A 72,089-nucleotide genomic window follows, 5' to 3' on the forward strand; every position below is an offset into this window, starting at 1 on the left:
TGTGTGCAGGTGCGCACACATGCAGAGAGAGTTGTAATAAAGCTAAAGCACCAAAGACCTAGAATAAGATGTGGTTCCTGCCCAACCTGGTCACATTCTACTCTAGTGACCTCAGCCTGATTCATTCAAGTCCTGGATTCAGGTTTTCCTTTGTGCAGTGTGCAAATAATAAACTCTCCCTCATAGTGTTGAGAAGGGGACTATGCATGAAAGTATTCTTGAATGTTTTTATAAACTACAAAGTATGTACAAATGTTAAAAGTTGTGGGGTTGTTTGTTTTTGCTTTTTAGAAAAAGAGTGTGAGTGGGTGTAGGGCAGAGGGAGAGGAGAGAGAGGATCTTAAACAGGCTCCACATCCAGCATTGTGCTCAATCTCACGACTCTGAGATCATGACCTGATTTAAAAATCAAGAGTCAGACCCATAACCGACTAGGCCACCCAAGCATCCCAGAAGTTATTTTTTTAATAAAGGTTTTATTTATTCATGAGAGACACAGGGAGAGAGGCAGAGAAATAGGCAGATGGGAGAAGCAGGCTTCATGCAGGGAGCCCAATGTGGGACTCGATCCTGGGACTCCAGTACTATGCCCTGGGCTGAAGGCAGGTGCTAAACCGCTGAGCCACCCAGGGATCCCTGCAGAAGTTATTTTTAATCCTAAATCATTTTCAGATTGGAGAAGAATATAATACGGATTAACTCTGCTTCTTGGAAAAAGCCTATAAACATAGATAACGTTCCCTTTTGAACAAATACATAAGCTACATCTAAGAACACAAAATTCAACCTCTGAATTGTTTGCTTATGCTTTATACCAATATTCTGGGAATAAAGAAGAAATCGTCCTGTTCTTTTGCTGTGAGTACAATATCCGCATATGCTATTGCACTTACCCCAAACAAGACATAATTTGGTCACTGGGAAAGGATGCTTCTACTCTGGTGGCATAGTAAAAGCAGTATTTCTATCAAGTAAAAATGTGATCTTGTTGATATCCTCCCAAACACAAACCTAACAGTTCACAGACTCAGAGAGGGAGGTCATGGCAAACACGGCTGTAATCCATAGGCCCACTGGACTGGTCTTGGGCTGCATCACCTGCAGCTGCAGCAAGGGGAGGGCAGCCAACAAGAAGTCACAACTCTGCACTGCTGATTTGCACATCTGTGTTGGTGTTCTCTCACCAGTTATGGTGCTACCAGGACACCCCACTGTCTTCTAGGGGAGCCCTCATTACTCTTTCAAGCTCTGGTTCCAGGTTGCTGATGAACTATGCCCAGTGTGGTCTGGCCTCTGAGTGGTGCTGTGATCACAGAAATTCAACCCAAAAATAAATTTAAATCCCCTAGAATTCTTCAATTGCTTTGCTTAAACTCTTTTTGGGTCTCTCATCCATATACATATATACTTCACCTGCTTCCCTACTTGTACTTGCAAATGATTCATCTCCAATTTTATAGGATACTTTTTTTTAAAACTCTCCCTCCCTAGTCTTTCCTTCAGATACTATATTGTATGCATATGTGCATGAACAGGCACACGGGCGCAAATGCACACACAAGCTGTCTGGTAGGGCAGCTCTGTCACTCAAGTGCAGAGAAGGGAAGACATTGAGAGAACCAAGGTGGAGTCCTCTGATGGAAGGCAGCAAGGCAACATTGAAGAACCTTCTTATTTTAGTTTTTATCCCCTGATAGTTCTTTCTGTGGTTACTTTCAGAATAGCTAAGATAAAATGTAATACTCCAGGAGAATTTATTAAACATCAAGGGGACATATGAAAGTAACCTCAAAATTCATAAGGAATCAGCTTCCTCCTATGGCCAGAAACACTGCACTATATATAAAGTCTGATAAGAAAAGAGAACCTTGTGCTAGATCCAAACTTAATGCGTGGCCTCAGACACTATTTGAATCTCTTGCTCTTGTCATTTCATTTTTTCCCCCAGAATCCCAGAAACAGTTTTTACTTGCTCCAAATTCCTGCTTTTGGCTCCAGAAGGTACAGTCACCTTTTTCTTTCTTCCTTTTTTAAATGTCAAATAATTTTCTTTCCTGGAATAAAGAGAAAGATGTGAGATCTTCAGATGGATTATTGGTCACCGCCTCTTGAGGAAAGTCAAGTATGATTCCGTGCAGTCGCTTTAAACTTCGTTGTGGCTCAGAATCCTCTGAACCTTGATAAATGTAGATTTGTGGATCCAACACACAAAGATTCTGATTCAGTTAGTTTTGTCTGGAATTCTGTATGTGCATTTTTCATAAGTGCCATTTTGTTTTCTTATATCATCCATGAAGCATGGACCATAATTTAAGAGCCAATGATACACTGGAAAAGGCATTTGCTTTGAAGAGGGCAAGATAATGATCAGATCCAAGCTTTGTCATCTATCTACTCATTCTGTCACATTCAAGGAATGTTCCAATTTCTGAGCCTCAGTTTATATTTTTGCTTAAAAATAGAATAAACCACCAAAAAGGTTCATAAAATACAAAATTTCAGCTTGGCAAGTGATTAGAAAACTACAGTCTGTGAGAACCTCGGGTTCAAGACAAAATAACCAGCTCCCCCAGGTCATTATTCTCAGTCATCACCTCCTCCTGCCTGCTGGCAACAGCCACTCTTCAGAATTGTAAGGCACTCCTTTCCTCATTTTTCTTCACAAGTGTATTATCTATGTGTCTCTAATATGTATAATTGATTTCTACTTCCTTTTTGAAGTTTATACAAATGGCATGATGCACTGTTCATTACCATGTGTCTGCTTCTTTTTCTCCACATTATGCCTTTATGATTTGTCCATGCTATTGTATGTCTGTAGTTCATATCTGATGCTCTCTAATGCCCAAGGTTTGAATATACCACACTGTGTTTATCTATTATATTATTGGTGGGCACGGACTGCTTTCCTATTTGGACCTCTTTTTGAACACTGCACTCTATACTCTTTTGCATGTATCCTAGTACATATAAACATACATTCTGCAGACTATGAAACAAGAACAGGAAAGGGTAGATGTATCTTCAGCTGTAGTCAGGACTGTCGAATTGTATTCAAAGTGGTTTTATAAATCTATATTTCCATTAACTGTGTATAGGAATTCGATTGCTTCATTTCCTCGCCAACACTCGCTATTGTCAAGCATTTTAATTTTTATCAATCTGGTGAACTCATACTGATATCATTGCTTTTAAAATTCATTTTGGGGGATCCCTGAGTGGCTCAGAAGTTTAGCACCTGCCTTCGGCCCAGGGCGTGATCCTGGAGTCCCAGGATTGAGTCCCACATTAGGCTCCCTGCATGGAGTCTGCTTCTCCCTCTATAGAGCCTGCTTCTCCCTCTGCCTGTGTCTCTGCACCTTTCTCTCTCTCTCTCTTTCTCTCTCTCTCTCAGGAATAAATAAATAAAATCTTTAAAAAAAATAAAATTTGTTTTGGTTTAATTTGTATTTCCCCATAGTTAATAAGGTTGAAAACATTATTATAGGTATATTAGCCCTGTTAAAATTCTCTTTTGTGATGTATCCGTACACATCCCATGCTATTTTTTATGAGATTCTTATTTTTCCTCTTGTTAATTTTGAAGATATTTATGTATTTTGGTGCATCCCTTTGTTGATAATGTGAAAAATAGATTTTTCATAATGTGGCTTTCCTATTTCCTCTATGTTCCGTTCAATGATTTCAAAAACTTGGTCAAATTTGTCAATTTTTATCTTATTGATTAATGCTGAGTCTAGTTTTTTTGAAAAAATGTGTTTTTTTTTTAACCTGGAGATCATGAAGATATTCAATATTATATTACGGTCAATATGAATTGATTTTTTTGTGTGCACAAAGGTAGAAGTAGGTTTCTTCCATTTTTTTCCCCTCAGTATGGATAGCTAACTGTTCCAGCATCATTTCTTCAAAAGACCACTCGCTCTCCATGCTCTGCAGTCTGCCTTTGTCATAAATCACGTGTTCATAGACATCTAGTTCTGCTCCTATTCTGCTGCACTCAGTTTTTCTATCTCTGAGATAGGATCACACCCATTCCCATTGTTTTAGGCTAAATCTTGACTCTTGATGAAGAGATCCTCTCCCCTTGGCTCTTCCAGAGTTTCTTTGCTATTTTCTGTTTATCACATTTTCCTGTAAGTTTTAGAACCAGGTTTTCAAGTTCCACCAAAAATAAAACAATTTTTTAAGTATTCAGATTTTCATTAGGATTGTATTGAATCTATAAATCATTTGGGGTAGAATTGACAACTTTTAAATATTGAGACTTTGAATCCATGAACATGATTTATGTCTCCCCATTCCTATATTTCTTTAGATGTTTCTCTCATTATAATTTTACAGTTTTCTTTGTTGCATCTTGTGTATCCCTTGGGGGATATATTTCTAAGTACTTAATAATTTTTCTATAGATTCTTTTGCATTCTCTGTATATCAACCACAGTAGCATCATAATATTTTAATTTCTTCTTTCAATTTTTAAAATATTGGTACTCTATCTTGTCTTGCAGCCCTGGCCAAGACCTCCAGTACAATAATGAATAGAAACAGACAGAGCATACATCAGGTTTTTACCCAATCTCAAGGGAAAACATGTATCCGATTATGATTCTTACTGTAGGCTTTTTGTAGATAGAGTTAAATAGTAAAGAAAAAACATTAAACAAGAAAGTTATCCAAGACTCTTATCAATCCCTTACTTCCTACATCTTTCCTGCCAGCATTTCTCACCACTTTCAGGTAAGAGTATCAGGGACCAAACAATCATTACCTCTTGCCTGAATTACTTGAAAAGCTCCTAAGTGCTCTATCTGATTCTACCTTTGCCTGCTTCCTCCAAACAATCCTCGGATGGCACTTTATAAGGAGATTGTGCCTTTGCTCTGCTTACCCACCTTCAGTGACTTCCCATCCTACTTGCTGAGAGCCAAACCCTATGTGGCCCATAAGACTCCCAGTATGGGACTGATAGATGCTGATGTCACTCCTCCTGTTGTACCTTCATGCCTCACATGCACACTCCAGCCACCTGACCTCCTCTATGCCTGTCTTCAAACACTCCAGACTGCTCTTGCCTGAGGGTGTTGGCCTGAAAGTCTCTTCTCATACCCCCATATCTGCATGGGTCAACTCCTGGTTTTCTTTAGGTTTCAGCACAAATATTATATTCACCTTAGTGAAGCCTAAGATATTACTTTGACAATAAGACTTGTGCATTTATACTTACTCTTTTGGGGGCCATATCTTTATCCATAGACCTTATCACTATATTTAGTTCCTCATTTTCAATTTGTAATTTCCTTCCAGTATAATTTTCTTCCAGGTAATGACAGCAGGGGGCTTTGTCTGTTTTTGTCCACTAATACATCCACCATACCCAGAATAGTCCCTGACAGTCAGTAGTCACTTAAATCATTTCCAAATATTTTAGATCTGTGAATATAAATTAAGGGATAGCAAACACATTTGTTATATTCTCAAATTTCACAACTTATTTAAAGTTTGGCGCTTTCTCCTAAAGGACCTGGTATTTAAATTAAGAATCTAGAAATTACTGTTTTTCTAAACAAAAAATAAGCGTATAAATCCTAAGTTGTATATAAAAGTTTAATGAAATGCCTTATTGACACATACATCCAGTCTGCAGCCTGTGTCTGCGCCCTTTGCTTTACAGATAATTTTTGTCTCTTAGTGCATTCTGGCCAAGCCGTTGGACTTAGGAACAACTCCATGTCTATCCTCATCATCAAGTTATTCTCAAAGACATAATCCATTAATAAAATGGATAATAAAAATGCCATTTACCATCTCTTATTGTTTTTTACTTTGTACTTTACTGTGTAACTGATATTGCTATATTTGGATTTAAGCAGGCTTGGTTCTATTTGACATACAACTTTAAAAATGTATTTTAAAACAATGCTGTTAGCATGCTGAAACCATTCAGCAAATCTAACATTTTCTTTCAATGGCATGACAGTATTCTTCAAAGTAGTCCTGCAAATCAGCTTCTATTAAAATGAATGTGAAAGGAGAAATTGGAATATTTTCATAGCAGAAAGTAACTTGCAGTTATCTTAAGGGCAGGGAAGTTATTTAGGAGATCAACGTGTCAAATTTCACTTTTTGCTACCTAATTTTTGTGGATACCATCTCTTCAAAAAAGTTTATAATGCCCAAAACTTAAAATCCGTTCCAAGTTAAAGTTGTTCTACAAAATGCAGTACAAGGACAGTTTAAATGATGTTACTAATATTCTCTGTTTTGAATTGAGGGTTATTCTACTAAAACCGCTAATCAAGTAGTCTACCAGTAGGTTGCAGTGCCCTTATGGGCTCAAAGTAAATGTGTGCTGAATTAATAATTGAAAGAATTATCTTATAACTTTTTGCATGAAGTTAAAAAGATTTAGAAAGAGTAGAAAAATAATTCTCCTGACTTTGTGAGGAAATTCTAATCATCACTAAAATCATATAAAGGCTAGAAGCAGAAAACTGAAGAAATTAAAATATTCTATAAACTGTAACTATTCTCTATTTTATATTATGATGTTTATAGTAGCAAATAAAACAAAAAAAATCTTATTTACCCAAAAATTTATAGTATATCTAGACAATGAGCCTTGAGCTAAGAATTTTGCTTTTTTGAAGTGGTTTAAGAAAAGAAAGAAAAAGCAGCAGTAGCACCATCAATGGAGACCATGTGTTTTCTGCAAAGCCTAAAATATTTGCTACCTGGCCCTTTAAACAAAAAAAATTGTCCATCCCTGATCTAGAAAATTGAATACTACACAGTCATCAATCATGACAATGTAAAAATTACTTTTAAGGTAAAATAATGTCATTATTGATTAAGCTCAAAAAGCAAGTTAAAGGATTTTGGGAAGCGGCCCCAGTAGGAATTAGCTAGAATCTATCTCCTCACCTAGACAACAATTGTACCAGTAGAATCTGTCTGATGTAACTCTTTTGGAACACTAGCATCTATTGAAAGCTTGTAACATCCAGGATAGGTTGGGACAGTGAATTATTGATGTTAATTTTGGTCAATTTCAGCTTTTAGCACAGTAGCACCTATTCATTTCTCCCACCCCCAAACATGTGGCAGGCACCTATGTAAATGTCTCAAAAGCAACTGGTCCACAACTTACATGAGCCAGAATGGGCAGAGAGACCCTGTCTTCCATATATCAAAGATCTGTGCTCTGGTCACATCAAAATGCAAAGAAGCAAGTGCTGATTGTTGTTGAACCTCTTTTCATTGTTGCAAGCCCATCCCTCTCTGTTTGAAGTGACTTCCAAGGGACTTAAAGGGCTGATATCCATACCTCCCCCTTCGTTTTTCTCTCCCCACCTTTTGGGGATACATTAAATACTGGATATAAAAAGCAACTGTATATATGTGGAAAATTAGAAAATAACTGTGGATGCCTGGGAAAGGCACAGGCTCAAAAAGACCTGAGGAATCTTAAGTTTACACTTTGCACTTGTCCTTAACACAGACACAGCCTACAATCAAAATCAATAAACAAGCATGCTTAGGTATCTCAGTTGGTTAAGCTTGTGACTCCTTTTTTTTTTTAAGATTTTATTTATTTATTCATGAGAGACACACAGAGAGAGGCAGATACAGGCAGAGGGAGAAGCAGGCTCCATGTAGGAAGCCTGACATGGGACTCCATCCTGGGACTCCAGGATCATGCCCTGGGCAGAAGGCAGGCACCAAACCGCTGAGCCACCCAGGGACCCACTAAGTTTGTGACTCTTGATCTCAGCTCAGGTCTCGATCATGGAGGTGTGAGTTCAAGCCCTGCATTGGGCTCTATAATCTATATCTATATATATATATATATATATATATATATATGTATATAAATTCATATATATATGAATAAATAATAAAACAGCAATAAATAAAACAGAAAACAGCAATCCCTGGAGAAGAGAGTCTGATTTCCAGAATTATCACAAATATCAGTTTTCAACAACAACAAAAAGATAAAAACGTATATAAACAAAGAGGTAAGTATGATCCACTTAAAATAAAAAAAAATTAGGGGTGTCTGGGTGGCTCAGTTAAGCCTCTGACTCTTGGTTTTGGCTCAACTCATGATCTTATGAGTGGTAAGAGTGAACCTTGCGTCAAGCTCCCTGCTCAGCCAGAGTTCTGCTTGAAGATTATCTCCCTCTGTTCTTCCTCCCACTCAAGCATGTGCTTGTGCTCTCTTTCTCTCTCTCAAATAAATAAATAAATAAATCTTTAAAAACTAAAACAGTAAATCAACAGAAATTATTCCTAAAAAAAACTCTGAGGGTATATCTACTAGACCAAGAATTTAAAACTTTCTTTTTTAAAAAATTATTTATTTATTTGAGAAAGAGAGCAGGGAGAGGGGAAGAAAGAGAGGGAGAGAAAGTCTTTTTTAAGCAGAATCCGTACTGAATGTGGAGGCTGACATGGGGCTGGATCCCAGGACTCTAAAAGACACTGAGATCACAACCTAGCCAAAACCAAGAGTTGGATGTTTAATCAACTGTGCCACCCAGCACCCCTAAAACAACTGTCTTAAAGATGCTTAAAGAACTAAAGGAAGAGGTAGAGAAAGTCAAGAAAACAATGTCTGAATAAAATAGAACTATCAATAAGAGATAATAATTTAAAAAGAAATTATGGAGCTTAAAAATATCAGTGAACTAAAGTTAGAACAATGGAAATTATTGAGAGTGAGGAAAAGAAAAAGGATTGAAGAAAAGTGAACAAAGCCTAAGGGACCTGTGAGACACCATTAAATGGATCAGTATACACATTGTGGGGGGTCCTAGTAGGAGAAGGATAAGAGAGAAAAAGAGAAATATTTGAAGAAATAATGTCTGAATAGTTCCCAAATTTGATGGTATAGATGAATATAAACATTCAAGCTCAATGAATTCCAAGTAAAATGAATTCAAGGAACCCACACTGAGCAACATTATAATCAAACTTTTGAAAGCCAAAAGCAAAGAGAGAATCTTGAGAAAAGTAAGAGAGAAGCAACTTGTCACATATAAGAGATCCTCAATAAAATTACCAGTAGATTGTCATCAGAAAGTTTGGGACCAAAAGTCAGTGGGGCAATATATTCAAACTAATAATAGGGGGAAAACCCTGTCAATCAAGAATCTTCAATCTAATTGTCCTTCAAAAGTGAAGAAGAAATTAAGACATTCCCAGATAAATAAAAGATGAGTGAATATGTTACCACTAGAACTACCATGCAAGATATGTTTAAGGGAAGACTTGCAGGGTGACATGAAAAGACATATGAAGAAATAAAGATCTTAGTTAATGTGACTACATGGGCAATTATAAAAGCTAATATTATTATAACAATTATTTGCCACTATACTTTTTTTCTATGTGATTTTATAGACTGACGCATTTCTTTATTAGTCTAAAAGCTAGATTACTCTAATTTTGGTTATAATGCCACATTCCATTTTCTACATGATTTCAGAGATCACTGTATTTAAGATAATTATTTTTGTTTTAGTTTTATGATATCAATAATCAAAACAGGTGGAGATAGAGCTGTTAAAGGAGTAAAGTTTTTTATAAGTTATACACTAAAATTAGAACGTTATAACTTTAGGATATTAAATGCAATCTCCATGGTAACCACACACACACACACACACACACACACAAATAGCTATAGAATATATACACATGGAAGTGAGAAAAAAAATTTAAACATTTTACTACAAAAAAAAAGTTAACCCAAGAAAATAGAAGACTATAATTCAGGAAGAAACGAGGGTCAAAATTTGTAAACAGTAGAACTAAGTCTTTTCTTATCAGTAATTACTTTAAACATAAATAAGTTAAAGTCTCCAATAAAAGACAGAGATTGGCAAATGGATAAAAATACATGATCCAACTATATATTCATTTTAGATCAAAAGACATAAATAGAATGAAAGTGAAAAGACAAAAAAAAATGTTCCATGAAAACAGTAAACAAAAGAAAGCATAGGTGGCTATATTAAGATCAGACAAAATATATTTTAAATAAGTTTACATGAGACAAAAACATATAACATATTAATAGAAGTTTCAAAACAGTAAGAAGATACTACAATTATAATTATTTGTATACCTAATAACAGATCATCAAAGTATATGAAGCAAAAATAGAACTGAAGGGAGAAATCATTTATAATAATAGTTGCAGATTTCAATACTCTATTCTCAAAATTGGATAGAAATATCAGATAGGAGATAAGGAAACAGATCTTAAATGCAATAAACCAACTAGATCTAACAGACACATACACAACACTGTACCTAATAACATTCTTCAATAACATTCTTCTCAAGTGCACATGGGGCATTTTCCAGGATAGACCATATTTTAGAACATGACTTAAGTCTCAATAGATTTAAAATGATAGATATTATGCAAATTATCTTCTTCTGCCACAACAGGATAAAGTTAGATCAATAATAATAACAGAAATAAAACTGGAAAACCACCAAAGGATCAAATAAAAAAAAGTCACAAAGCAAATTTAAAAATACTCAGAGATAAAGAGACAGGACAACACAACATACCAAAATTTATGAGATTCAGTGAGTGGGGTGATAAGAGGAAAATTTATAGGTATAAATGCTTACGTTAAAAAACAAGATCTAAAATCAACAATCCAGCTTTGTAACTTAAAGAATAAACCAAACTCAACTAAAATAAACCAAAAGCTAGCAAAATGAAGGCAATAATAAAGATTGGAGCAGCAATAAATGAAATAGAGAATAAAAAGAGCAACAAAATTGACAAAAATTTAGCTAGATGGGTTAAGAAAAAATAAGACAAATTACTAAAATCAGAAATAGAAGTGGGAACATTACTGCTGATTACATAGAACATAAAAAGGATTATAAAAAATACTGTGAACAATTGTATACTTAAAATTGGATAACCTAAATGGAATGCACAAATTCTTGAGATAACAAAACCTTTTTTCAATATAGGTTGAAAAAAAAAATCTGAATTAATCTCTAACTAGTAAGGTGACTAAATCAGTAATCAAAAAAATCTCTTTAGGGCAGCCCTGGTTGCTTAGTGGTTTAGCACCACCTTCGCCTGGGGCATGATCCTGGAGACCTGGGATCGAGTCCCATGTCAGGCTCCCTGCATGGAGCCTGCTTCTCCTTCTGCCTGTGTCTCTGCCGCCCACCCCCCCCCCATAAATAAATAAAATTTAAAAAAATCTCTTTATAGAGAAAAGCCCTATATATGATGACTTTACTAGTGAACTCTAACAAACATTACAAAAGAACTAACTTCAATCCTTCTCAAACTTTTCCAAAATAATAAAAACGATGAAACTCATTCTGTCAGGCCAGTATTACCATGAAATCAAAGCCATACAAAGATAATATGAAGAAAGAAAACAACAGATCAATATCCTTAATGGACAGTGATGCAAAACCCTCAAGAAAACACTGGCAAACATTATTCAACAGCATATTAAAAGGATTATACATCATGTGTAAATGAGATTTCTTCCTGGAATGCAAGGATGGTTAAATATGCAAACCAGTAAGTATAATATGCCACATTAAAATCATGCAGGAAAAAACTCCTGCATGATCATTTCAACCGATGCAGAACAAGCAACTGACAAAATTTAATACTTTTTCATGATAAAAAAAACTCGATAAATCAGAAATTGAAGGAAACTACCCTAACATAATAAAAGCCACATATGAAAAGCCTACAGCAAACATTATGCTCAATGGTTAAATACTGACAGCTTTTCTCTTAACATGAGGAATGAGGCAAAGATGCCAGCTTTTGCCACTTCTATTCAACATAGCATTGGTGGTTGTAGCCAGAGCAATAAGAAAAAGAAATAGAAAGGAACCAAATTGGAAAAGAAGAAATAAAATTATCTCTGTTTGCAGACTATGTTCTTAGGTAAAGAATGGTCTAAAGATTCCAGAAAAAAATCTGTTAGAAGTAAGAAATAAATTCAGCAAACAGCAGGATACAAAGTCAATATGTGAAAAATCAGTTGCATTTCTATAAATTAACAATGAATACTCTGAAAAGGAAGTTATGAAAATAATTCCATTTACAATGTCATTAAAAAGAATAAAATACTTAGAAATTAGCCAAAGAGGTGGAAGATTTGCACAATGACAACTATAACCCACTGGTGAGAGAAATGAAAGAAGATGTAGGTAAATAGAAACATATCCCATGTTCATGGATTGAATGACCTAATATTGTTGAGATGTCAATACTAACTGAAGTGATCTATAGATTTATTGTAATCCCTATTCAAATCTCAATGACTTTTCCTTCTTCAGAAATTAGAGAAATCTATCCTAAATATTATGAAATCTCAAAAGGACCCTGAATAGGCAAAATAATCTTGAAAAAGTATAAAGCATGGCAACTGGGTGGCTAAGTGTTTGAGCATCTGCCTGCAGCTCAGGTCATGGTCAGCCCACGTCAGGCTCCCCATGAGGATCTTGCTTATTCTCCTGCCTGTGTCTCTGCCTCTCTCTCCGTGTCTCTCATGAATGAGTAAATAAAATCTTAAAAAAAACAAAAAACAAAACTCATTCGCTTTGAATAGTGAACTCTAAGGAATTTTAATTTCCTTTCCTAATCAAATCTTTAAAAGCATCTCCCTTCTAGACCCCCATTCATGCAGTAAAAGTGATGCAAAACCAGAAGCAACTCAATCAGGAGCTCCAAGCATATCAAACTTTTCTGGCAATGGCAGAACACTGTTGGTAGGAAATCAGTTGTACCAGCAGGTTCTTCATTGTCTGCAACATTGAACCAACATATATTCTAAGAGCTTGTGGCCCTCAACACAATAGGCTGCTCAACAAAATGCTCAGGACAGTGACCCAGAGCACCAGGGGTTAGCATGGCATTTGGGAACCACCTGGTACTGCTGTTGGAGAAACTGATGCAGCTAGTTATCTGTATGTTAGAGAATTCTTTTAAATATAGGTTTCTGGACAGACTGGGTGGCTCAGCAATTTAGTGCCGCCTTCAGCCCAGCACGTGATCCTGGAGATTTGATGTTTTTAGTTAAATGGCTCTAGCTTTAGACACTTTTTTTCATCAATTGCCCATGCCTCAACAATGGAAGTATTTAATTTACTATTATAATTTCTCTTCCCCTTTCTAAATTCTAACCTAAGATATTGACTTTGTTTAACTGGTTTGCTTCTGAATATGTGAATATAATGAGGAAAAAAAAATATTCCAGTTTTTATTTCCTAAAAAAAAATGAGTTGTCTGTAATATAGCTCCAAGACTGGTTCCTTAAATGATCCTGGCTCCTGGCAATGCAAAAATCATGTCCTTGGGGCTTCTGTACTCTGTGAACTTCTAAAGTCATCACAAGGAGAATCAGCAAGACCACTAATGATTTTAATCACTTTATTGAGGAGATCTGGTATTTGGTCTATATTTGTAGATAGTTATGTGTTTTCATACACTTACATTTGCATAAAATCTGTGTAATTCTTAGGTGTTTTATATGTAAGAATTTTACATGATGATCTTTAGAAAACCACCACTGTTTTCTCACAAGCAAAGAAGAAGGAGGAAGGAGGAGGAAGAGGAAGAAAAAAATTAAAACAAAACCCAAAACCTAACCAAACCCTCAATTTCTGTAGGGCAGCAGGAGACCAATATATTGCTTTTCTTATTCCCTTAGAGTACAACTGAATTATCTTAATCAGACACTGTTGATATATTTTATCTGCTTAGGTCTTGTTTGCAAGCTACAGAACTCTCTGTATTCAACTTAGGATAAGGACACTTATTGAAAAATTATTTAGCCTTGCAGAATGGGTAGAGAAATAGCAGAATTAAACTAATGAAGATGGAGGAATAAACCAAGACAAGATTTACTCTCCTACCAGAAATTCTCACATATGAGTAACAATATATGAAACCTGGATTTTAAGACTGTAGATACCAGACACTGAACAGCAATCCCTGAAACACAGGAAACAAATGAGGTGAGTTCTATTATTTTTCCAGCTTGCAGACCTGAAGAGAGTTGCCAGGCAACAGTGCAAGGAAGGGGGAACCCAAGCAGAGTCTAGCATAAAGCAATTGAGTAAAACTCAATTTCAGTCTCTGGGTACAACAAAGCAGCTAGAGTTCACAGGACAAAGTGCCAGAGAAGAGAGAGTTGCCCAGAGAGTTGCTCAGACATCTGCAGAACATCCTCCTGTGTATTCAACTGGGTAATGATCAGAGCTTACATATGAGGAAAGTTTCCAAGGCTGGAGAAGGACCCATCAAAAGGGATTAGAGATAAGAGTACTGAACCAGGAACAGGATATCTTCTGATTGAATGAGACCACATGAGTAGAATCCACGGAAGGATTTTGGTTTCTGTAGCAGAGAACGATAAGCCCAAGACTGAATCGGTTCCAGCCCTGCCTAAAAACTCAGAAAAGTAAGACTCAAAAGCAGCTGTCAGCAAGGTATGGCCTGTAGACAAAATCCAGCTTGTATCCTATTTTTGCATGGCCTTCAAGCTAAGGATTTTAAAAAAATTTTAAATGTTTACAGTATTTGAGATTATAAGAAAAAATATCTAAAAATATTCAACAAAGATTTTTTGCAGAAAATGTTGGCTGACACCTACTCAAAAGGATCAATCTTTCCAAGCAACTTAACTGCCTCATTGAATGAGGCTTGAGAACATTTATATGAATAAATAAATATATAAATGAACATCTGCACAAACTATTAAAACATGAGAGGCATTTTCTTTTAAAAAGACTTGAATTGAACTTCTAGATAAAAAAGATAATTGAACATGTTAAATAAAACACAAACTAGAAATGATTAAATGCTGTTTAGACATCAAAGCAGAAAAATTGTAAACTTGAAACCACAGCAAGAGGAACCTTACAAAATGAAGTACAGTGAGAAACAGGGAGAGCATCAGTGAGTTGTGGGACAATTTCATGTGCCTAATAACATGTTTTGGCAATTTCCAAAGAAGAGACATAGAGAGAAAAATACAGCTGAAAAAATAACTAGTGAAAAGTTGCCAAATCTGATGAAAATAAAACCAAGAAACTGAAAGAACCCCAATCATAGGAAATATGAAGCCAACTACACCAAGACACAATACAATCACAATGCTCAATACCAGTGATAAAGAGAACATACTAAGAACAATGAGAGGGACGCCTGGATGGCTCAGTGTTTGAGTGTCTGCCTTCAGCTCTGGGTGTGATCCTGGAGTCCCGGGATAAAGTCTCACACTGGGCTCCCTGCATGGAGCCTGCTTCTCCTTCTGCCTATATCTCTGCCTTTCTCTGGGCCTCTCATGAATAAATAAATAAAATTTAAAAAAAAATGAGAGAAAAAAAATGTTGTAAACAAGGAAATATTGTTTTTCATTGGCAACACTGGAAACAAGAACAATATCTTTCAAGTGATGAAAGGGAAAAATTGACAACTTAGAATCCTCTAACCACTGAAATTATATTTCACAAAATGAGGTAAAGGACTTTTCAAATGCACAAAAGCTAAAAGAATTTATCACCAGCATATCCACACTACCAAAAATGTTAAAAGAATTTCTTTAGGCATAAAGAAAATTATTCCAGAATGAAATGTGAATCTACAGAAAGAAATGAAGGCCACAGGACTATTAACTATATAGGCAAATATATAAGATTTCTTTTTTAAAAAATTTACAAAAACTGTAACAACATAGTGTGGGGTTGATACATATAAAAGTAAAATGCATGACAATAGCAGCAAAGTAGGGAGGAGAGAAATGTAAATGTAAATAAGGCACTTATACATTAAAAGATGTAATATCATTTTAAAGCACAGTTTTATAAAGTAAATATCTATACTATTAAACCCTAAAACAATTACTAAATTAACAGAGTTATAGTCAATAAGCCAATGAAAAAACAAAAGTGAAGTGAAAAGAGAGAAAAAGAAGAGCAGATGTAAATAGAAAACAAATAGCAAGATAATGGATTTAATCCCTAGCTATATCAGAAAGCACATTAAATATAAGATTGATTTAATCCTAATCATATGAATAACCACACTAAATATAAATAGCCTAGATAGTCTAATTAAAAGAAAATATTTTTAAGTCTGGAAAAAAGAAACAAGACAATTATAAAAAAGATATGACATGACACAACTAGCCAACAGAAAGTTGAATTTAAAAAAAAAGAAAGTTGAATTAGCTATATTAATATCAGACAAAGTAGATTTCAGGGTAAAATGTATTACAAAGGATAAAGCAAGCTATTTAATAATAATGGAGGGATTAATCAAACCGACATAACAATCCTCAATGGTTATATATTTTAAGAGTTTATAAATCATAAGGCAAAAATGAAAAATAGATACAAATTAACCCTAAATAGGCCATAGATCCAAACAGGAAACCTAAAAGTATATAACTTAATAAGAAATTACAGAACAAAACTTTGGGTTAGGCAAAGAGTTTTTAGATGTGATACCAAAAGCATTAAAAGAATAGTTGTTAAACTGGGGTTCATCAAAAGTAAAATATTTGCAAATTATATACCCGATTTTTAAAAACCTGAATACAAAATATATACAGAATTCTCAAAACTTTTTTTAGAGCTACAAATGACACAAATGTATTATCTTGTAGTTCAGTAGGTCAAATGTTCAATACAAGTTTAACTGTGTTAAAAATCCTCAGAATTAGAAAAAAAGAAAAACAAAACAAAAACAAAACAGTCAAGAAATAAATGGACCAAGGATTTGAACAAGTACATCCTTAAGGATGATAACTGGATTGAAAATACACACATGAAAGATATTCATTATCATTAGTCATTAGGGAAATTCAAATTAAAACCACAACAAGATGGCACTACACACTTAGTAAACTGTCTAAAATTAGTAAGATTGGCCATACCAAGTGTTGGTAAAGATGTAGAGACCTTGGAACTCTTGAATACTTCTGTCAGGAATATAAAATGGGACAATCATTTTGGAATTTCTTATATTTTTAAACATACATCTACCATATGATATTGTCATTCCATTCATATATGTTTACCAAGGAGAAATGAAAGCACATGTCCATACAAAATGCAGTACATGCCTGTTCATGGCAACTTCATTTCTAATGTCCTAAAACCTAAAATAATCCAAATTTCCATCAACAGATGGGTAAACAAATCATTGTATATCTATACAATGGCATACTACTCAGTAATAAAAATGAATAAATTATTGATATATGCTACAATAGATGAATCTCAAAATACTTATGCTAAGTAAAAGAAGGCAGATAAAAATACTTTGTATGAATCTATTAATATAAAATGCAAACTAATGACAAGTGATAAAGAATAGATCAGTGGTTTCCTAGGGACTAGGAGATATGGAGGAACAGGTAGGGATGGTAGGGATTACTCAGTGGCAAGGAAATGTTTAGGGAAAATGGATATTGACTGCAGTTTGATGGTTTCGTGAGTATCTGCACATGCCAAAATTTGTCAAAATGTCTACTTAAACATACAATACAGTACACATATTTTATTATACTTCAGTAAAGATATTAATAAAATGAAGGAGGTTGGAAGAGATTTGGATTGGAAATGGATAAAAGGAGAAAAAACAGGGAGCAGAGAGATGTTTCAAAGTCAGCAGACAGGACAAGCCACCATTGACACAGTTGCTACTACAGATCCAACAACCTAGGAGAGAGAATCTGATTGGATCGGCTGATGTCAATGCCAGTCCTAGTGATGCCCTCATTTCCACTATGGGGAGTGGACACCAAGAATGAGCCTCCTTTCCAAACTGCTGATGTCACATACCAGACCTGGTGATGCCCTCATTTCCAATACAAGGAGTGGACACCTAGAATGAGCCTCCCTTCCTAACTCACAAAATGTAGGGAATATAACTCCCCAAAAGTAAACTGGGGAGGCTGTTTGGAGTGAAAATGTATGTAGGAAAGCAAAACAAATGAAAAAAATAGTCACCCTAGCTACATATGACTTTGCATGTTTTTTTTTTTGTTATTGTTCTAAGTATGCTTCTTTCTCTTATAAAGATAGAAGCAGCAAAGAATTAAAGACATCAGCTTCTGTTATTTTTGAAATCTACTTATTGAAACTCTCACATTTATTCTTCAGTAAGATTTTATATAGAATTTTTGCTATGATGCAGCACACTTCTATTTGTGAGTTTGTGCAAGCGTGTATTCATCAAACATCTATCGCCTAAGTAAGTTAATATGGATCTTGGAACCAAGTGCTTTGTTGTTCACTGCTTCTTAATAAAGTAAAAATATTTGTATGTTTGTTCACCCTTAAACTCAGTAGCACCCCTTCTTCACCTGTTTTTTTTTTAAAGATTTCATTTATTTATTCATGAGAGATACAGAGAGAGAGAGAGAGTCAGAGACACAGGCAGAGGGAGAAGCAGGCTCCACGCAGGAGCCCCACGTGGGACTCAATCCCAGAACTCCAGGATCAGGCCCTGGGCTGAAGGCAGTGCTAAACCACTGAGCTACCCAGGCTGCCCTCACCTGGTTTTAATAACAAGTTATTGGCACTCACTTCATACCTGACACAACATCAGCTCCATTATCACACTACAAGCTAAAAATGTTTGAACTCCACATGCTGACAGCATTATACTATACTGTTTTTCTTTGTCTCTAAAACAAAGAGATGTATTATTTCTGTCTTAGAAATGTTCATCCATAAATTTCCTGTTTTCTTCCAAGAGTAGAATGTAGGGCAACTTGTTAGAGGCTGCATAGTTAGCACACTGGATGGGAAGCCAGTTCTCATGGCTTTATTTCTGCTTTTCATGCTTCATTTCACAGAAAATTCACTTTTCTGTGTCTTAATTTCCCCAGCTACAAAGAAAGAAGAAACGATTTCTTTTGTAAACATAGGAGTAAAGTTTTAATGACTAGGTTTAATGGGTTCCTTTAATTTCCTACCTAGATCTATTACTAAGCATGCTCTAATTTGAAAAAAAAAAAAAAAGTGCTGCCACTTTTCAAGGCTGCTAGCTTACATAAATCTATATATTAGAACCAACCAGTTTGTGCACATTGTCATGACTACAGAAATTCTTATGCATATGATTTGAGAAACATTTTATGGTATTATGGAAAAGTGGATGAAAATGGCCTTAGGTTCCATTTAACTAGTTAGGTTTAAAAGTCACTGGTAAAGCAAAGGAGAGCATAGTTTGTAAAGAACTAAGTCAACAATTAACTCCTTGAATGCTCCTCGAAAATAATAAATCCAGAAAATCAAGTAAATTATTTTGTATTTAGTTCCTCTAGATATTGTTGCCTTGTAGATATTTGGTAGGATTTTTCTCTTCTTCATTTGAAAAACATTTGTATACCCTTGTCTGAAAAATCATTTCTTTCTAAACCTCTTGAATTTGTTGAGGTTTGTTTTGTGGGCTAATATGTGACCTATTTTCCTTGCCATTTGCAACAACATGGAACCAGAGAGTATAAAGTTAAGTGAAATAAATCAGAGAAAGACAAATACCCTATGATTTCACTCATATATAGAACTTAAGAAACAAATGAGCAAAAGGAAAAAAATAAGAGAGAGAGACAAACCAAGAAACAGACTCTTAACTATAGAGAACAAACTGATGGATACCAGAAGGGATGTGGGTGGGGGGGGGTGGGTTAAATTGGCAATGGGGTTAAAGAGTATACTTGTTTGATGAGCACAGGGTGATGTATGAAAGTGTTGAATTACTCTATTGCAGACCTGAAACTAATATAACAGTGTATGTTCACTAACTAGAATTAAAATAAAAACTTTAGGAAAAATAAATATATAAAATATAATAAAATCAAATGAAATAAAAAAAGGAAATCCCTTCTTTTGTCATATTTAGAGATTTGTAGAGTTAAGAAAATTAACATAGAGGCATATTATAATGCTGACTTTGTTCCTGACTAAATGTCTTACCCTAGTTGTATATCTTAACCCTCCAATGTTTCAGCTTCTTCAGCTGCAAAGTAAGGCACAGCACAGGGAAGATCCAAACATCTGCATGCTCACTGCAAGCATTACTCATCAAGGATAAAACTTTCCTGTTGACCTCACATATTGCCTCAGAATCCTTTTCCTCACAGCATATTTCTGAATTAGATTTTACCTGTTTATTGAATGCTTACTATATGCCAGGCACTGTTTTCAATGCTTATGTGTGTTAACTAATTTAATGATGGCACAATTATATGAGGTATGCACAATTAATATACTTATTTTGGATGAGAAAAATGAGGCCTAATAATTCACCTATATTAAGTGACAGAGCTTGAAGTCAAGCAGCCTACGTTTTTCTACACTTTGATGCTCTGCCTTTGGGTTCTATAGAGTCCATTTAAACACTATGGTTAGTATTGAAAGCATGACACAAATATTTGACAGTGATAAGCATCCTCTGCTCTTTGGGGACTTTTTAAAAGTTTTTTCACAGCTTTATTCCCAGCATGTAGCTCAATGCCTGGCACAGTATCTGGCATAAAATGGGCACTCAGTAAATAATGATTGAATAAATGAATGCTGACCTTTCCCTGATGGTTTTACAGTGCTTTTTAAAAATACTTCCAGGGATCCCTGGGTGGCACAGCGGTTTAGCGCTTGCCTTTGGCCCAGGGCACGATCCTGGAGACCTGGGATCGAATCCCACGTCGGGCTCCCGGTGCATGGAGCCTGCTTCTCCCTCTGCCTGTGTCTCTGCCTCTCTCTCTCTGTGTGACTATCATAAATAAAAATAAATAAATAAAATACTTCCATATTATTTTATTTTTATATCAGTCTATTATTCCACAAAGTTTCTATTGATCATTTTTCAGACAGAATCCTAATTGGTTTCCTAACCAAAGCTCTATCTTAGTTCTTCACTAGTGGAGTGTTTATTCTCATTTTAACAGTTTATTTGGACCCCACCAGTCCTGCGTTCAACAATGGGAAAATTCTTAATTGTTGGGATGGTAATGATACTTCGTATGAGCTGCCTTCTTTCATGCAAGAGAAGCAGCCTGAAAGCAGGGTAGTCAATTGCCAAATTGGGGAAAGCCTTGACTGGCTAAGGAACAGATTCTCTTCAGTATAATTAGTAGAGACTTGCAATGACCTAGGTGGTTATTTAACTAAAAAAAGAAACATAAATGAAACCAAAATTGGATAATTTTGAGGGGATTTCATGGTGAGTCACTGAACGTTAGAACTTAATGACACAAAAAGAACAAATTGGTAAGCTAGTATTTATGGTAAAGTATATGGAATTAGAGTCAAGACAACTTAAAATCAATGACATTTTTTCTTAATTATTATGCACTAACAGATTAATACCTAACTTACCTGAATTATAAATAACATAAAAGCTACAGATAACCAGAAAGGCACACAAATTTAGAGTGTGCTCACCAATGTTATTTTCTACAAAGAACTACAAGTATATTCGGGGAGTACATAATCTTAGAAAGCTCCTGAGATATATGTCTGACAACCATGACTTTTGATACCATTATATTTCTCCCAAACACCATCTCAAATTCAGAGATGAAGACTTGGGGCAACTTCAAACAACAGAAATAAGAGTGTACTGACATCTACTGCAGTGTATAAGAAAAGAGCTAGAACAGAAAGGGAACAAAGATATACCCCTCAAAAGCTGCTGACAGGAGCTCAAGGAGCTCCTGCTTAAAGGGCAGAGAGGAGCCCAGGGGGAGCTCCTTACTGGTGCTAATTGTACTGTACAGTCAGTTGCCTCACTCAGTTCCTTCCTGGCTAGTACAATTCCTCCCAAAGCACAGAGTACCAGCTACTGTGCTCCAGGGATAATTCTGCACAGCTCTGAGGAGAAAGCATTCCTTGCATATATGGAGTTGAAAAAAAAAGCTGTCCAAAATAAGATGGAGATATTGTCATTGTAGTAAAATGGAGAAACTACTTATTTTAATTAAAAATAACCAACACTGGGAGACAGGATGGAGACAGAAGAGACTTGCCATGCATATGCCACTGAAGAGACTTGCCATACATATGCCACTGAAAAGTTATGGCCCCAGAGAGGGGCCAGCATAAACAGACATCAACAGTTCATGTGACATGACATTCCCTCCTCTTAGAAGGAGGAATGGTTGCTAGTGAGTTCAAAATCAAATGGCGAATTTTGCCTATACATTGTCAAGATGCTTTGGCTACTTTCCACCCTTTTGGCAGCCCCTGACCCAAGTAGCAAACTCATACCATTTTGTCATAGTCCAAAGAGCCACCTTCTCAGGTTTATCCATTTCCAAAGAGGCTCATGCTCCAAAACTGTTCTTCTCACCCTGTTATAGACTAAATTGTGCCTGCTCAAAATTCATACATTGAAACACTAACCTCCAATGTGATGGGTTTTGGAAAAGGGCATTTGGGAGGCTAATTAGGTTTAAGTGAGATCTTGAGGGTAGAGCACCCATGATAGGATTAGTGCCATAAGAAGAAGAGACAACAAAGAGCATAGCTTTCTCTCCTTCATGCACAGAGAAAAGGCCAAGTGAGGACATGGTGCGATGGCAGTGTCTGAAATCTAAGGAAAGAACCTCACCCTACTTGCATCTTGACTTCAGACTTCCATCTCCAGAACTGTGAGGACTAAATTTCCCTGTTTTAGTCACCTAGCCTATGTTATTTGGTTATAGCAGCCTGAGGTGACTAAGAAATCCCATCTGCCCATGTCATCCAAAATTGTATTAAAGCATAGGAAAAGAATGGTATTTAAAAAAAATGTTTTTCTCACAGAGTCAAATGACCCAGGTTCCACTAGAAGTAAGTCATGTAGACTTGGCCAAGGTACTCATCTGCTCTTGATGTCACCCACAAAACTGTATGACCCCTAACCTAATGGAAACTTGGGAGACAAGACTGATTGCTCTTCTGTGAGGGATGATGGAAGAGTAAAGGGTGCAAATTTTCAGTGCTGGGGCTAGAGAGTGGGGCATCACCATATTCATCCCACCCCTCAGTACTGAAAGCTTTCAGGGAGCAAAACAATGCCACTTAGTGGAGTCCAGAGCCCCTTAGACCAAGCTCTGCCTCCCTTTACACTGGAGGCATATTTCCACTAGGGCAAGTCCATCTGAGAATCAATGCAACAGGCCCCTCTCCCCTAAGTCCAGCTTGCACATAATTTACTGATCATAGAGGGTTGCAAAAGTTCAGCTCTGGAGGAAAATAGTATCTAGCTTCCTTTGTACATTTTTCATTAGTTATTAATTATAAATTTTTCAGTTGTTTTATTTTTTCAATTCTTTATTCCTTTTAATTTTTATTTATTTTTTATTTTTAAAAAGATGTGTTTATTTTAGAGAGAGAGCACAGGCAGGAGGGGCAGAGGGAGAGGAAAAGAGAATCCCAAGCAGACTCCACAGTGTGAAGCCTAATGCAAGACTTGATCCCAGGACCCTGAGATCATGACCTGAGCTGAAACCAAGTCAGATGTTCAACCAACTGTGCCACCTAGGTCCCCTTAATTTTTATTTCATTCTATTTTATTATTTATTTATTTATTTATTTTTAAAGAGTAGACAATTTATTGAGAGCTGCTCCGCCCCACACTTGCAGTGTCTAGGTCACTTTTTCCTCTTGTAGATATTGTGCACAAGGCCCAAGAAGATGGCTGGGGGCAAGGGCAAGGCGCACTGCTCGATGAGGCTCATGAGATGGCTGTAGCTGTCTTCCTCATACTGGGTGAAATTGGCCAGCAGGTTCAGCTCCTCCTACAGCACCTTCACCCGGGCCACCTTCTCTGGCTCTTTCTGCCCATAATTCTCCTTCCACTCCTCTGGAGATGCCTGCTGCAGACACTGAACCACCAACCAGCTGCACTTGTTGTCCTGAATATCTGTGCCAATCTTACCCGTCACACTGGGATCCCCAAAGAGATCCAGGAAATCATCCTGAATCTGAAAGAACTCCCCCATATTCAGCAGGATCTTCTTAGCATTGGCATGCTCTTTCTCCCCATCGATCCCTTACATATACATGGCAGCAGCCATGGGAAGATATAACGAGTAGAAGGCCATCTTGCACTTGACAATAGACTTGTACCTCTTCTCAGTGAACCTGCTGAGATCCACGCTGCCCTGTGGGGAGGTGATGAGGTCCAGGGTCTGTCCAATCTCAGTCTGGTAGGAACTCTGGAGGAAAAGCTCAATCAGGTCCAGGTAATAGGGCTGCTCCTGGCAGTAGACCTTCAGCAGGCAGTAGATACATGCTTCCAGAAGCAAAGCATCATTGATGGCATCCAAGCCTATGCCTGGCTTCTGATACCAACAGATCTGCCCCTGTTGGGTGAGAGACGAGTCCATGATATCATCTGACACCAGGAAGAAAGCCTGGAGCAGCTCCATACACCAGCCCACAGTCAGGGCTCACTGCAGACTAGCAGCATCCTGCTTCCTGGGATCCACCAGCTCCTGAAATGCTATCAACACAGTCAAAACCTGCTGGTACTTGCCTCCAACAGCATTGTACTCCAAGACTTCCTTGAGCTGGGCAATAGCATCTCCCATCTCTAGGTGGCCCATGCCATCCTCAGTCAGCATCTTGACAATCTGGGGGAAGTGCTGGATGAAATCCTGCCTTGCTTGGGCATAAGCGTCCAACTTCTGGGCTCCATTCATTCTGCTCCTGGATGTCAGCTCTACTAATTTTTATTTTTATGTATATTTTATATTTTTATTATTTGTTTCCTTTCTATACACACACACACACACACACACACACACACTTTTCTTTCTTTCTTATTTTGAGATCTAGTTTCTTTTAACAAGCAGACCAAAACATACTTAGGATTTAGTTTGCTGTTGTTGTTTTGTTATTTTCTCTTTTTTTCTCTGCTTTTCTTTTCTGGGCAAAATGATGAGACAGAGAAATTCACCCCAAAAGAAAGAGGAGGAGGTAGTACTCCCAGCCAGGGATTTATATGGATATAAGTAAGATGTCTGAACTAGAATTTAAAACAATGGTTATAAGGATATTAATAGGGCTTGAGAAAACTATAGAAGACACTAGAGAATCTCTTACTGTAGGAATGAAAGAACTAAAATCTAGTCAGACTGAAATTTAAAATGTTACAACCAAGATGCATCCCAATTGAAGGCCATAAAAATGAGTGTGAATGAAGCAGAAGAGCAAAACAGTGATAAAGTAGATGAAATTACAGAAAACAATGAAGCTGAAAAGAAGAAGGGAAAAAAACTATTAGATCATGAATTTAGACTTAGGGAACTCAGTGACTTCATAAAGCAAAATAATAGCCATATTACAGGACTTCCAGAAGTAGAGTGGGGAAAAGGGGGCAGAAGTTTTATTTGAACAAATTAAAGTTGAAAACTTCTCAAATCTGGGGAAGGAAACAGGCATTGAAGTTTAAGAGGCACAGAAAACTCCCCTCAAAATCAACAAAAATAGGCCCAACCCATAACATATTATAGTGAAACGTGCAAATTCCAAAGATAAAGAGAAAATTCTAAAAGCAACTCGAGATAAGAGATCCCTAACCTACAAGGGGAGACACATAAGGCTGGCAGCTCTGTGACCTGTTCACAGAGACCTGGCAGGCCAGAAATGTGCTAAAAGGGAAAAATATGCATCCAAGAACTTTATCCAGCAAAGCTGTCATTCAGAATAGAAGGAGAGATAAAGGGGGAAGGGGGTAGGATCCTAAAGGAATTTGAGAACATTAGACCAGTCGTGCAAGAAATATTAATGGTTGACCCTTTGAACAGAGAGACCAAAATTAACAAAGACTAGAAAACAGAGATAATCTACAGGAACTCATAGCAATGACAGATCATCTAAGCACAAGATCAACAAGGAAACAATAACTTTGAAAGACACACTAGGCCGGATGGACTTAACAGATATATTCAGAGCATTTTATCCTAAAGTAGCATAATACATATCCTTATACAGTGTACATGGGACATTCTCCAGAATAGATCACATACTAGGTCACAAATCAGGCCTCAACAATAAAAAAAAAAAGACTGAGATCACACCATGCATATCTTCTGAACACAATGTTATAAAACCTGAAGCCAACCACAGGAAAAAATTTGGAATGACCACAAATACACGAAGGATAAACATGCTACTAAAGAATGAATGGAAATCAAAGAAGAAATTTAAAAATATATGGAAACAAATGAAAATGAAAACACAACCATTCAAAATCTTTGGGATAAGCAAAGGTGGTCCTAAGAGGGAAGTATATTGCAATACAGACATACCTCATGAGGCAGGAAAAATATGGAAAGAACCCTATGTACATCAACAGATGAATGAAGATATGGGTTATACGCACACATGTGTGCATGCACACACATGCACACACACACACAAATGGAATATTACTCAGCCATCAAAAAGAATGAAATCTTAACCATCTGTAATGATGCGGGTGAAACTAGAGAATATTATGCTAAGCAAATAAATCAATCAGAGAAAGACAAATTATCATATGGTTTCACTCATTTGTGGACTTTAAGAAAAAAAACAGATGAGCATGTGAGAAGTGGAAAGGAACAATAAGATGAAAACAGAGAGGGAGGTAAACCCTAAGAGATTCTTAAGTATAGGGAACAAACTGAGGGTTACTGGAGGAGAGGTGAGGGAGATAGGGTAACTGGGTGATAGGCATTAAGAAGAGCACGTGATGTAATGAGTAGTGGTGAATCACTAAATTCTACCCCTGAAACTAATAATACATTACATGTTAACTAAATTGAAATAAAAAATAAATAAGCAATTTATATATATATATATATATATATATAAATTCCATTCTAACCCTAAATAAAAAGAGGAACTCAACCACCCTTGCTTCAGGGAGTCATGGCTTTGGGAGCCATTGCCAGTGATCTTATTCGCTGCAAATAAAGTTTTCTTCCTATTACAACTCAGTCTTATGCAGTGTCTGACTCACTAAGGATCAAACTCATGTTGGTTTAGTTACACTAGTTCTGACCTTTCCATCCAAAAGTACTGAATTTCCAAGAGCTGCTTATTTGTCACATGAATGCAATTGGCATAAAGTCCACAGGAGATATCTTGAGAAGGGGAGCTCCCTGTGCTCATTTTTAGTATATGACATTTATCTCCACCATCATGATAGAAAAACAAGGGCTAGCAAATTGACCCTCTGCTTCTGCAGCTGATGACCCTTGGTGAAGAATGTTAGAACAGACATAAGCTAGCCCTGGAGACTTGGACTAATGCCAACAGCAATAAATACAGCTTGCTTTGTGGCTGTCACGCTGTCTTAAGGCCTGAATGGTCAACGGAAGCCACTATTTCACATTGCTGTGCTGTGTCTGTGTCTCCCACTCCGCTGAGCTGAAGTTGGCAGTACATCTGCACAGGAAGAATCAAGCCCTTCAGTACATAAAATGTCCAGTAGTTGGGCATTGCATCTGGTTATGGTTACTATATATCACTACCTTCTTAGGGCTTTCTTTAGGCAAAGAAATCCATTTTGCCAAATTGGAAAGGCAAGCATCTCTATCTACTTCCTGTCATCCAGGACTTCAAATATATCCATAAAATCATGTTCCAGGGTATTATGAAAATTACTCCAAGACATTTCAGAAAAACTGGTTCACACTATTCTGGGATCTCTACATTCTTATTTCAGTCCTTGACTAAAATGCAAACGGTATACAATAGCAACCCTGTGCTCAAAGAAAGGAGACTTCTCTTTAAGCCTTAGGTAAAGGAAGGCAATTTAAAGGAAAGCAATTTAAATGACAATCCTTTTAACTTTTCCTCACCTTGGCCCATGCAACTTTGTCCTTGTTCATCTAAATTCTAACAGAATGGAGCTAATGTAAAAGGAACTCTGAAATAAATGACAGATGTGAATGACTGGGACAGATTTGAAAGATGTCTTTAGGGTTATTTGGACTAAAAATAACTTCCATAATCCTTACAGCTTTCCTTTTTTTTTTTTTTTTTCCTTACAGCTTTCTTAGGAAGCAATGAAAAACTATGCAGGGTACACTGTATTCATGAGAATAGGACTTTTGCTTTTGAAAAGGACAGTCTTAAAATACTGTGAAATGGGAAAATGTTCAAAGTGATACCATGTAACAAAAACCGTGGTTGGATCCCAGAGAATGTTTCACTGTTCAATTCACAAAACCATTGCTAAACCCATATAGGTATTGTAGGAAAGAAAGGAAAATTCTATCCAGGAAAGTGCATCTTTAAATATTAATTTTAGAATTACATTCCTTAGAAGTCCATCTTAAATATGTGGTACAACCGTTTGTCGTACAGATGTAGAGCAGTGTTTCTCAACTCAACATTTGAAAATGTTTTTAGTGTTTTAAATAAGTGACAGCTAGAGAAAATTTTTGCTAGGTGCATACACACACAAACTAAACCAAAAGTAGGAAATTCTTTTCTTTTCATCCAGCTGACCATCCCTCAGATGTAATGGACTTACTCAGAGCTTGAAAATTCAAGTGGAACTCAATGCCACGATGTTCTAGAACGTAAAGGATCCCCAGGGAGGACTCTCCGAGGAAAGTAGATCTTACCGGATTTAGAAATCATTTTCACTCACAAGGTGGTGAAATAAAGAAGGATGTTTTATAACTATATTTTGTGGTAATTCCAAATGACAAAGGGTATTGATCCTCTAGGCAACAAACCAATGTGAAAGGAGCCCAAAGTGAATATGTCAAGGGTAGGTTTAAGGAAACCAGATATTATTTTTAATTATCAGTTTATTAAAATATAATATGTTGTTCTTTTACATTAGGACAGAATTAATGAATTCAGCTTCTCTGCTCCATGCGATAATACCCAAGCATGAGTTAAGAAACAATTATTTTCATACTCATATGTAATTTAAACCCTTTCGTAAATAAAGATTGTACAGTATGAATGTGGGAAAGAGAATGCATAATTTTTTTCATATTTAGTAAAAAAGGGAAATATATCAAAGGCAGAAAAATGTATAGTCTTTTGTTTCAGAGAAGTAGAACATAAAAATATGCAAATTTAGACTCCCCAATAGAATGTAACACGTTAAACATTTATTAAATAACTAACATGACACCACAAATATTATCCTGTATAAGATTCAAAACAGCCTATGAATGCATTTTTGTCATACTTTCATTCTTTTAACAGATTACAGAACTAGCTCAGAGGGGCCACAAAGCTAATAAATGGCAAGCCTAGTCAGATGACTGGAGATAGAGTGCCAAATAGGGATGCCTGGGTGGCTCAGTGGTTGAGAGTCTGTCTTTGGCTCAGAATATGATCCTGGGATCCTAAGATTGAGTCCCTCATCAGCCTCCCAAATCAGGGAGCCTGATTCTCCCTCTGCCTATGTCTCTGCCTCTCATGAATAAATAAATAAAATCTAAAAAAAAAGAAAAGAAAAAGTGTCAATTATTCATGCCTGTTGTCTCTGTGACATTGGTTAGGGCACTGAGAAGCAATAGGGGAAATAGGCATGCCTGGGTGACTGAGTCAGTTAAGCTAGTGATTCTTTATTTCAGCTTAGGTCTTGATCTCAGGGTCCTGTGTTCAAGCCCCATATTGGGCTCCACACTGGATGTGGAAGCTACTTTTTAAAAAGTGGAGGAGGGAAGAAGAAGAAGCACAGAGGAATTAATCCAGCTCTTTTAGACTTTACAGGCTCTTCTACAAAGTAAATGCTATGAAGTTCTGCAATGGAAATATGAAGCCCACTGGAAACACCAAAGGAATAGTCCTCATTTCTCCCTCACAGAAGAAATGTGGGGAAAAGGAGCAAAATATGATGGGAGATGTAAGTTCGAATCATAAGAAGTTTACTCTTCAGGCCTGAGCAGTCTGGCACAGGGAGGGAGGAGACAAGTGGAGTGCATGAGTGGAAACGTAGCAGTAAGAAGCAGCTTGGCATCATTGGAAACGCTTGTGGCTCAGTATGGCTGTTTAAATGGAGGGCAGAAGAGGCAGAGCTAAAGATGGCATAGGAAGGTGAGAAATGATGCATCTAAAAAAGATGAGAAAAAATCATGAAGGGTTTTTTGTCCTTTGATAAGAATTTTAGGTTACATTTTTCTTTGCCATTGAAAAACATGAAAAAATGTAAGCAAAAATGCTCTTCTAAGCATTCTCAATATGCTTAGAAGAGAGAGAGGGTGATAAGAAATAAAACAGGAAGGAGAAGGAACAGTTGGGAGAGTATTCAATTATGCAGACTAGACATGATGATGGTCCTGAGCAGGAGCTTGGCTTGCTTTTTCATGTTTCACACATTGCTGTATGTAAATTTACAAAAGTATTATATAAAGCAGTTTAGCAGTATGTAGCTAGAGTAATAAAATTGCTCCTACTGAGGGAAACAATTGGTATTATTTCTAAGAGAAATATCAATAATATATTCAACAGATCAGAGCATCTTTACAGTGGTAAGAATAGAATAACGGGCACAAAAAAATTCACAAGACAACTTCAAGTGAGAAATGTCTTTAACAACTAATAATTTAAGACCTGGATTTAAAACATTCGGTCTATCATTTAAAAAAAAAATCCATAGTTGGCAAGACAAAGTGACATTTCCAAATACTTGTGGTGAGACTGTAAGTTGATCCAAATACTCTAGAAATAAATTGGATAATAGGTACAAGGAAAAGTTTAAAATTTTCACATTCTTTAATTCAATAATTAAACTTCTGGGAAACTATTCAAATAAATAACAAGGAGCCTACTAGAGTGGTATGAATGTTAGAGCACTGGATCACTGAGGTTTAAATCTAACTGCTCTATGACCTTAGTGAAATTAGATAATGTCTGTTTCTTCAGCTGTAAAATGTGGATCATAATGGGACCTGCCTGAAAGTGTTGCTTGGAGTCTGAAATGAGTTGACTGTTAAGTACTAAAAACATGTACATAGTATTGAATGAGCATTTATTTGCTAAATAAATGTGTGGAGACTGAGAAAATTAAGGCCATTCCACTTTAAGTTCAGCGTTAGCACAAGTACAGCCATGCCAGGCCCCTGTGAATAAGAGCTGAACTTTACCTTACTTCAGTTATAGGAAGAAAACAGCTTACAGCTTAATATCCTAGAAAGCCCCATATTAGAATAAGAACAGAGCTCAAAACCCTTGAAAGCCCCATATCAGAATGTAAACAGAACTTGACAAATTCCTCCACCCCTTCTGGAGGTCCCCTAGACCAGCCCTTAAAACTAAGCTGAAACCCACCTCAGGGCCCAAGTCCCTGCTCCGCTGTGTCGGGTATACTTGAACCCAAGCTCGAGCTTGTAAATAAACCCTCGTGTGTTTGCATCGGTGTCGGCTCCTTGGTGGTTTCTTGGATTCGCAATCTTGGGCACAACATTTGGGGGCTCGTCCAGGATCTGAGAAACCACCAGGACCCCATCTGGAGGGTTTCACGCGTGGTGAGTGCACTCAACTTTTTCCACCTTTTGCGTGCATATTTTCTGAGAGCTCTAAACTGTACTTTTACCTGTAGGAATTCCGATCTGTATTGGGTCTGCATTGGCTTAGGCGGACGTGCTGGTGGGCCGTCGACCGGAGGTCTTGAGGAGACATCCTTTGCCCCTGCCAAGAGGATGGGTTCCTCATCTGTAAGAGGATGGAGGTCCTCATCTGTAAGAGGATGGAGGTCCTCATCTGTAAGGAGGGCCGGCTGCCAGCCCTTCGGGTTACTTTCTGTTTTGTCTCTGTGGTTGCATTGGAACATTGGTCTGTGTTACTATGTCCTTGTTAACTGTGCATTTGTCTGTGTTGTTGGGTCCTTGTTAATTGCCTTTACTGTCTGTCTTGGTGTGGATCGGGGACATAATGGGGGAGACAGAAACCACTCCCCTGTCTCTTATGCTCTCCCACTTCTCGGATGTTAGGGAAAGAGCTCGTATTCTGAGCATAGACATATGGAGAGAGAGATTCCAAATTTATTATACATCAGAATGGCGAACCTTTGACATGGGATGGCCCCGAGAAGGAACTTTCCACCTACCTATTATCTTACAGGTTAAGGCCATGATCTTCAGGGACAAACCAGATGGCCACTCTGCCCAGGTGCCCTACATCCTGATCTGGCAGGACATGATCGAGAATCCCCCCTCCTTAGCTAAAACCATTTTTACCCCCCAAAGCAGGACCCACCAAGATTCTAGCCCCGTGGAAAGCCAAGAAGGAGACTGACTCTATGCCCCAAGCACCCCTTTATCTGGTCTTCCAGGATTCCTCCCCGGAGGACCTGATTCTCCCACTGCCCTACCAGGAACCCCCTCCCCCTTCCGCCCCTCCATTGGAGGCACCGGGGGCTGCAGAAGGGGCACCACCCATCCCTGAGGAGGGAGTCCCTGTGTGCAGGCCAGTAGCAGGGATACGTGGCCGGACCCACCGGACGGCCCCACCTCCAAATGCGGGCCAGCCGACTCCACCGCCCTTCCTCTCCATGCCATGAGGCCCCCCGACGAGACTGGTGAACAGCTAATGTTATATTGGCCGTTCTCCACCAGTGATTTATATAATTGGAAAACCCAAAATGCAAAGTTCTCTAATAATCCGAGAGATCTAATCGGGCTTTTAAATATTGTTCTCTTTACCCACCAGCCTACTTGGGATGACTGCCAACAGCTCTTGCAGGTTCTCTTCACCACCGAGGAGAGAGAACGAATTCAGGTGGAAGCCCAGAAGTCTGTCCTGGGAGAGGACAGACAGCGCCTCAAAATCCAGACCTCATAAATGCTGCCTTCCCTTTATCCCGCCCCACCTGGGACTACAACTTGGCTGAAGGCAAGGAGAGACCCCGGGTCTACCACCAGACTCTAATGGCAGGTCTCAAAGCTCCCGTGCACAAGCCTCCCAATCTGGCCAAGGTCTATGATGTGAGGCAGGGTAAGGATGAGAGTCCAGCAGCCTTCTTAGAGTCATGGAGGCTTTTAGGCAGTACACCCCTATGAACCCAGAAGCCCCGGAAACAAAGGCTGCAATTATCATGGCTTTTGTTAAGCAGGCCGCTCCGGACATTAAAAAGAAATTGCAAAGAGTAGAGAGACTGGGAGAAAAGAGCTTGCAGGACTTAGTGATAGCAACAGAACGAGTCTATAATAATAGAGAAAGTCCAGAAGAACAACAAACCAAACTAAGTGACCAGCAGACCCAAAACCTGGCCAAGATCCTGCTGGCCACAACCATGGACGACCCACAGGAAAGACGGAGGCACCTCAAGAAGCTGGCTTCAGGGACCGGTAAGGAGGATGGCCCTGGTCCCCCTCGGGAGTGCCCTAAGCTGAACAAAAACCAATGTGCTTATTGCAAAGAGGAGGCCACTGGGTGAAAAGCTGCCCTAACAAAAGATCTAAGGCCCCTGCCAAGATCTTAAAAATGGAGGAGCTGGATGATTAGGGGAGTCAGGGTTCGGCACCCTTCCCCGAGCCCAGGGTAACTCTTAGAGTGGAGGGGCAACCTGTTGAATTCCTAGTAGACACTGGGGCACAACATTCGGTTTTATTACAACCCCAAGGGAAATTGGCAAGCAAGACTTCATGGGTGGAAGGGGCCACGGGCACCAAACAGTACTCATGGACTACTCGAAGAACTGTGGATCTTGGCATGGGCCAGGTATCCCACTCCTTCATGGTCATCCCTCAGTTTCCCTATCCGTTGTTAGGTTGGGATTTGCTCACCAAGATGGGGCACAAATTCACTTCCATCCGGAAGGGGCAAAAATCCTAAACAAAGAGGGGCGCCCGATTCAGGTGCTTGTCCTGAGTTTAGAAGACGAATATTGTCTCCACCAAATGCCCTCAGCCCCAATGAGTGACATTGACTGTTGGCTGCAGGAATTTCCCCAAGTGTGGGCAGAAACTGGGGGAATTGGGCTGGCCCAGCACCGACCAGCCATAACTAAAGCCGGAGGCCGACTGTGTCAGAGTCTGCCAATATCCATGCCTCTCGTCTCCCTAACCCAGACTGGGACCCCCCTCCGCATGACTGTCAAGAAATTTCGGCACAGGTGCACGGAATCAGAGCTGATCTCTAGGACCAGCCACTGCAGAACGCGGACGCCACCTGGTACACGGATGGCAGCAGTTTCATCTGAGAAGGAATCGGATGCGGGGGCAGCTGTAACCATGGAAACGGAGACCCGATCTGGGGACACCAACCCTGCCCGACACCCCCCAACTATACTGATGCTGATTTACACTGGATCAAACGCTTGCCCATGACCCAGTGCTTGCGTGGCTGGTGGAGGGCCGCAGACTCCAGCATCATCCTGCCAGAGGAACTAGGACGGCGAGTCCTATCCCAAATGCATCGGAGTACTCACATGGGGACAAGGAAGATGGAAGACCTCATACGACATGCAAAGATCACTATTAAAGACTCTCGAGCAAAGATTGAGCAGATTGTGGCGAGCTGCCACACATGTCAGTTAACTAATGCCACTGCCCATGGATCTAACCCGGCTCCGAGGGGACCGCCCAGGAGCCTACCGGGAAGTAGACTTCACTGAGGTAAAACCTGGAAAATACGGATACAGGTATTTACTAGTGTTTGTAGATACTTTTTCAGGATGGACAGAGGCATTTCCCACCAAACATGGAACAGCACAGACCGTGACCAAGAAACTGCTGGAAGACATCTTACTGAGGTATGGCTTTCCTGTTAGGATCGGATCAGACAACGACCCAGGATTCGTCTCTAAGGTAACACGGGGAGTGGCACTAGTACTTGGGGCAGATTGGAAATGACATTGTGCATATAGGCCCCAGAGCTCAGGACAGGTAGAGAGGATGAACAGAACATTAAAGGAGACCTTAACTAAATTAGCCCTGGAGACTGGCAGGACTGGGTGACTCTCCTCCCCTTTGCCCTATATAGGGTGAGGAACTCCCCATATAAGATGGGACTGACTGACTCCCTACGAGATCCTGTTCGGTCTTCCTCCACCTGTTATCCCCAATTTAAATCCTGAGGTGCTTGCTGAATTTGATGACCACCAACTTCTTTTCTCCCTCCAAATGTTACAACGAACCCATGAGCAGGTGTGGCCTAAGGTGAGGGCCCTCTATGAGACTGGGCCACCCCCAGACCCCCATCGATATTGGCCAGGTGACTGGGTGTATGTGCAGAGATACCAACACCAGACACTTCAACCTCGCTGGAAGGGACCTTACATCATGATCCTGACCACTCCCACCGCTCTCAAGGTTGATGGGATTACTCCCTGGGTCCACTACACCCACGTCCCGCCAGCTGACCCACACGCCCTTCTCAAGGACTTTGTTCTAGAATGGAAAAGCCAACTGGACAAGGACAATCCCCTAAAGCTAAGAAGACTGCACCATTCTCACTTATTTCCCACCTCCAAGACTCCTTAGTCTGAGCTTGTCCTTTAAAATAAAAGGGGATTAGACTTAGTCTTCTTACATCAAATGGTGTGTGGGTGAGGTATGTACTGCCTTAAAGGTAGGATGTTGCTTCTTTGCTGGAATGTAAATGGGAGCGAGAACAGCAACAAGGTTGGTTAGAATCCTGATTTAATCATTCCCCCTGGCTCACTCTGAGAGCAACCTGGACCCATGATTCGGTTCTTCCTTAGGTTCCTCTGAGAGGGGGAAATGTGGAGGCCGAGAAAATTAAGGCCATTCCACTTTAAGTTCAGTGTTATCACAAGTGCAGCCATCCCAGGCCCCCGTAAATAAGAGCTGAACTTTACCTTACTTCAGTTACAGGAAGAAAACAGCTTACAGCTTAATATCCTAGAAAGCCCCATATTAGAATAAGAACAGAGCTCAATACCCTTGAAAGCCCCATATCAGAATGTAAACAGAACTTGACAAATTCCTCCACCCCTTCTGGAGGTCCCCTAGACCAGCCCTTAAAACTAAGCTGAAACCCACCTCGGGGCCCAAGTCCCTGCTCCGTTGTGTCGGGTATACTTGAACCCAAGCTCGAGCTTGTAAATAAACCCTCGTGTGTTTGCATTGGTGTCGGCTCCTTGGTGGTTTCTGATTCGCAATCTTGGGCACAACAGATGTATGTAGAGATGTATGTATAAACACGTTCATCACAACATTATTATTGTGCAATATAAGAAACAACCTCAACAGCTAACAGTAAAGAAATAAACTACATTATGTTTAGTAATTGCAACCATAAATGAGATGAAAATTCCCCAAGTTTGAATTACCAGAATAGGTAGTCCAATAACTAGAAATGTGATAAATAGATGACACAAACAGGTAGGAGGGTAGACAGATAGATGATAAGTAGGCATATAGGAAGAAAAGTTAAAAAAAAAAAGAAAGAAAGAAAAGAACGAGGGAGGGAAGGAAGAAAGGAAAGTGGGAGGTAGAAGGGAAGGTGATATGCAATCCTCATCACTATCTCCAGATCGTTATTTTTCTAAATTTAGACTCTGTATGCATTGAACAACTCTCTATTCCTCCTCCTCCCAGTTCCAGGAAACCACCATTGTACTTTCTCTCTGAATTTAATTATTCTAGGTCTCTCATAGAAGGAGAACCATACAGTCTTTGTCCTTTTGTATTTGGCTCATTTCACTTAGCATAATGCCCTCAAGGTTCATCCATGTTATAACATGGATCAGAATTCCATTCCTTTTTGGCTCTTGTGAATAATGCTGCTGCAAACATGAGTGTGTAAATACTTGGTTTGAGTTTCTGCTTTCAGTTCTTTGGGAAATATACCCACAAATGGAATTACTGGATCGTATGGTAATCCTATTTTCAATTTTTTTTGAGGAACTGTCATACTTCTTTCATAAAGGCTACACACCACGACATTTCCACTGGCAACAGAGAGGCTTCAAATGACCCAAATCCTTGCCAACATGTTATTTTTTGTTTCATTGTTGATGTTTTGGTAATAGTCAACCTAATGCGTATGAATTGGTACCTCATTATCATTTTGATTTGCATTTCCTTACTAATTAGGGATGTTGAACATATTTTCATGTGCTTACTGACCATTTGTTTACTTTCTTTGGAGAAATGTCTATTCAGATCCTTTGCCCATTTTTTTAAATTGGGTTGCTTGTTGTTTTGTTGTTCTTGTTGTTGAGCTATAGAAATTCTTTATATATTTTGAATATATAGATTTGTGATTTGCAAATAATTTATTTCCTTTCTTGGGTTGCTTCTTTACTCTGGATAGTGTTCTCTGATACACAAGAGTGATTAATTTTGATAATTTTGATTTATCTATTTCTTTGTTATTGTCTATGCTTTCAGTGTTATATCCAATAATTTGATACCAAATTCAATGTCATGAAGGTTTCGCTCTAGATTTTCTTCTACAAGGTGAATTATTTTTTTTTGTTTATATGAAATAAGTATTTTAAAAATTGAACTATAACATACAATTTTATATTAGTTTCAGGCATATGCCATATCAATTTGACAATTCTCAATGCTCACCACGGTAATTGTCATCATCATGTGTCACCATACAATAATTATTGACTCTATTCTCTATGCTGTACTTTTCTAAGAGTTGAATTATTTTTTAATTAGTTTATTTTTTAGAGATCCTTTCTTTTACCTATTGGCCCAAGAATGAAAATCCCCAAGGAATATAGTTTTTAATTTGTACTCTAATATCTAGTCTCAATGATGCCAAAACAGATAATGATTCAGCCCAATAGTAATTTAAAAAACAACAAATAGTTTTTTTGGGGGGAGGGTTATGTATGCAGTGGCCAAAAGACTCTAAAGAAAATAAATTGATACACTGGAATATAGTTCATTATATTTCTCATAGTTAAAGTACCTTTTTTTTTTTGGAAAATAGATGTTTTGCATTTGTAGTATATGAACAATATATGAACTATGTCAAATCACTATAAACTGAGTAGTTATGAAAAATAAATCCCATCTGTGAAGGCAGACTATCTGGAAATCATTCATCATATGAATATTACATTTTCAGTTGATGTGGACATAATGGAGCTAAATAATAGAGATGATATTAAAGAACACTTAAGTGCTTATACATTGACTACTTAACCAACTGCTAAATGATAGACTGCCTGCATTTTGGACTCAAGAGGAAAGAGAAAATTTTAAAAGACCAATAAAGTTTTTGTTTTTTTATAGCTTCATTCCAAAATATTAACAGAATGATTCACATTATGGTTTTGAAGGTTCTAGTTTCATAGTGGTAATAATGGAAAAGAGAATAAGTAAGGAATTGGGGCCAAATGTCACTATTAAGGTCAAAAATATTTTTTTGCTGGTTTTAATGAATATATTCTGCATTTATTAAAATTATATTGGTGCTTCAGTGCCAAGACAATTCAATTAAACTATACTTCAGTTTTTCTCAAAACTAGATATCCACTAGATATAAATTGGATTGAAGTTTATGAGAAAATCTTACTCTCAGAAGTAAATCTTCATGATTTTGAGTTGGGCAAAGCCTTCTTAAAACACCACCAAGGGATGTCTGGGTGGCTCAGCAGTTGAGCACCTGTTTTCAGCCCAGGGTGTGATCCTGGAGTCCTGGGATCGAGTCCCATGTCAGGCTCCCTGCATGGAGCCTGCTTCTCCCTCTCTCTGCCTGTGTCTTTGCCTTCTCTTTCTCTCTCTCCTTCTCTCTCTGTCTCTCCATAAATAAAATCTTAAAAACAACAACAACAACAACAACACCAAAACCACAGTGACAATAGAAAAAAAGGTAAATTAGACTTCATCAAAATTAGAAACTTCTGTGCTTCAAAGAACATCATCAGGAAAGTAAAATTATAAGATGCAAAATGAGAGAAAATATTTGCAAATCATATCTGATAAGTGACTTGTATTCAAAACATGTAAAGAACTTCTACATCACAGTAATAAAAAGGCAAATAATCCAATTTCAAAAGTGGGCAAAAATATAAATAAACATTTCTCTAATGGAGATATGCATATGTGTAATAAGCACATGAAAAGATATACAACATCATGAGCCATCAGGAAATATAAATCAAAACCACAATGTGATATCACGTTATACTTCCTATGATGGATAGAATCAAAAAGTCCAATTTAAAAAAATGTTAGTGAAGATATAGAGAAACTGGAACCCTCATATATTGCTGGTAGGAATGTAAAAATGTAAAAAAAAAATTTTTTTTTTTACAGATAAAAGCTTAGTGTTTCCTCCACTGAGTTAAACATAGAGTTAGGGTATGTCTAATCAGTTCCACTTCTAGGTATGTACTCAAGAAATAAGAACATATGTTTACAAAAAAAAATGTGTCCATGAATGTTTATAGCAACATTATTCGTAGTAGTTAAGTGGTGGAAACAACCCAAATGTCCATCAATTGATGAATGGATAAACAAAATGTAGTATATCCATACACTGGAACATTACTTAGCCACTAAAAGGAACAAATAACTGATGCAAGCTACAGCATAAATGGACCTTGAAAATAATATTCTGATGAGAGAGGAGAAGACAGTAAAGGACTAGGGGGGACTGTAAACTTGCCTCCTCCCTCAAACACAGCTGGGTAAATATCAAATCATTCCGAAAACCCAAGAAGTTAATCTGAGGACTGAGAGAAAAAACTGAACACCTAGAGGTAGAAAAATGGCCATATCATGGAAGGTAGGAGCTGTGGAGAGTTGATTTGAGGGAGAGAAGAACTGTGGATGCTGAGGGGAGGAATCCCTGATCATGGAGAAAGGAGTGAGTGGGGGGGGGGGGTGGAAAAAGCAGTATGCAGGGGATTGCACAAGAAAAAGTCCTTCCCAAAACCATTGACTGGGAAAAGGAGAGGAATTTACAAGTTTTTGTAAGCAGCAGAGTTCAAAGTCAGAAATTTTAGAAGTCTGTACCATTGCTGGGTTTATGGTTGGTGGGCTTAGCAGTGCTCCTTTCCCACTGGAGCATTGGGTAGAGGCCCAGGAGAGGGCAATGAGGTCTGAGGACCCCTATGTTATTTGGGGAGAAACAGTTCCCCTTCTTGGAAGGGGATGGCAGGATGGAGGAATTCACCCCAAAAGAAAGAACAGGAAAAAGTAACAGCTAGGGAATGCATGTTGCATTGGAGTGTATTTGAGAGAGGTGGCATGGCCTCTCCAGGGATAAAAGAGATGGTGAAACCAACATGCTATCCTGTTCATTAGGCATAGGAACAGAGTCGCCTGCTGAGGGCAGTAAACCTTGGTGCCAGTTTTTTGCTGTGCCTTACCATAAACTCTGAACTGCAGCATGATCTTGCAATTACTTTTGTGGGATAGACCAACACTAGCCACAGTGTGGTGAAATCCTCCCCTAGAGGATCAGTGTGGGTTCACACGCATAGGTCCCTAAAATTTGGAGTTTTGAAACCCAGTCTGTGCCTGAGATAAAACACAGGAGTACTGTGCTAGCTGGTAGAGACACAGCTCAGGTATAGACAGAGTGAAGGCAGGGATATAACAGAAGCCAGAGACACAAGAGGGCAGATTGTTTGCTCTTCTGAGAGGGCTTCCTGAAGAATGGCAGGCACGAAAGGGACACTCTAGGGACAAGAAAGCAGGCCTGTGCCATTTTCTCCCATTTTCCCATCAGCACCAACCAACCTCAGTGAGCAACATGGTGATGTCACCCAGTGGATGCTGGAGCCACTTACACCAAGCCTTGACCCCTACACCCTACAGGTGCATCTCCACTAGGGAAGTCAACCTGACAGTCGACAATCAGTGCAGCAGGTCCCTTCCCCAGGAGAGTAAAAACCTCTTGCATGCACCAAATATACTGGTCACTGAGTGCTAGAAAGCTTCAGCCCCAGAAAAAATAGGATCTAACTTCTTTTAACAAGTAGACGAAAACACACCTAGTTAAAAAATGCCACACAGCGGACAAGGTCTAAACATGTGCCACTGTAGGCAAGGAGAAACTGCAGAAGACTGACCTGCAGGAAAGAGAAGCCACAACACAATAGCAGAGTGCACACTCTGAAACACCTCCTGAAGCACCAGGCCCAAGACAGTATATGACCTCTTCTTAATATAGCCATTACTCTCATGAGGAGGAATATAACAGGCTTTCCTAACAATCACATAAGAAAATAGTGCCATAGACAAAATGACAAGATAGAGGAATTCACCCCAAAAGAAAGAACAGGAAAAAGTAACAGCTAGGGATTTAATCAATGCAGATATAAGTAAGATGCCTGAACCAGAATTTAAAACAATCATAGGATACTAGCTGGACTTGAGAAAAGCATCTAAGACACTGGAGAATCCCTTCCTGTAGAGGTAAAAAGAAAAACAAAACAAAACTAGTCAGACAGAAATAAAAAATGCTATAACCAAAATGCAAAACTGAATGGATGCAATGACAACAAGGATGGACAAAGTAGAGGAATGAATCAGTGATATAGAAGATAAAATTATGGAAAATAATGAACCTGAAAAGAAGGAAAGAAAGATATTGGATCACGAATGTAGACTTAGGGAATTCAGCAACTCCTTAAAGAATAACATTTGTATCATAGAAGTCCCAGAAGAAGAAGAGAGGGGGAATGTGGGCAGAAGTTTTATTTGAGCAAATTCTAGCTGAAAATTTCCCTAATCTGGGGAGAGAAACAGACTTCAAAGACCAAGAGGCACAGAGAACTTCCATTTAATTCAACAAAAGCCAGTCATCACCAAGACATATTGTAGTCAAATTCACAAAATACACAGATAAGGAAAGAGTCCTAGAAAGCAGCAGGAAAAAAAAGTCCTTAACCTCAAGGGGAAATCAGATCAGGTTCACTGTAGGTCTACCCACGGAAACTTGTCAGGGCAGAAGAAAATGGCATGATATATTCCACATGCTGCATGGGGAAAATATGCAGCCAAGAACATTCTATCTAGCAAAGCTGTCGTTCAGAATAGAGGGAGAGATCAAGAATTTCCCAGATAAACAAAAACTAAAGGCGTTCATGACCACTAAGCCAGCCCTGCAAGAAATATTAAATGGGACTCTGAGGAAAAAAAGACCAAAAGCAATAAAGACTTTAAAGGAACAGACAACATCACTAGAAACACCAACTTTACACGTAATACAATGGCACTAAATTATTTTCTATCAATAATCACTCTGAATGTAAATAAACTAAATGCTCCAATCAAAAGACATGGGGTATTGGAATGGATTTTTTAAAAAAAGATCCATTTATATGCTGCCTACAAGAGATTCATTTTAGAACTAAAGACATCTGCAGATTGAAAGTGAGGGGATGGGGAATCATCATACTAATGGTTATCAAAAAAAAAGCTGGGGTAGTCATCCTTATATCAGACAAACTAGATTTTAAACCAAAGACTGTAACAAGAGATGAAGGGCATTATATCATAATTAAGGGGTCTATCCATTAAGATCTAATGGCTGTAAATATTTATGCCCCTGAAGTGGAAGTACCCTAAATATATAAATCAATTAATAACAAAGAAACTCATTGATAATAATACAATATTACAGTAATAGGAGGGGACTTTAACACTCCGCTCACAGCAATGGACAGATCATCTAAGTGGAAAATCAACAAGGAAACAATAGCTTTGAGTGAAACACTGGACCAGATGGACTTCACAGATATATTTCTTAACTAGAAAATAGATATATGGAGGTTAAAGAGCTCCCTACTAAAGAATGAATGAGTTAACCAGGAAATTTGAGAAATTAAAAAAAAAATACATGGAAGCAAATGAAAATGAAAACATGACAGTCCCAAACCTTCGGGATACAGCAGAGGTGGTCTTTTTTTTTTTTTTTTTCTTATTATTTATTTGTGTATTTTTTTTGTTGGAGTTTGATTTCCCAACATATAGTATAACACCCAGTGCTCATCTCATCAAGTGCCCTCCTCAGTGTCTGTCACCCAGTCACCCTATCCTCCTGCCCACCTCCCCTTCCACTACCCTTTGTTTGTTACCCAGAGTTAGAAGTTTCTCATGTTCTGTCACCCTCACTGATATTTCCCATTCATTTTCTCTCCTTTCCCCTTTAATCCCTTTCACTAATTTTTATATTCCCCGAATGAATGAAACCATATAATGTTTGTCCTTCTCCAATTGACTTATTTCACTCAGCATAATACCCTCCATTTCCATACACATTGAAGCAAATGGTGGGTATTTGTCGTTTCTAATGGCTGAGTAATATTCCATTGTATACATAGACCACATCTTCTTTATTCATTCATCTCTTGATGGACACCAAGGCTCCTTCCACTAGTTTGGCCACCATGGACATTGCTGCTATAAACATTGGGCGTTTCACTGCATCTGGCTTTTCATTGCATCTGTATCTTTGGGGTAAATCCCAGCAGTGCAGTTGCTGGGTCATAGGATAGCTCTATTTTTAACTCTTTGAGGAGCCTCCACAGTTTTCCAGAGTGGCTGTACCAGTTCACATTCCCACCAACAGTGCAAGAGGGTTCCCTCTTCTCCACATCCTCTCTAACAGTTGTTGTTTCCTGTCTTGTTAATTTTCCCCATTCTCACTGGTGCGAGGTGGTATCTCATTGTGGTTTTGATTTGTATTTCCCTGATGGCAAGTGATGCAGAGCATTTTCTCATGTGCTTGTTGGCCATGTCTACGTCTTCCTCTGTGAAATTTCTGTTCATGTCTTTTGCCCATTTCATGATTGGATTGTTTGTTTCTTTGCTGTTGAGTTTAATAAGTTCTTTATAGATCTTGGATACTAGCCCTTTATCTGATATGTCATTTGTAAATATCTTCTCCCATTCTGTAGGTTGTCTTTTAGTTTTGTTGACTGTATCCTTTGCTGTGCAGAAGCTTTTTATCTTGATTAAGTCCCAACAGTTCATTTTTGCTTTTGTTTCCCTTGCCTTCATAGATGTATCTTGCAAGAAGTTGCTGTGGCCAACTTCAAAAACGGTGTTGCCCCCAAAAAGGGTTTTGATGGATTCTTGTCTCACATTTAGATCTTTCATCCATTTTGAGTTTATCTCTGTGTCTGGTGTGAGAGAATGGTCTAGTTTCATTCTTCTGCACGTGGCTGTCCAATTTTCCCAGCACCATTTATTGAAGAGACTGTCCTTTTTCCAGTGGATAGTCTTTCCTGCTTTATCGAATATTAGTTGACCATAGAATTGAGGGCCCATTTCTGGGTTCCCTATTCTGTTCCATTGATCTATGTGTCTGTTTTTATGCCAGTACATCACTGTCCTGATGATCACAGCTTTGCACTACAACTTGAAATCTGGCATTGTGATGCCCCCAGCTCTGGTTTTCTTTTTCAATATTCCCCTGGCTATTCAGGGTCTTTTCTGATTCCACACAAATCTTAAGATGATTTATTCCCACTCTCTGAAGAAAATCCATGGTATTTTGATAGGGATTGCATTGAATATGTAAATTTCCTGGGTAACATTGACATTTTCACAATATTAATTCTTCCAATCCATGAGCATGGAATGTTTTTCCATCTCTTTGTGTCTTCCTCAATTTCTTTCAGAAGTGTTCTTTAGTTTTTAAGGTATAGATCCTTTACCTCTTTGGTTAGGTTTATTCCTAGGTATCTTATGCTTTTGGGTGCAATATTTACAATAGGATTGATTCCATAATTTCTCTTTCTTCAGTTTCACTGTTATTGTATAGAAATGCCACTGATTTCTGGGCATTGATTTTGTATCCTGCCACACTGCCAAATTGCTGTAGGAGTTCTAGCAATCTTGGGGTGGAGTCTTTTGGATTTTCTATGTACAGTATCCTGTCATCTGTGAAGAGGGAGATTTTGACTTCTTTGCAAAGGTGGTCCTAAGACAGAAGTATAGTACAATACAGAAATATCTCAAGTAGTAGGAAAAGTTTCAAATACACAACCTAATCTGAAGATGCTAGAAAAGAAATAGCAAATAAAGACTAAAGCAGAAGGGAAATAGCATTAGAGCAAATAAATGATATAGAAAGAACAACAACAACAAAATAGAACAGAACAAAACTAAGAGCTGGTTCTCCAAAAGAAGTAATAAAATTGATAAACCCTAGCTAGACTTATCAAAAAGAAAAAAGAAAGGACCCAAGTAGGTAACATCATGAACGAATGGGGAGAGATCACAACCAACACCACAGAAATACAAACAATTAGAATATTATAAAAAATTATATGCCAACAAACTGGGCAATCTGGAAGAAATGAACAAATTTTTAGAAATATACAGACTACCAAAACTGAAACAGGAAAAAATAGAAAATCTGAACAGACCCAAAACCAACACAGAAATTGAGTCAGTAGAGATCCCTGGGTGGCGCAGTGGTTTGGCGCCTGCCTTTGGCCCAGGGTGCGATCCTGGAGACCCGGGATCGAATCCCACGTCGGGCTCCTGGTGCATGGAGCCTGCTTCTCCCTCTGCCTGTGTCTCTGCCTCTCTCTCTCTCTCTCTCTCTCTGTGACTATCATAAATAAAAAAAAATTTTTTTTAATGGAAAAAAAAAAAGAAATTGAGTCAGTAATCAAAAAGTCTCACAGCAAACAAATTTCAGGGCCAGATGGCTTACCAGGCGATTCTGCTAGACACTTAAAGACGATTTAATACCTATCCTCAAATTGTTAAAAAAAATATATAAATGGAAGGAAAACTTCCAAACTCATTCTACAAGGTCAGCATTACCTTGATTCCAAAACCAGACAAGACCCCACTAAAAAGAATTACAGGCCAATATCCCTAATGAATATGGATGAAAAAATTCTCAACAAGACACTAGAAATTAAATCCAACAGTACATTAAAAGGATTATTCACCATGACCAAGTGGGATTTATTCCTGAGCTGCAGACATGGCTCAATATTTGCAAACCAATCAACATGATACACTACATTATAAAAAGAAAGGCTAAGAACCATATGGTCCTCTAAATAGATGCAGAAAAAGCATTTGACACAATACAGCATCCATTCTTGATAGAAACCATCAACAAAGTAGGAAGGGAGGGAACATATCTCAACAACATAAAGGCCGTATATGAAAAGACCCACAGCTAATATCATCAATGGGGAAAAACTGAGAGCTTTTCTTTTATGGTCAGGAACAAGACATGATGTCCACTCTCACCATTAGTATTTAATATAGTCCTGGAAATCCTAGCCTCAGCAGTCAGACAAGAAAAAGAAATAAAAGGCATACAAATTGACAAGGAAGAAGCCAAAATTTCACTCTTTGCAGACAACATGATACTCCCTGAGTCCATCTTTATTCAGTGCTTTTTCCATGAATGTGGACAGCCTTTTTACAATGTCCATAGTTGTCCCTAGCAGTGTATTAGGAGATGATGTATGTGCTAGCTTCGAGCTCAAATTCACTTGTTTCTACATGTATAGAGCACCACTCAAAAATAATCTCCTAAACTGGAAAGCTCAAAGACCCATCTAAAAATTGCTAGAACTAATACACGAATTCAACAAAGTTGCAGGATATAAAAATCAATGTACAGAAATCTGTTGCATTTCTATACACCAGTGATGAAGCAGTAGAAAAAGAAATCAAGGAAACAATTCCATTTCCAATAACACTAAAGCCCATCAGATACTCAGAAAGACATATTAACACAGAGGTAAAAGATCTATATTCTGAAAACAGATGAAAGAAATTGAAGATGACACAAAGAAATGGAAAAACATTCCATGCTCATGGATTGGAAGAACATATTGTTAAAATGTCTATGCTACCCAAAGAAATCTACATATTTAATTCAATCCTTATCCAAATACCACCAGCATTTTTCACAGAGCAAGAAGATATAATCCTAAAATTTGTATGGAACCACAAATAATCTTTGAATAGCTGAACCAATCTTGAAAAAGCAAAGCAAAGCTGGAGGCACCATGATTCCAGACTTCAAGCTATATCACAAAGCTGTAGTCATCAGGATAGTATTGTACTGGCACAAAAACAGACACATAGATCAATGCAACAGAATAGAGAACCCAGAAACAGACCCTCAACTTCATGGCCAACTAATATTTGACAAAGCAGGAAAGAATATCCAAAGCAGGAAGGAAAGATGGTCTCTTCAACAAATTGTGTTGGGAAAATTGGACAGCAAAATGAGTAAGAATGAAACTAGACCACTTTCTTATACCATACACAAAAATAAACTCACAGTGGATGAAAAATCTAAGTGTGAGACAGGAAACCATCCAAATCCTAGAGGAGAACATAGGTAGTAACCTCTTTGATGTTGGCTGTAACAACTTCTTACAAGACACATCACTGGAGGCAAGGAAAGCAAAAGCAAAAATGAACTATTGGGACTACATCAAAATAAAAAGCTCCTGCACAGTGAAGAAAACTACAAAATTAGAAGGTGGCCTACAGAATGGGAGAAGGTATTTTCAAATGACATATCTGATAGAGGGCTAGTATCCAAAATATATAAACTACTTATCAAACTCAATACCCCCCCCCAAAAAAAACCCCACAATCTACTAAAGAAATGGGCAGAAAATATGAATAGACATTTTCCAAAAGAAGATATCCAGATGGTTAATAGACACAGGAAAGAATGTTCAACAACACTCAGCATCAGAAAAATACAAATCAAAATCACAATGAGATACTACATCACACCAGTCAGAATGGCTAAAATGAATACTACAAGAAATGACAGATGTTGGTAAGAATGTGGAAAAAGAGGAACCCTCTTCCATTGCTGGTGGGAATGAAATGGGTGCAGCTACTCTGGAAAACTGTATGGAGGTTTCTCAAAAAATTAATATATAACTTCTCTATGATCCAGCAATTGTACATCTAGGTATTTTTCTAAAGGATACAAAAATAGTGATTTGAAAGGGTACATGCATTTCAATATTTATAGCGGGATTATCAACAACAGCAAAATTATGGAAAAAGCCCAAATGAACATAAATATATATATGCATATATCATCTCTTTATCCATTAACCAGTTGATGAACATTTGGGCTTTTCCCATAATTTTGCTGTTATATGATGGAATATTACTCAGCCATCAAAATGAATGAACTCTTACCATTTACAATAACATGGATGGAGCTAGAGTGGACTATGCTAAGTGAAATAAGTCAGTCTGAGAAAGACAAATACCATATAATTTCACTCATATGTGGAATTTAAGAAACAAAACAGATGAACATATGAGAGAGAAAAAAGAATGAATCAAACCATAAGAATTTCTTAATGATAGATAAAAAGTGGAGGGTTGATGGAGGGAGATGGATAAGTGATGGGCATTAAGGAGGGCACTTGTTGGGATGAGCACTGGGTGTTATATGTAAGTGATGAATTACTTAAGTCTACTCTGAAGCCAATATTACACTGTGTGTTAACTAAATAGAATTTAAATAAAAATCTGAAAAAGAAAAAAAAAAAACATTACGCTGAGAAAAGCCACCGGACAGAAAAGACCATACATGTATGATCACTTTTATATGAAACGCACAGAATTGGCAAATCTATATATAGAAATGTTATATTAATGATTGGGGCTGGGATAAGGACACGGTGAAGGTAATAGAGAGTGACTTTTAAAAGGTGTTTTTTAACACCTGAAAATGTTCTAAAATTAGATTGTGTTAATGGTTACACAACTATAAATCTATTAAAAAACAATGAATTGTATACTTCTAATAGGTTAGTTGTATGTAATAATGAAATTTTAAAATATGCATTGGTACTAGAAATTTTATTTGACAACATCTCTGAAATTGGGAGAAGAGGAAATTAGGTGTTGAACTTTGCAACTTAGATAAGGAAAAGTCATACAATCTGAATGGTTTTTACTACATCATTGAATTTGACAAATAATTAGCAGGTTGTTCCTCATCAAGGATGTCATTTATTCACTGATATCTGGTTACTGCTATATCTTAGGCATTGGAGATACAAACATGAAAAAGAACATGCTTGGGATCCCTGGGTGGCGCAGCGGTTTGGCGCCTGCCTGGGATCGAATCCCACATCGGGCTCCTGGTGCATGAAGCCTGCTTCTCCCTCTGCCTGTGTCTCTGTCTCTCTCTCTCTCTCTCTCTCTCTGTGACTATCATAAAAAAAAAAAAAAAGAAGAAGAAGAAGAACATGCTTGATCTCAGGTTTACCAAATAATGAGAAAAGGAAGAATTATATACAGTAAGTATGATTGAAATATGGACTCAGTGCAATGGGAGTACAGTGTAGAGGACCTAATTGTCCATATGTATAGTTGGGAGTTGGGCATAAAGACAAAGGCAGTTAAAAGGAACTTCCTTGAAGGGTGAACTGAAGTTTATCAAGTGGTCAAGAGAAGACATACACAAAAGAATGAAGACGATACAGGAGAGAGAAGAGTCAAGGATGATGTTTTTTTCCTTTAATTCTTCTGGACTTCATGGAATGTTGATCTCAAAGTTATTAGGAAGAAGAAAGCAATATAGTTAACCATAGGAAATGAGTTTACTCATGAGGTTAACAAAGTCTACTTGTGGCCAGAAAGTGGGAGGTTTTTATCTTCTGCCTTGCTTTTACTGACAAGGTTTGTCTTCCACTGAAATATCTCAATAATTGTTTTCTAGATCCCTAAGTTTTAGGAAAAGTACACTTGACACAGAAGAGAAATCTGAATTGGAATCTCTTCCTTCTTACTTACAAGCTATATGCTTAGTGTTAATTTGTTAATTCTTAGCTCTCTGTAAATTGCACCACAATAATTAATTGGTGATGTGGTTTGTAAAGATGAAAGGAGATAAAGCATACAAAGTACTTTCTTTCTTTCTTTTTTTTTTTTTTTTAGTACTTTCTACATAGTAGAATTTTAATTCATGGTAGCTAGTATCATTGTATATTTTATTATTTTCTTATATTGAATATATGAAAATATATTTTAATTTCTACAGAATATTTTAATCTCCTAGCTTCCTCATTTTAGTGAGCAGGACCTAGATGATTCAATGAACCCATCATTTGCTGACAAATGTATTTAAGGAATAAAGAGACAAAATCAGTCCTTTGTTATAATAAAAATGCCAGAGCTCAGATGCACAGCTGAAAGCTAAGGAAATGAAGACCAAATGGGCAAGGGAATCAGGCCATGTATAAATAAGAAAGGACAAGGCAAAGACTTTGTGTGACAGGCAGATAATCTAGTAAAGGTGGAGAGCCAGCTGGACTCAGAGGTCAAGCTCAGCCCAGATACGTTGTCAGGCAGCAGTTAGGGGCCAGGAAATGAGCAGGGACTAAAACATATTAGCTGCTATTTGTTTCTTAAGACAGAACAAACACATATTTTGGGGGTCTTATCTCCAGCAAAGAAGGTGAGGTATTCTCATAATCTTCCTCTGGTGCTTAGCAGACTGATTTGCAAAATTAGAAAGATTTCTGTTGTACAAAGGAGACAGAACATGCATGTATCTGTATACATTCATATGTATGTATATGTATGTATGTATGTATGCGTATATGTGTGTACGTATATACATATGTCACATTTCCACCAAGTACATTGCAAATTTCTTTCAGAGTTAAATAACCTAAGTGCCTGCTTCTTTCCATGTGTGACTGCTTTTACTGAGACCACTCCTACATTTTCTCTCTGTAGCATCAGTGGAAAGTTGGTTTCTTTAATGGTTCTTGCATGTTGGGTTTTGATGAATGCTGAAATATCTACACTGAAAATGGGTAATAGAAAAAGGTCAGTTCCTACATTGGGCTTTCATCAAGCTTTGAATGGCTTTTCAAAAAGCTATTCCATGGAGCAGGTAAAACTGCTTTATAAAACATCTAGATATGCAAAGTAGAAGGCACCAATATTACTGCTCGTACAAGATCCTGCCTATCCAAACAATGATCTCCATTCACAGATTCTCCTTTGTCCAGAAGCTTTCTTTCTAAAATAAATGGAATGGTCATTCAATGTCCCTCTACTGAATAAATGTTATTGTGTCCTCACAGTATGATTCTTCCAGACCTACTTTTAAATTTGCTTCTGAAAAGAAAATTCACTAATCACTTTGGTTATTATTATCATAATTAATAAGCATTTGGTATGCCATTTTAAAAATGAGCGGACTATAGGCCCACTGAGTAAGGACTCTATTGAACTTAATGCCAGAGATTGTAACTTATTCATTGTTGCTGCCCAGCGAACTTAGACTAATAATTACAGGACTGGTTATTAGACACCAGGGAGAAATATTACATTAAAAGTAATAAAAAAAGTTTGGATATACTCATTTTAAGTTCATTTTTCTTTCCTGTGAAGAATAATCATTTACTGTAATTCCTTTTATAAACATATTTAATAATGATTATTTTTTGAAAAAAAGTATTTTGCATCAGTCTGTTTCATTATAGTCATATGCATTATGGTTTCACATGTGTCTCTGACACTAATCACACTAATGACTTATTTTAGTCTCATTGCCAAAACAAGTCAGCAGCTGGAACAATTTTTAAAAAATGGAACAAGAGCTTATATTTTCCAAGTGAGAGATTTGCTATGTGAACTTCTACCATTACTGGTGTCACTTTGCTATTCTTTAGGTGTACTACCTTTTAAATTACCATCTTCAAAATTACATTAAATTTCAAAAAGAGTATCTATTTAGTGCTTGCTTAATATGGATACTTTGGAGAACTCAGGAGAAACATCCATGTTCAAGGGGTATATGTACATTCTTCATGGGGAGAGAATGTAGATCTCAATCTTTATTCATAACTAGTGGCCATCATTTAAAACTCTGCCATTTAATACTAGAAAAATATCTTCAGGGAAAAAAATGAGTGGAGAAAGCCTATTTGTCCTTAAACTATGTGATTTCGGGTACACTGTACCCGAAATTAGAGATTCTAATTCTTCTTTCTGTCAGCTTATATTTCTTGTTACTTTCAATCCTCCCCTGATGGTGAGATGAAAAGTCCATAAGCTGAAACTGTTCATTTCCTTGAAAGCTTAGGAACTCCTTCTAAGGATAAGACTCTATGGTATCTCTTATTCAGATTACATGGTGTGATGAATTTCCTAAATACCTCAATATTTTATCTAATTAATCAAGAACTACTCTATGAGGTATTATTCTCCCATTTCAAATATGAGGTAAATGAATCTTAGAGCTGCAAAGTGACTTGTCCAAGACCTCAGTGCCAATGAGTAATATACACAAGATCATAGGCACAACAGTGTCTGATTCTTCCTCTACCAGCTCCATGACCTGTAGCCTTAAATGCCTCATTTTACCTCTTTAAGGATCTGTATATAATATAATGTACTAAAAAAAAAAAAGAATCAAGTGTCTTTTATATTCAGTATGTCATTCACAGGTTTGGTAGTTTTTTTTTTTTTTTTTTTTTATTTATTTATGACAGTCACACACACACAGAGAGAGAGAGAGAGAGAGAGAGAGAGAGAGGCAGAGACACAGGCAGAGGGAGAAGCAGGCGCCATGCCGGGAGCCCGACGTGGGATTCGATCCCAGGTCTGCCAGGATCGCGCCCCGGGCCAAAGGCAGGTGCCAAACCGCTGCGCCACCCAGGGATCCCGGTTTGGTAGTTTGAATAGAAAGAAATCTCTTTTCACTAAAATGGCTGATATTGGCTTTTTACAGGAGCTTGCATACAATTGAAGGATTTGATACTGAAAAAGGAAGGAGTTACCTACTTTCCCACTGACTTTTCTACCAAAGATTTCTGTTTATCATCATTAACTATCAAGTTTGAATTCTTAATAGAAAGTCTATACAAAAGAATCCTCCACGGGATCCCTGGGTGGCGCAGCGGTTTGGCGCCTGCCTTTGGCCCAGGGCGCGATCCTGGAGACCCGGGATCGAATCCCACGTCGGGCTCCCGGTGCATGGAGCCTGCTTCTCCCTCTGCCTGTGTCTCTGCCTCATTCTCTCTCTCTCTCTGTGACTATCACAAATAAATAAAAATTAAAAAAAAAAAAAGAATCCTCCACAATAGAAAAATATGAAAGTAACTGTAAAGTAAGAAAGCATATTTTCCTTTAAATAAAAGTAATTAAAATAATGTTTATATTTTTCTAATCAAAATATATTGTTGATCTTTCCCTACAGGTAAATTTGTGTACCTCAGTTAAAAAAACAATATACATGTTAGTTCACAAATGTATATTAAATAAAGCAGATTTTGTTGACATGAATACATTTTCCCTCTACTTGTCATTAGAATTCCTTTGAGAAAAGTACCAATGTAGAATTATACCTTTACATAATTTGAGCTTAATTTTTTCAATATAATTCAAAGTACATTTTCAATTTTTTAAAATATCACATTTCCATTATCAGTGTAACTTTTCTTAGTGTTTTCAAAAGTTATGCCAGATTTACTAACAGATATTTACATTTAAGATACTGAAAAATACCATCATATTATATAAAATGTATTTCATTTAGAAAGATGTTTTTAAATGGCATTTGTTGATATTTTTCTCCATGAGCCAAGATGTCAGTCTTTTACTTAACTCCTTCCTCAAATAAAAGACCACAAAGGTCTTCAGTCCATAAAGTTAAAGAGTACAGCAAGTGAGACTTCTGGAATGATGAAATGAGGACCCCAGTGAATCCACTTCCCTGGCAAAAGCAACATGAATAATGGAAATAGAAAGTATTTTTAACTATGTGAAAATAAACTTGGATTGAGCATGATGGTAGAGATTCTAATCTATCCTCTACAAAACACTTAGAAAGCCATCTACAAATGAAAATAATTCTGTGAGGTTCAGGAGTCCAATTATGATTCTGAAGTATCACAGTAGAAAAATTCCTGAGAATAGCGGCACAATGAGGTAGGAAGAACTGTTTTGATTTCATCTGAATCATCCTGGCTGGCACTGCCCAGGATCAAGAGTGAACTCCACAGCCTGAGAGAGAAGGGTGAGTAACCAGCTTCCCCAGCCTTTCAGAGCACTGTGTGAAGAACCTACTTTGGTTTATCAGGCTCAGATGACTGGGGAAACTAGCACAACTAAGATATCTACACATGGCTAATAACAAAGACAGAGGGCAGAAGCAACTAGTAACAACTATGCAGCAGGAGTGACTGAGGTTCCCAGTGGCCCTCTCTGAAGAGGATCCCAGCAGCTTTCATCTGCAATTGTCCTTGTGGATGATACAGATCTCCTCCACAGTGTTTGTCTTCATGGACCCCAGGGACCTGCCAGCTTTCACCACTGAGGAAACCAACAGCATCACAGCTGCACTCTTATGTTCATTACAGCATTATTCATGGAACCAAGATACAGAAACAATGTAAATGTCCATCAACAGATGGATAAAGAAAATGTATACATGCACAATGGAATATCCATCAGCCTGCAAAAAGGACATCCTGTCCTTTGTCATAATTCGGATGAGCTTAGAGAAAATTATACCAAGTGAAATAAGCTAGACACAGAAAGACAAATGTCACATGATCTCACTTAGATGTGAAATCTTACAAGGAAGGAAGGGATGGAGGGAGGGAGAGAGAGAAGTAGAGAGAGAGAGAGAGAGAGAGAGAACGAAAGAAGTCATAGTAACTAAGAGGAGAATGGTGGTTGCTAGAGGCTGGGGGTAAGAGGGTACAAACTTTCAGAGATAAATTAATTTTAGAGAGACTTAATGTATAACATGATGACTATTGTTAATAATAATGCATTATATACTGGAAATTTGCTGAGAGTAAATCTCAAGTATTCCCAACACACACACCACACACACACACACACACACACATAAACACTTGGTAACTATGTAAGGTGATGGATATGTTAATTAGCTGTATTGCATGTAACCATTTCAATGTATGAATATACAAAAATATCACATTGTATACTTTAAATATATACACTTTTCAATAATATCTTAATGAGGCTAGAAAAAATGAAACCTGTAGCTTTATATACCTATATATCAAAAGAAAATCAATTACCTAAGCCTTCACCTTAAGAATTCAAAAAGTAAGGGTAAACTCAACCCAGGCAAGGAAAAGGAAAAAATGCTAAAGACTGGAGTCAAAACTAAAAAATAGAGAACAAAACAACAACAAAAAAGAGAAAAAAATCAATGAAATCATAGGTGGTTCTTTGAAATAATGAAATTGACAAGCCTTTAGCTAGATTAACCAAGAAGAAAAAAAAGACACAGATTACTAGAATTAAGAATCATAAAACAGTCTTTGCCAGTGACCCTTCAGAAATTAAAAGGATTATAAGAGACTACTATAAATAAAATTTTATGCTAACAAATTTTACTGCTTATATACACATGGCAAATTCATAACACAAATTACCAAATCTAACTCAAGAATAAATAAAAGTATGACAAATAAGGAAACCAAATTAGTGATTTTAAAAATCTCTCTTCAGAAAAGCCCAGGCCCAGATGGCTTCACATTTAAAAAGAAATACACCAATACTCCACAAACTCCTCCAGAAAATAGAGGAAGAAGAAATACATGTTAACTCTTTCTATGAGGTCAATATTACCCTGATACCAAAGCAAAAGATATCACAAGAAAATAACATTATAGACCAATACTGGTCATGAATATAAATGGAAAGTTTCACAACAAAATATTAGCAAACTATTTAATAATACAAACAAACACAAGTGGGATTTACTTTAGGAATAGAAGATAGGCTTAATAATTGAAAATCAATTGTTATCATATGTCATGTTAATAAGATAAAAGACACAATCCAAATGATTAACTCAATAGACTCATAAAAGGGCATCTAGGTGGCTCAGTCAGTTAAGTATCTGCCTTCAGCTCAGGTCAGTCTCCCTACTCAGGAGAGAGTCTGCTTATCCCTCTGCTTCCCCACCCCCATGCTTTCTCTGTCTGTCTGAAATAAATAAAAGTTTTTAAAAAATAAATGAATAAAATAGATGCATAAAGACAATTAAAAAAATTTAACACGTATTCATGATAAAATCTCTCAATTAACTGAATAGAGGGAAGCTTCCTCAACTGATAGAGGACATTAAAAAAAAAAAGAAAATTTCAGTTATCATCATGCTTAGTGGTAAAGTAAAAGACTGAAGGTTCTTCTCACAAGACTGAGAACAAAGCAAATATGTCTACTCTTGCCATTTCATTTTAGTATTACATAGGAGAATATAGTCAGAATAATCAAGCAAGAAATATAAGGGATCTAGATTAGAAAGTAAGAAGTAAAATTATTCTTCTCAAACAATATGATCTTGTTTAGAAACATGAATAAGTTCAGTATGTTTGCAGGATATAAGATCAGCACACAGAAATCAAACTATTTACTAGCAATGAAAAATCTGAATCTAAAATTAAGAAAAATATTTCATTTACAATAGCATTGAAAAGAATAAAATATGTATCAACTCAATAAGAGAAATATAATACTTAGATATGTACAAGTCCAAAACATTGATGAGAGAAATTTTAAAAGATTTAATTAAATGGAAAGATATTCCATGTTCATGGACTATAAGACTCACATTGTTAAGATGATATTTCTCCCTAAACTGCTCTATAGATTCACTTCAATCCCTATCAAAATGCCAGCAAATATTTTTCAGAAACTTGTGCGATGATCCACAAATTTATGGAATTACAAAATGCTAAAAATAACCAAAACTATTTTGCAAGATTTAAACATAAGAACTAAAACAGCTTTTTGCAGATAATTTAGGAGAAATCTCTGAGATCTTGGATTAGACAAATATGGGACATCAAAATCTAAAAGACCTAAAATTGAAAAATTGGATCTCATCAAAAATAAAAAGTTCTGCCTTTCTAAAGGCATCCTTTAAAAAGTGAAAGACAAACAAGAAATTAGGAAAAAAAATTGTAAAACACATACCTTCTATAGGACCATCCTGAAATATATATAGTCTTATAGCTCAATCATAAGATGTAAACAACTCAATAAAAAATGGGCAAAGTATTGGAAGAGGCATTTTATCAAAAAATATATATGACTATGGCTTACAAACACATGAAAAGATAGAATACCATTAGTCATAGGGAAATGCAAATTAAAACCACTAGAATGGCTATATATTTTTTTTAAAGATAGACAATAACATTACTTGGTGAGAATGTAGAAAAAAAAACAGAAATCTTGATACAATAGTGGTAAAATGGTCTAGCCTTTTTGGAAGTAATTTGGAAGTTTCTTTAAAAGTTAAGCACAAATCAACCATAAGAACCAGCAATTCCACTCTTTGGTATTTATCCAAAGGTGATGAGAACATATATCCATGTAAAGACTTACACACAAATATTCCTTGAAGTACTAATCATAATTGCCAAAAAATGAAAAAACTAAATTTCAACTAGTAGCCAAAAGGTGGCATATACAATGAATGGAAGACTAATCAACAATATAAAGGAACAAACTACTGATACAGTCTAAAACATAAATGAATCTCAAAAACATACTGCAAATGAAAAACCAGGACCTTTGAAAAGGGTAAAATATATGATACATAAAATATGCCCAATAAGTTTTTTTAGGTATTTTGTTTAAAGTGATCTGGTAGTAAGCACGTTCCATTCTCCTAACTCCCATGAAGCTGAGAGGAAATTTCCCTTTGCCCTGAGCAGAACTGATGGTAGAAACATTCTTGAGAGTTATATCCTTAAGCAGGCCCTCATGTGGATATTAGCCCAAATTATGCTTACTACAATAAATAAACCATAAGCAATGAGTTAAGTTCAAAATCATTCCTAACTAATATTTTCCTGGCCACCTGAGAGAAACAAATATAAATGAACCATCATCTGATAACCCCCAAAAAAATCCCTAAAGCACTTTTAGTAGAAAATTAATATCTCATAATGAAAAATCACCAAGCACACAAGGAAACAGGTCACCAAGCAATATAGCAGACAAAAGAAAGCTGCTTAAGCTGTCAAAGTGTGAGATTCTGAATAATCAGATTATAAAATTACTATGTTTATTATAAAAGAAGAACTTAGAAACATGCAGAAAATTATCAAGAATCACCAAGCTTATCTAAAAAATAAGAAATTTTAAGCAAAATGATAATTGTCAATGGAAAATTTAAATAACACAGGAGACACAACTGAAAATGTAAATAGTAAACTTGAAATATACCAAAAGAAATTATGTAGAATGTTTTACATAGAGAAAAAGAGATTCAAAGCAGAAAAAGTTATAGGACATGAAAAAAAATTTATTAGAGTTTTAGAAGGAAAGGAAATAATGTGGTAGATGCAATATTTCAAGAGATAACTCTCTGTGGTAGAGTCATTGCAAAAACTATTGCAATTCTTCACCCCTCCCCATATACATACATTTTATAATGTGACCTTGGAGAGACTCCCATCAAAAGGTGGAATTCCTTTACCTGGTGGAATTCCTTTACCTATCTTTTGGAAACAGGCTGATCTCTTGGCTTGCTTTAGCCCAAAGAATGTGGTAAAAAGTGACAGTATGCTTGTATGACTGTACTACATAGGCTTCAAGATTTCTTATGTGATTCCCCTTTCTTTTGGATCCTTATCACTGTATGAAAAGCTTGTCTGCTGGAAGATAAGAATCAATGTGGAGGAAAACCAAGTTGTCCCAGTTGAGGCCATCTCAGACAAGCCTAGAGGCAGCTCAAGCCCAAACGTGTGAGACAGTCTTGTTTAGCTCATCAGAACAGATTACCTGTTCCATTGACGATCAAGGATCCAAGAGTCCACACAAAATGGATTAGAAGATTTAGAAACAAATCACTGTAGACTTCAAAGCTAGAAAGAGGACACTCTGAGCTTTTGAAATTGGTTAAAATCACATCGAGGCAGAACATAGAAAGTAGCTGGGTGATGCAGACCTGAAGAGAAGAGATGAGCTCATAGACAACTCACTATTGTGCAGGTATAATGTAAAAGATATCTAAGGAGTTCCTATAAATTTCTGGGTTGGAGAGAGGAGGGGCAAGATGGCGGAAGAGTAGGGTCCCCAAATCTCCTGTCTCCACCAAATTACCTAGAAAACCTTCAAATTATCCTGAAAACCTATGAATTTGGTCTGAGATTTAAAGAGAGAACAGCTGGAATGCTCCAGTGAGAAGAGTTCGCGCTTCTATCAAGGTAGGAAGACGGGGAAAAAGAAGTAAAGAAACAAAAGCGTCCAAGGGGGAGGGGCCCCGCGAGGAGCCGGGCTGAGGCCGGGGCGAGTGTCCCCAGGACAGGAGAGCCCCGTCCCGGAGGAGCAGGAGCTGCACCGACCTTCCCGGGCGGAAAGGGGCTCGCGGGGAGGTGGAGCAGGACCCAGGAGGGAGGGGATGCCCTTGGGCTCCCTGGGACACTAACAGACACCTGCGCCCCGGGAGAGTGCGCCGAGCTCCCTAAGGGCTGCAGCGCACGGCGGGACCCGGAGCAGCTCGGAGGGGCTCGGGCAGAGGAAGAGGCTCCGTGCGGAGGGGGCTGCGCGGTTCCAGAAGCAGCTCGGCGGGGCTCGGGCGGTGGCTCCGCGGAGGGGGCTGTGGGGCGGGAGCGCGAATCCAACAGTGCAGGCTCCGGAGCACAGGGCACCGGGACACAGCCCAGGATCCGGCCTCCCCCGGGACAGGCAGAGGCCGGGAGGGCCCAGGACAGCAAGGACGCTCCTGCCCCGAGCTGAGCAGATCAGCGGCCCCGCCCCGGAGCATGTAGACGGAGAGCTCTGGAGTTCCTGCCGGAGCTGAATCCAGGTTTCCAGAGCGGCCCCGCCACTGGGGCTGTTGCTCCTGCGGCCTCACGGGGTAAACAACCCCCACTGAGCCCTGCACCAGGCAGGGGCACAGCAGCTCCCCCAAGTGCTAACACCTGAAAATCAGCACAACAGGCCCCTCCCCCAGAAGACCAGCTAGACGGACAACTTCCAGGGGAAGCCAAGGGACTTAAAGTACACAGAATCAGAAGATACTCCCCGTGGTTCTTTTGTTTTGTTTTGTTTTGTTTTTTGTTTTGTTTTGCTTTTTGATTTGTTTCCTTCCCCCACCCCCTTTTTTTTTCTTTCTTTCTTTTTTTCTCTTTTTCGTTTTTTTCTTCCTTTTTTTCCCCCTCTTTCTCTTTTCTTTCCTTCTTTCTCTCCTCTCTTTTTCTCCTTTTCCCAATACAACTTGCTTTTGGCCACTCTGCACTGAGCAAAATGACTAGAAGGAAAACCTCACCTCAAAAGAATCAGAAACAGTCCTCTCTCCCACAGAGTTACAAAATCTAGATTACAATTCAATGTCAGAAAGCCAATTCAGAAGCACTATTATACAGCTACTGGTGGCTCTAGAAAAAAGTATAAAGGACTCAAGAGACTTCATGACTGCAGAATTTAGAGCTAATCAGGCAGAAATTAAAAATCAATTGAATGAGATGCAATCCAAACTAGAAGTCCTAACGACGAAGGTTAACGAGGTGGAAGAACCAGTGAGTGACATAGAAGACAAGTTGATAGCAAAGAGGGAAACTGAGGAAAAAAAGAGACAAACAATTAAGATAGATTAAGGGAAATAAACGACAGCCTGAGGAAGAAAAACCTACGTTTAATTGGTGTTCCCGAGGGCGCCGAAAGGGACAGAGGGCCAGAATATGTATTTGAACAAATTCTAGCTGAAAACTTTCCTAATCTGGGAAGGGAAACAGGCATTCAGATCCAGGAAATAGAGAGATCCCCCCCCCTAAAATCAATAAAAACCGTTCAACACCTCGACATTTAATAGTGAAGCTTGCAAATTCCAAAGATAAAGAGAAGATCCTTAAAGCAGCAAGAGACAAGAAATCCCTGACGTTTATGGGGAGGAGTATAAGGGTAACAGCAGACCTCTCCACAGAGACCTGGCAGACCAGAAAGGGCTGGCAGGATATATTCAGGGTCCTAAATGAGAAAAACATGCAGCCAAGAATACTTTACCCAGCAAGGCTCTCATTCAGAATAGAAGGAGAGATAAAGAGCTTCCAAGACAGGCAGCAACTGAAAAAAATATGTGACCTCCAAACCAGCTCTGCAAGAAATTTTAAGGGGGACTCTTAAAATTCCCCTTTAAGAAGAAGTTCAGTGGAACAATCCACAAAAACAAGGACTGAATAGATATCGTGATGACACTAAACTCATATCTCTCAATAGTAACTCTGAACGTGAACGGGCTTAATGACCCCATCAAAAGGCGCAGGGTTTCAGACTGGATAAAAAAGCAGGACCCATCTATTTGCTGTCTACAAGAGACTCATTTTAGTCAGAAGGACACCTACAGCCTGAAAATAAAAGGTTGGAGAACCATTTACCATTCGAATGGTCCTCAAAAGAAAGCAGGGGTAGCCATCCTCATATCAGATAAACTAAAATTTACCCCGAAGACTGTAGTGAGAGATGAAGAGGGACACTATATCATACTTAAAGGATCCATCCAACAAGAGGACTTAACAATCCTCAATATATATGCACCGAATGTGGGAGCTGCCAAATATATAAATCAATTATTAACCAAAGTGAAGAAATACTTAGATAATAATACACTTATACTTGGTGATTTCAATCTAGCTCTTTCTATACTCGATAGGTCTTCTAAGCACAACATCTCCAAAGAAACGAGAGCTTTAAATGATACACTGGACCAGATGGACTTCACAGATATCTACAGAACTTTACATCCAAACTCAACTGAATACCATTCTTCTCAAGTGCACATGGAACTTTCTCCAGAATAGACTACATATTGGGAAAATTGGACATCCACATGCAGAAGAATGAAACTAGACCACTCTCTTTCACCATACACAAAGATAAACTCAAAATGGATGAAAGATCTAAATGTGAGACAAGATTCCATCAAAATCCTAGAGGAGAACACAGGCAACACCCTTTTTGAACTCGGCCACAGTAACTTCTTGCAAGATACATCCACTGAAGGCAAAAGAAACAAAAGCAAAAATGAACTATTGGGACTTCATCAAGATAAGAAGCTTTTGCACAGCAAAGGATACAGTCAACAAAACTCAAAGACAACCTACAGAATGGGAGAAGATATTTGCAAATGACATATCAGATAAAGGGCTAGTTTCCAAGATCTATAAAGAACTTATTAAACTCAACAGCAAAGAAACAAACAATCCAATCATGAAATGGGCAAAAGACATGAAGAGAAATCTCACAGAGGAAGACATAGACATGGCCAACACGCACATGAGAAAATGCTCTGCATCACTTGCCATCAGGGAAATACAAATCAAAACCACAATTAGATACCACCTCACACCAGTGAGAATGGGGCAAATTAACAAGGCAGGAAACAACAAATGTTGGAGAGGATGTGGAGAAAAGGGAACCCTCTTACACTGTTGGTGGGAATGTGAACTGGTGCAGCCACTCTGGAAAACTGTGTGGAGGTTCCTCAAAAAGTTAAAAATAGACCTGCCCTACGACCCAGCAATTGCACTGTTGGGGATTTACCCCAAAGATACAGATGCAATGAAATGCCAGGACACCTGCACCCCGATGTTTATAGCAGCAATGGCCACAATAGCCAAACTGTGGAAGGAGCCTCGGTGTCCATCAAAAGATGAATGGATAGAGAAGATGTGGTTTATGTATACAATGGAATATTACTCAGCTATTAGAAATGACAAATACCCACCATTTGCTTCAACATGGATGGAACTGGAGGGTATTATGCTGAGTGAAGTAAGTCAATCGGAGAAGGACAAACATTATATGTTCTCATTCATTTGGGGAATATAAATAATAGTGAAAGGGAATATAAGGGAAGGGAGAAGAAATGTGTGGGAAATATCAGAAAGGGAGACAGAACGTAATGACTGCTAACTCTGGGAAACGAACTAGGGGTGGTAGAAGGGGAGTAGGGCGGGGGGTGGGAGTGAATGGGTGACGGGTACTGGGGGTTATTCCGTATGTTAGTAAATTGAACACCAATAAAAAATAAATTAAAAAAAATAAATTTCTGGGTTGGAAAAAAGATTTTTTTTTCACCTCTAATCTTCCCAGTTAGTCAATATTCTCAATGTAAAATGAGGCCTAAGGATTCTGAGATCAAACCAAGAGCATGACTTTGAGACGCTTCTTGAAGAACCCTGAAAGAATGTTTTTTCCCTGGTAGGCCTTCTCAACTGGACAAAAGTCATTCTAGGAAATTTGAGGGCAGAGTCCCATAGATGCCTAATACCTAAAGAGAGGTCATTAAGTCTCAAATAAAAAGGACTGAGTATTTAAATTGCAGTGAGGCCTCTGGGCTCCCAACTTGCTTTGAGCAAGAAGCAGGTGTGAAGCTACTCAGCTCACAAAATGTCATTCTTTAGAGATGGTCAGGAAGGTTAATCAAAAAGGATAGGTGTTGTAGATACAAGAAATCCCATTAGGAGGACATTACACCTCTTAGTAGGATAGAAGATTGATTTTCTTAGACATTCTTCGATTTTACGGAGGTAATAATCTACAGGATCCAGAAGAGGGATAATTCATATGGTAATCTTAGAGCATTCTTAATGAATATATGTAGACACAGAAAAAAACAACTCATGGTTTGGGTCATTTGTATTATCATCAGTGGGTTAGTCAACAAGTCCAGTGTCAAAGACTTTACCAAAAAAAAAAAAAAAAAAAAAATTTCTCACTCTGATGGATAACTATTGCTAGAAATAGGGTAGTGTTCAACATCATTTTTCAATCTAGAGTTTCTGTCCACTATGCCACAGATTGCCTTTATTGTACTGTAAAGTGATATAAACACAGAAAAAGCCCCAATTCTCTTCAAACACAAGAGGAATAAATTCTATCCTATTATTTGTAGTACAAGGTTTTTTGATTTCCTATAAAATATATGTATTTCTGGACAAAATGCCACCCAGAAAATAGTATTCCCTCTTCCTTAATACATAAATCATAAAATTTAAAGTTTACTCATTAATGGTAAATAAAAAATAATCAATGGCACAGAATTCATTCACCTTACAATTCATTCTGTTCCATTCTTTAAAATGTAGCCTTTGTATTAAGAACATAAATTATATAAAATGGATTTTCCCCCTCCAACTGCAAACCCTTGTTGTAATGATGTTATACAGAGCAGAATCAATAGATAAAAAGTGACAGCTATTTACAGGATTTGCTTCAAAATGAAGATTATACTATAAAATCAGTAGCAAAACAGCTCTATCCAGTTTGTTGCATTACTGTTATTATAAGTATACAAAACAATCATCTTTATCTGAAGAGACTGAAAGTGTGATAATACCCTGAATGATTATTAGGATTTTGGGGCTGTATATTTTTATCTTTTACTGAATATCTAAGTATTTGACAGTTTGTGATGACAAGAGTGAATTTAGTAAATTTAGTTTCTCCTTTTTAGAAGCTTCTAAATTCTCCTTTTAGAATTACAATTTTGTAATTGTACAAATTACAACAATGTTAACGACATAGATTCATTTTTCAGCTATTTCCCCAAACTAAGTTTTATAATTCCAGTGACAGAGCTATGATCCTCTTTCATAACGGGCAATGTGGTCTGGGGGAAAAGCCCTCAGGTGGAGGCAAAACGATGTTCCTGTAGGCTTCGTTACTTAAACTAGCTATTCTTCAACTCTAAAAGCTGTAACTTTGGATAGGAGCAATATCCTACTTGTCTAACTGAGGAGTTGCTAAGATGCTAAATGTGATAATGTATATAAAAGACAATAATTTTAAGCTGCTATGGAGGAGTAAAGTAACAAAAATCCAAGGCAGTAAGTACATTGTGTGGTTTAGTTGTAACAGATAATGACTTGGAATTCAGTGGAGAGAAGAATAGTAGGTGGGGAGGAAGTTTAAAGGAGGACTAGGGGAAGAAGGAAAAGTTGAGTTCATAGAGAGATTCTGGGTAAAAAGTTGGAGGAAAAGGTTCCTAAGCTAATTGAAGCACAAATAGAAAATAACTGTTAGAAATTCCTTAAGGTTAGTGACTAAGTCCGAGCACATATTTTTATTTCTGGTACTGCCTTGTATAGTATTTTACTATTTTACCTAGTATGTGTTGTAGATGCTTATTGTTAAGTAAACTGGAAAACAAAACTCATGTTTTATTTGAGAGCTACAAACTTAAGGCTTTGGTTGGATCTTAAAGCTTTATTTAACAAAAAACAAACAAACAAACAAAAAAGGAAATCTACTTCCTACACATCCAACAGTATCCCAGCTCCACCGCTCATCCTCAGTGTTTTGATTGGACTTTTAATTCCATCATCCCACAGAGGCTAGAAAACAGTAATTGCTCCCACACAATTCAGGTAATAGCTTTCTATTGTTTAAATTGGGCTTATGTCTCCCAAATTTCTGCATGATTTTCTCTTCTCTTGACCAATTAACTTCCTACTGGCCTTGGTGCCTCTGTTTCTGAAAAGTACATCTGCTACTCACTCAATTCACCCAATGTATTAACGAAAGTTTTTATGTTCTTAAAGCAAGGGAGTTTTGATTAGCACTGAGAAATTTAGTTTGTATGCAGGGAGAAAAATAATGTTTTTTTGCCAATAGTGTTGCTATGCAACCACTGTAATATGACAACTAGCACTAAAATAAAATGTAATTTCTTAAGTGGGGGATGGTTTAAAAAGAAGATGGTTAGAGACTGCTAGTCAAAGCCAGCACCTGTTTGAACCTTCTAAAAGGATTGAGTTGGAGAGGAAGTGAAGGGCTTTAGAGTAGTTTATAACAAAATTTTTTAAAGGAAGTCCAAGTGCAGATCCATGGGGTTGTTCCTTAAGTTCTATTATTATCTTAGGCAGTGCATCTAGAATGCACAACTAATTATGATTAAAGTTGTAATGGGCCACCTACACGAGTTATGATACAAAAGAAACACATCACCATTAAGATTGCTTAAACATTTAAACTGTAACTGAAATAGAATGTTCATTTTTGTAATGCAGAGAGCATGATCACAAAGCTGACTAGAAACATGAACTCTATAGCACCTCTATGAAGTATAAAACCCAGTCATTTTAATTTTGCTGAACATTTTAAAAATAATGTATCATTTTAAGAAATTTTAGTAAATCTTATAATGGCATTAGGTATTACAAAAAATATTTCTTGGGGATATTTCCTCAGTGTGAGACAAAGTATCTTCTATCATTCTTTTTTTTTTTTTTTTTCATTTTCCATGGGGTGCCTCAAAATTCACATGTGAATGAAGACCTTTTATCTCTCCCTCCTTTAGCAAGAAGAAAGTAATTATAGGGCCAGTATTAGGGTTCTTTAGAGAAAGAGAACCAATCAAATATCTAAATACATGGAGAGAAAAGATTCATTATAGGAAATTGGCTTATGTAGTTATGGGGGCTGGCAACTCTCAAGATCTGCAGGGTACTGGAGACCCAAAAAGAATGGATAGTGTTGCAGTTTGAAGGCTGGCAGGCCCAAGACCAAGAAGAGCTGATATTTCAGTCCAAGTCCAAAGACCAAAAAAGAGCAAGGTCTTACCTCAACAATGAGGCAAGGGTTGTTGCCTCTCACTCAGCCCTTTTGTTTTATGTAGGCCTTCAACTGATTGGATGAGGCTCACCCATGTTAAGGAGGGTAATCTGCTTTATTCAGTCTAATAATTCAAATGTTCATTTCATCCACAAATAACCTATGGAAACATCTAGGATAATATATGACTGAACATCTGAGCACACTGTGGCCCAGTAAAGGGCCTTACAAACTATTTTTGTAAGTTGTCATATGTAATGCAGTAATTACTAGATTTTTTTTCCTATATCAGCAAAGAGTAATTGGAAGATAAAACAAAAGAAAAATATTTCTCATTCACAGAAACAAAAACAAAAAAATACCCACATGAGATATAATTAGCAAGAGAAGTTTGCAGTTCCTATGAAAACAAGCTACAAAATTTCACTGGAGGATGAAATGTGAAAGCTGAAAGAAATGCGGTCACATATGTCAGAGTCTTTACAGTTGGAGCCAGCAGGCCATCAAGGATGGGGCCTTATCACATACTCACCAGGTAGGTCCATGAACTTCTAAACTGGGCTGAACTGAAAATACTCCAGAGACTCAGCCTGAACACCTGTAAGTTGCCTACAACAAGGAATTTTGCTTAGTGGTAGCCTTAGTAACCAATTATATTCAGCCAAGATTAGTTTTCTGCTGCCAACACTAATCAAAAGTCTTTGTAAACCATACAAAGGAGTGTTCCTTTTTGTCTTTAAGAACCCTTGACTTTTATTCTCTGGCAGTGTGGGATACTACCGTAGGTTGCTGTCCAAATCTGTATTCCCTGAACTACGATTCTGAGACCCCAGATAAATACTTTTATTTTAGCTCAGCCTCTTTTCTTGGTTGACAAAGTGAGATCAAATATATGATGATACACATTTTTTTTCTCCTAGAACAATTATTATTGAAAAATAACACTTCCCAAATTAATATAATAGTTAATTCAATCATTATATTTTTGTGAATTTGACAAAAATTATTTTAAAGTTTATTTGGAAGAATAAGTATAACAACAATTTTCTCCAGAAGTCTCAAACAAAAACATTACCATAATAAGTTACCCACAAAACACATAGAACTATCACAAAGAGTATGGAATTGGTGCAAACATGTCATGAGTGACACAGGAGAGATATCCTTGAAACATGGCCTAACTCAGTGATAAAATGTAACTCAGAAAGGACCTTCATAAAATAATGGGGCTAAATTATCTAAAAATAACTTTTGGAGAGACTGGCCCTTGGAGTCTCTAACATAAAGGGTTCAATGCAAAACACAAAAAGTGGGGAAAAATTATGTATTTTTCTAACATAAAGGGTTCTCTAACATAAAGGGTTCAATGCAAAACACAAAAAGTGGGGGAAAATTATGTATTTAACTGAACTTGGCATGGGCAAAGAGTCCCGAAGCATATAAGAAATAAAAGAAAACACAAAGGAAGGTACAATAAATTTGTCTAGGTAAACACATAAAAGTTACCTCGCCAATTAAAGGCATTCGTCATCCCCGGCTCCCCAGCCTTCTCATTAACACCAAGGCTGTCCTGTGTCGGACTTACCTCATTGCCAGGGCTTCATGATCCTTCGGACATTTTGACTCTGAGTTCTACTCATCAGCCATGTTTTCTGAGTTTCAGCAGGTCCTAATGCTGCCTCTGTCTCCTTTGTTTCTGTAGCTATCTTCACAAAAGCAAGAACCCAGACCAGGCCCTCAAATTAATGGTGGACTCCCAGGTTGCTCACTAACGCTTGGCCACCAATTGCTCTGACACTAACTCGATTCAAGCATTACCGATTTGACAAGCGAAACCACACTGCACTTATTGGATGATGTGCTACAACAGTCCTGAGGGAACTGTAAGTGGAACGTTTCCCTTTTTTCTCTTGACATTTGGCTTTGCACTGGAATTTTGAATCCCACAATTTTAAACACCTTCTATATTCCTCCCAGACACTTCCAACAGCTTTTATGTCCCTTAACTCTCAAGGGCCACCAGCTCTTCCTCAAATCTGGCCACTCCTGCAGCAATTTGGTGGCCTGTTCAAAGCCTGCTCTAAATCCTCTCTCCTTCCTGATTCAGGGCAATCCATTCAACGTTCTCCACCTGCAGTTTACAGGACTTCCTAATCAGCTGTCCCACATTGGCAGGCTAATCTCCCAGAATTTAGCTACAGCTGGAAGACTAGGGAGATGACTTTGAAGTTACAACAGGCTCTCCACTTATTGACAATTTAAATTAATTGTTACACCTAAGGTCTAAACGCAAATGGCAGTTCTACCCATCTAAACCAGGAAATTGGCTCATGATCTTTTACCCGTAGGGTAGACATATCGCTTTTTTCTGGAGTGGGCGATGGGGTATCAATCTCTCTTTTTCTCTATCCGCTTTAACATCCTGAATCAACCCTTTGCCGCCTTTGCCACCCACCATGATGTGACTTTGGTAGCTGGGACACAAAGTCTTGGCCTTCCATATGCCAATTGAGGACGGGCCACCACTCCTTACCAAGTGATGCACAGCCTGACCCAAAGACATTTCAAATATCTCTTAACTCAAAAACTTTCCCCCAATATGACTACATATAATTTGTATTCCTAGACCCTCAGAATATCTCCATATGGACATTTCTGGGCCAGTAGAGTATGCTGTGTGTGAATCCCCTCCCTTCTTCCAATCTTTCCTTCTTCCTGTTATATCTCTGCATCTATTTATATCTATCTTTTAACTTATTCATGAAATAAGAAACTGTCATGTTTATCTGTGTATCTGCTGAATAGTTCCTGGCACATAGCAAACATTCAGGAAATATTAGTTGAAGGAATGAACGAATGAATGACATAAATTCCATTTGTGAAAAGCCTCCCTCCCATCAGTTACAAACACCTGGACTGGAAATTGTCTAGTTGGCATGCATAACAGAGGAAGGGCTAGCATTGCTTTGCCAAAGAAGTCACTCTAAGAGAACAGAGAGATGACTACAGAGAAACTATTTTCAGACACAATTAGAAAGTCTCTTAGAGGAGAAAGGGTGAAAATAGAAATGGATTGGTTTGATTCAATTAATTCTTAGGATGCTGAGGTCATCTATTTTTACCTCCATTGTCCTAAGAGGTAAAATTATTCTACTGCTCAGAATATGTGAGTCTTTTAGTGTCCACCAGCCTTTGCCCTGATATGCTCTATTAATGTCTTCACATAACGATTTGATTCTGTATAAATGGGAATATGGTAAAATGCAGAGCCTTTTTAAAAAGACCTCCTTCCTAAAATTACAGTAATTTAAAAATGTTTTCAAATCCATTTTTCTTTTGTTTAAAAGCATGACAACATACTGAACATGATATTTGCTTGAGTCTCTAGGTATTATATTTTAATTTGTATTTTTATTATTTATTTTCCCATTTTTTGTGCTTTTTTTCCTATGGTGTGGGCATTCCTACAGAGTTGGACCAAAGTACTTTAAAGTAAACTCTTTCCCTCTTTTATTTATGAAGTTAAAATTGTGCTAGCTCTTGGGTAATTTCTTTTCTTTGCAACAGATTGTTAAAATTTTAATTTTTAAAACTGATCACAATTTAAAGTTACTATAGTTCCTTGCTAGATAAAGGGACCCTCCAGGAAATTCTTCCATATCGTAATGAAAATAGTATTAATTTAGAATTTACAAAATGACTTTATATGAAAATTAGTCTTTTCAATAACTATACTATTTTGATCATATCCATTATAACTGTTTTTGTAAGTAGATTTTTGCCTAATGTGCATTTCTGATTTATTTATTCATTCTTGATACTGAAAAAATCTTAAGGGCAAAGATAACAAAGGTCCTGTTCTCAGAATATTTATCTTTTTCTTCTCAAATTCCTAAAAAATACTTCTTCAAAATAAAACCAAAAATGTTTAGTGTAACAGAGGTTGGTTTTTATTTTGCTTCTGGTAACATTGAAATATCAGTACAAAACTATCAGAAGTCTCTACTGATGTCTTGCGGATAAGGACAAGTAAGAAAATACATACATAAATATCTAAAGATCCTTTTCTTCTTTTAAAGATTTTATTTTTAAGTAACCTCTACATTCAATGGGGGGCTGGAATTTAGAACCCCTAGATCAAGAGCCATACACTACACACAGAGCCAGTCAGACGTCCCTACAGATCCTTTTCAATGACTCTAGTAACCTTTCAAATTTCAAATACTGAATTTTCTAACACCATTAGTTTTCTCCATTTTTTTTCTAGAGGAAAATGTATATCTGAAAAAAGACTTTCTAAAATATTGGTCAGTTGTCTTGTATACTGTAGTTACTTTGTATACCATATATATATATATATATATATATATATATATATATATTCATCCTGATGAATCTTTCAACTAAAAGAATACATATTAACTTGCAAAAATGAAAAAGAAGATGTAAAACAGATGTTTAAGATTCTCAAACACTTATTAGATATAGATGGCAGTTTGGAGATTGACTTTCTTAACACAAAGCTTTAAATTACAACAGAAAAATGGCACATCATTGCTATACTAGGATCTTCAAAACTGAACTATAGTCAATCATTTATTTGCAAGGTCCATTCAAGTCTGCGAATAGTTATTGGACTTTCCCACTTTATGGACATTCATTCAAAGTCTGCAGTCGATTTCAGGAAATTTTGTATGATGTTCTGGAGAATTCTGAACTGTTTCATATTCCTGATGTAATATAAGTAGTTTGAAAATAGGCTGAAGGGAGAGGGACAATATAATACAATATTTTAACATAGGCATGCATGTTTTTTTAAAACCTCCATTGTATTTCTTCTGTGAAATTCTGTAATTTCTTGAAGCAATATTTTAGAATATATTGCTAGCCAAATGTTTTTAATACTTTATAAGTTGAGATCATAAAAACAAAAGGAGTATGTTTGTCAAAAGCCTAATAGTTGTTCATTTTTTAGGTGGGAAATAGTATGTAAAACATCTGTTTTCTAGTTTATTATCTTACCCATATTGTTCTGTTAGAAAATACTTTATCCCTTTTAAAAGTAGAAAAACTATAATTTAAGAAGGTTGAGAGCTAATCTTTGATAAATGTCTTTAAATGACTCCAGGAATCATGTTAATCTCTCTGACTTCAGTCATCTCATCAATAAATGGAGGCATATACTATTCCTACTTTGTTTCTCAGAGTCATTAAAAAGCTTAAATGAGTTACACTGTAAATGATGTGCATTGAGAGGATGTCAGCATCATTGGAAGTGAAAGTGAAAGGAGGTGGTAAAACTGGATATAATAGTATGTAGTTCAAGCCAGGACCCTAACAGCAGGTCTCCCAAAGGTATAAACTTTTAGCTTTAATCTCAGATGGGCAACTTGTTGGACAGTAATAAGTAGAGAATGTGAAGAAACTTAGGATAGAGATTCAACTGTATCATGTAAGTAAATGTGGTAATTGGACCGTTTAAACTCATGGGCATTCATCTCTTCACAATGAAAATGTGGATTACTTCTATCATGTGTGTTTTTCTAAATATTTTACAATGGTCAAAATTTGATTTTATACTGAGGGAAAAATCATCATTTGTGAAAAATATGAAGGAAGAGT

General features: G+C 37.5%; 1 pseudogene; it reads right to left on the bottom strand.

The window, feature by feature from the left end:
* Positions 1 to 23,666: 23,666 nt before the first annotated feature.
* On the bottom strand, positions 23,667 to 24,725 carry LOC112648291 (farnesyl pyrophosphate synthase-like; annotated as a pseudogene).
* Between the last annotated feature and the right edge of the window lie 47,364 nt (positions 24,726 to 72,089).

This window comes from Canis lupus, chromosome 7, assembly GCF_003254725.2.
Source record: "Canis lupus dingo isolate Sandy chromosome 7, ASM325472v2, whole genome shotgun sequence".
NCBI lineage: Eukaryota > Metazoa > Chordata > Mammalia > Carnivora > Canidae > Canis > Canis lupus.